General features: G+C 49.5%; 1 protein-coding gene across 1 annotated transcript; it reads left to right on the top strand.

Annotated features, from left to right (window-relative positions):
* The first annotated feature begins 38,483 nt into the window (after nucleotides 1-38,483).
* Nucleotides 38,484-56,073, top strand: LOC146772816 (protein S100-A6-like). The gene is made up of 3 exons (XM_085638135.1): nucleotides 38,484-38,862; nucleotides 44,559-44,714; nucleotides 55,792-56,073. The coding sequence occupies exons 2-3, from the start codon at nucleotides 44,571-44,573 to the stop codon at nucleotides 55,993-55,995; spliced, it is 348 nt and encodes a 115-aa protein (XP_085494261.1). The 5' UTR covers nucleotides 38,484-38,862; nucleotides 44,559-44,570; the 3' UTR covers nucleotides 55,996-56,073.
* The last annotated feature ends 16,016 nt before the right edge of the window (nucleotides 56,074-72,089 follow it).

Raw genomic sequence — 72,089 nt, forward strand, 5'->3', positions numbered from 1 at the left:
TGCCTAGATGGCCGCCGTGCCCCGGGCCAAAAAGCCAAGAGACCCCCCTTGCAAAACCAGGTGGTTTTGAGATAGGCAATGTTGATGTCGCCTCACTATGTTTGGGGCCCTTGCCTGTCGCGGGTACTTGAGCCTCCCACACAAGTGAGGCACCATTTTTACCGGGAGACCCAGGGGAACGCTGGGAGGTGTGAAATTTGAGTGAGCCCGGTGATGCCACAACTTTCCCACACAAAAAAGTGTGAAAAAAGTGATTTTTTCAGCTAAAATTGAGGTTTGCAGGGGATTCTGGGTAAGGAAACGTTGGGGGATCCACGCAAGCCATACCTCCCTGGAAGCCCCCGGGTGTCTAGTTTTCAGAAATGTATGGGTTTGGTAGGTTTGCCTAGATGGCCGCCGTGCCCCGGGCCAAAAAGCCAAGAGACCCCCCTTGCAAAACCAGGTGGTTTTGAGATAGGCAATGTTGATGTCGCCTCACTACGTTTGGGGCCCTTGCCTGTCGCGGGTACTTGGGCCTCCCACACAAGTGAGGCACCATTTTTACCGGGAGACCCAGGGGAACGCTGGGAGGTGTGAAATTTGAGTGAGCCCAATGATGCCACAACTTTCCCACACAAAAAAGTGTGAAAAAAGTGATTTTTTCAGCTACAATTGAGGTTTGCAGGGGATTCTGGGTAAGTAAACGTTGGGGGATCCACGCAAGCCATACCTCCCTGGAAGCCCCCAGGTGTCTAGTTTTCAGAAATGTATGGGTTTGGTAGGTTTGCCTAGATGGCCGCCGTGCCCCGGGCCAAAAAGCCAAGAGACCCCCCTTGCAAAACCAGATGGTTTTGAGATAGGCAATGTTGATGTCGCCTCACTACGTTTGGGGCCCTTGCCTGTCGCGGGTACTTGGGCCTCCCACACAAGTGAGGCACCATTTTTACCGGGAGACCCAGGGGAACGCTGAGAGGTGTGAAATTTGAGTGAGCCCAATGATGCCACAACTTTCCCACACAAAAAAGTGTGAAAAAAGTGATTTTTTCAGCTACAATTGAGGTTTGCAGGGGATTCTGGGTAAGGAAACGTGGGGGGATCCACACAAGCCATACCTCCCTGGAAGCCCCCGGGTGTCTAGTTTTCAGAAATGTATGGGTTTGGTAGGTTTGCCTAGATGGCCGCCGTGCCCCGGGCCAAAAAGCCAAGAGACCCCCCTTGCAAAACCAGGTGGTTTTGAGATAGGCAATGTTGATGTCGCCTCACTACGTTTGGGGCCCTTGCCTGTCGCGGGTACTTGGGCCTCCCACACAAGCGAGGCACCATTTTTACCGGGAGACCCAGGGGAAGGCTGGGAGGTGTGAAATTTGAGTGAGCCCGGTGATGCCACAACTTTCCCACACAAAAAAGTGTGAAAAAAGTGATTTTTTCAGCTAAAATTGAGGTTTGCAGGGGATTCTGGGTAAGGAAACGTTGGGGGATCCATGCAAGCCATACCTCCCTGGAAGCCCCCGGGTGTCTAGTTTTCAGAAATGTATGGGTTTGGTAGGTTTGCCTAGATGGCCGCCGTGCCCCGGGCCAAAAAGCGAAGAGACCCCCCTTGCAAAACCAGGTGGTTTTGAGATAGGCAATGTTGATGTCGCCTCACTACGTTTGGGGCCCTTGCCTGTCGCGGGTACTTGGGCCTCCCACACAAGTGAGGCACCATTTTTACCGGGAGACCCAGGGGAAGGCTGGGAGGTGTGAAATTTGAGTGAGCCCGGTGATGCCACAACTTTCACACACAAAAATTTTTGAAAAAAGTGATTTTTTCAGCTAAAATTGAGGTTTGCAGGGGATTCTGGGTAAGGAAACGTTGGGGGATCCACGCAAGCCATACCTCCCTGGAAGCCTCCGGGTGTCTAGTTTTCAGAAATGTATGGGTTTGGTAGGTTTCCCTAGATGGCCGCCGTGCCCCGGGCCAAAAAGCCAAGAGACCCCCCTTGCAAAACCAGGTGGTTTTGAGATAGGCAATGTTGATGTCGCCTCACTACGTTTGGGGCCCTTGCCTGTCGCGGGAACTTGGGCCTCCCACACAAGTGAGGCACCATTTTTACCGGGAGACCCAGGGGAACGCTGGGAGGTGTGAAATTTGAGTGAGCCCGGTGATGCCACAACTTTCCCACACAAAAAAGTGATTTTTTCAGCTAAAATTGAGGTTTGCAGGGGATTCTGGGTAAGGAAACTTTGGGGGATCCACGCAAGCCATACCTCCCTGGAAGCCCCCGGGTGTCTAGTTTTCAGAAATGTATGGGTTTGGTAGGTTTCCCTAGATGGCCGCCGTGCCCCGGGCCAAAAAGCCAAGAGTCCCCCCTTGCAAAACCAGGTGGTTTTGAGATAGGCAATGTTGATGTCGCCTCACTACGTTTGGGGCCCTTGCCTGTCGCGGGTACTTGGGCCTCCCACACAAGTGAGGCACCATTTTTACTGGGAGACCCAGGGGAAGGCTGGGAGGTGTGAAATTTGAGTGAGCCCGGTGATGCCACAACTTTCCCACACAAAAAAGTGTGAAAAAAGTGATTTTTTCAGCTAAAATTGAGGTTTGCAGGGGATTCTGGGTAAGGAAACGTTGGGGGATCCACGCAAGCCATACCTCCCTGGAAGCCCCCGGGTGTCTAGTTTTCAGAAATGTATGGGTTTGGTAGGTTTCCCTAGATGGCCGCCGTGCCCCGGGCCAAAAAGCCAAGAGTCCCCCCTTGCAAAACCAGGTGGTTTTGAGATGGGCAATGTTGATGTCGCCTCACTACGTTTGGGGCCCTTGCCTGTCGCGGGTACTTGGGCCTCCCACACAAGTGAGGCACCATTTTTACCGGGAGACCCAGGGGAACGCTGGGAGGTGTGAAATTTGAGTGAGCCCAATGATGCCACAACTTTCCCACACAAAAAATTGTGAAAAAAGTGATTTTTTCAGCTACAATTGAGGTTTGCAGGGGATTCTGGGTAAGAAACGTGGGGGGATCCACACAAGCCATACCTCCCTGGAAGCCCCCGGGTGTCTAGTTCTCAGAAATGTATGGGTTTGGTAGGTTTGCCTAGATGGCCGCCGTGCCCCGGGCCAAAAAGCCAAGAGACCCCCCTTGCAAAACCAGGTGGTTTTGAGATAGGCAATGTTGATGTCGCCTCACTACGTTTGGGGCCCTTGCCTGTCGCGGGTACTTGGGCCTCCCACACAAGTGAGGCACCATTTTTACCGGGAGCCCCAGGGGAAGGCTGGGAGGTGTGAAATTTGAGTGAGCCCGGTGATGCCACAACTTTCCCACACAAAAAAGTGTGAAAAAAGTGATTTTTTCAGCTAAAATTGAGGTTTGCAGGGGATTCTGGGTAAGAAAACGTTGGGGGATCCACGCAAGCCATACCTCCCTGGAAGCCCCCGGGTGTCTAGTTTTCAGAAATGTATGGGTTTGGTAGGTTTCCCTAGATGGCCGCCGTGCCCCGGGCCAAAAAGCCAAGAGACCCCCCTTGCAAAACCAGGTGGTTTTGAGATAGGCAATGTTGATGTCGCCTCACTACGTTTGGGGCCCTTGCCTGTCGCGGGTACTTGGGCCTCCCACACAAGTGAGGCACCATTTTTACCGGGAGACCCAGGGGAACGCTGGGAGGTGTGAAATTTGAGTGAGCCCGGTGATGCCACAACTTTCCCACACAAAAAAGTGTGAAAAAAGTGATTTTTTCAGCTAAAATTGAGGTTTGCAGGGGATTCTGGGTAAGGAAACTTGGGGGGATCCACGCAAGCCATACCTCCCTGGAAGCCCCCGGGTGTCTAGTTTTCAGAAATGTAAGGGTTTGGTAGGTTTGCCTAGATGGCCGCCGTGCCCCGGGCCAAAAAGCCAAGAGACCCCCCTTGCAAAACCAGGTGGTTTTGAGATAGGCAATGTTGATGTCGCCTCACTACGTTTGGGGCCCTTGCCTGTCGCGGGTACTTGGGCCTCCCACACAAGTGAGGCACCATTTTTACCGGGAGACCCAGGGGAACGCTGGGAGGTGTGAAATTTGAGTGAGCCCAATGATGCCACAACTTTCCCACACAAAAAAGTGTGAAAAAAAGTGATTTTTTCAGCTACAATTGAGGTTTGCAGGGGATTCTGGGTAAGGAAACGTGGGGGGATCCACGCAAGCCATACCTCCCTGGAAGCCCCCGGGTGTCTAGTTTTCAGAAATGTATGGGTTTGGTAGGTTTGCCTAGATGGCCGCCGTGCCCCGGCCCAAAAAGCCAAGAGACCCCCGTTGCAAAACCAGGTGGTTTTGAGATAGGCAATGTTGATGTCGCCTCACTACGTTTGGGGCCCTTGCCTGTCGCGGGTACTTGGGCCTCCCACACAAGTGAGGCACCATTTTTACCGGGAGACCCAGGGGAACGCTGGGAGGTGTGAAATTTGAGTGAGCCCAATGATGCCACAACTTTCCCACACAAAAAAGTGTGAAAAAAGTGATTTTTTCAGCTACAAATGAGGTTTGCAGGGGATTCTGGGTAAGGAAACGTGGGGGGATCCACACAAGCCATACCTCCCTGGAAGCCCCCGGGTGTCTAGTTTTCAGAAATGTATGGGTTTGGTAGGGTTGCCTAGATGGCCGCCGTGCCCCGGGCCAAAAAGCCAAGAGACCCCCCTTGCAAAACCAGGTGGTTTTGAGATAGGCAATGTTGATGTCGCCTCACTACGTTTGGGGCCCTTGCCTGTCGCGGGTACTTGGGCCTCCCACACAAGTGAGGCACCATTTTTACCGGGAGACCCAGGGGAAGGCTGGGAGGTGTGAAATTTGAGTGAGCCCGGTGATGCCACAACTTTCCCACACAAAAAAGTGTGAAAAAAGTGATTTTTTCAGCTAAAATTGAGGTTTGCAGGGGATTCTGGGTAAGGAAACGTTGGGGGATCCACGCAAGCCATACCTCCCTGGAAGCCCCCGGGTGTCTAGTTTTCAGAAATGTATGGGTTTGGTAGGTTTCCCTAGATGGCCGCCGTGCCCCGGGCCAAAAAGCCAAGAGACCCCCCTTGCAAAACCAGGTGGTTTTGAGATAGGCAATGTTGATGTCGCCTCACTACGTTTGGGGCCCTTGCCTGTCGCGGGTACTTGGGCCTCCCACACAAGTGAGGCACCATTTTTACCGGGAGACCCAGGGGAACGCTGGGAGGTGTGAAATTTGAGTGAGCCCGGTGATGCCACAACTTTCCCACACAAAAAAGTGTGAAAAAAGTGATTTTTTCAGCTAAAATTGAGGTTTGCAGGGGATTCTGGGTAAGGAAACTTGGGGGGATCCACGCAAGCCATACCTCCCTGGAAGCCCCCGGGTGTCTAGTTTTCAGAAATGTATGGGTTTGGTAGGTTTGCCTAGATGGCCGCCGTGCCCCGGGCCAAAAAGCCAAGAGACCCCCCTTTCAAAACCAGGTGGTTTTGAGATAGGCAATGTTGATGTCGCCTCAGTACGTTTGGGGCCCTTGCCTGTCGCGGGTACTTGGGCCTCCCACACAAGTGAGGCACCATTTTTACCGGGAGACCCAGGGGAACGCTGGGAGGTGTGAAATTTGAGTGAGCCCAATGATGCCACAACTTTCCCACACAAAAAAGTGTGAAAAAAAGTGATTTTTTCAGCTACAATTGAGGTTTGCAGGGGATTCTGGGTAAGGAAACGTGGGGGGATCCACGCAAGCCATACCTCCCTGGAAGCCCCCGGGTGTCTAGTTTTCAGAAATGTATGGGTTTGGTAGGTTTGCCTAGATGGCCGCCGTGCCCCGGCCCAAAAAGCCAAGAGACCCCCCTTGCAAAACCAGGTGGTTTTGAGATAGGCAATGTTGATGTCGCCTCACTACGTTTGGGGCCCTTGCCTGTCGCGGGTACTTGGGCCTCCCACACAAGTGAGGCCCCATTTTTACCGGGAGACCCAGGGGAAGGCTGGGAGGTGTGAAATTTGAGTGAGCCCGGTGATGCCACAACTTTCCCACACAAAAAAGTGTGAAAAAGTGATTTTTTCAGCTAAAATTGAGGTTTGCAGGGGATTCTGGGTAAGGAAACGTTGGGGGATCCACGCAAGCCATACCTCCCTGGAAGCCCCCGGGTGTCTAGTTTTCAGAAATGTATGGGTTTGGTAGGTTTCCCTAGATGGCCGCCGTGCCCCGGGCCAAAAAGCCAAGAGTCCCCCCTTGCAAAACCAGGTGGTTTTGAGATAGGCAATGTTGATGTCGCCTCACTACGTTTGGGGCCCTTGCCTGTCGCGGGTACTTGGGCCTCCCACACAAGTGAGGCACCATTTTTACCGGGAGACCCAGGGGAACGCTGGGAGGTGTGAAATTTGAGTGAGCCCAATGATGCCACAACTTTCCCACACAAAAAAGTGTGAAAAAAGTGATTTTTTCAGCTACAAATGAGGTTTGCAGGGGATTCTGGGTAAGGAAACGTGGGGGGATCCACACAAGCCATACCTCCCTGGAAGCCCCCGGGTGTCTAGTTTTCAGAAATGTATGGGTTTGGTAGGGTTGCCTAGATGGACGCCGTGCCCCGGGCCAAAAAGCCAAGAGACCCCCCTTGCAAAACCAGGTGGTTTTGAGATAGGCAATGTTGATGTCGCCTCACTACGTTTGGGGCCCTTGCCTGTCGCGGGTACTTGGGCCTCCCACACAAGTGAGGCACCATTTTTACCGGGAGACCCAGGGGAAGGCTGGGAGGTGTGAAATTTGAGTGAGCCCGGTAATGCCACAACTTTCCCACACAAAAAAGTGTGAAAAAAGTGATTTTTTTCAGCTAAAATTGAGGTTTGCAGGGGATTCTGGGTAAGGAAACTTTGGGGGATCCACGCAAGCCATACCTCCCTGGAAGCCCCCGGGTGTCTAGTTTTCAGAAATGTATGGGTTTGGTAGGTTTCCCTAGATGGCCGCCGTGCCCCGGGCCAAAAAGCCAAGAGTCCCCCCTTGCAAAACCAGGTGGTTTTGAGATAGGCAATGTTGATGTCGCCTCACTACGTTTGGGGCCCTTGCCTGTCGCGGGTACTTGGGCCTCCCACACAAGTGAGGCACCATTTTTACTGGGAGACCCAGGGGAAGGCTGGGAGGTGTGAAATTTGAGTGAGCCCGGTGATGCCACAACTTTCCCACACAAAAAAGTGATTTTTTCAGCTAAAATTGAGGTTTGCAGGGGATTCTGGGTAAGGAAACTTTGGGGGATCCACGCAAGCCATACCTCCCTGGAAGCCCCCGGGTGTCTAGTTTTCAGAAATGTATGGGTTTGGTAGGTTTCCCTAGATGGCCGCCGTGCCCCGGGCCAAAAAGCCAAGAGTCCCCCCTTGCAAAACCAGGTGGTTTTGAGATAGGCAATGTTGATGTCGCCTCACTACGTTTGGGGCCCTTGCCTGTCGCGGGTACTTGGGCCTCCCACACAAGTGAGGCACCATTTTTACTGGGAGACCCAGGGGAAGGCTGGGAGGTGTGAAATTTGAGTGAGCCCGGTGATGCCACAACTTTCCCACACAAAAAAGTGTGAAAAAAGTGATTTTTTCAGCTAAAATTGAGGTTTGCAGGGGATTCTGGGTAAGGAAACGTTGGGGGATCCACGCAAGCCATACCTCCCTGGAAGCCCCCGGGTGTCTAGTTTTCAGAAATGTATGGGTTTGGTAGGTTTCCCTAGATGGCCGCCGTGCCCCGGGCCAAAAAGCCAAGAGTCCCCCCTTGCAAAACCAGGTGGTTTTGAGATAGGCAATGTTGATGTCGCCTCACTACGTTTGGGGCCCTTGCCTGTCGCGGGTACTTGGGCCTCCCACACAAGTGAGGCACCATTTTTACCGGGAGACCCAGGGGAACGCTGGGAGGTGTGAAATTTGAGTGAGCCCAATGATGCCACAACTTTCCCACACAAAAAATTGTGAAAAAAGTGATTTTTTCAGCTACAATTGAGGTTTGCAGGGGATTCTGGGTAAGAAACGTGGGGGGATCCACACAAGCCATACCTCCCTGGAAGCCCCCGGGTGTCTAGTTCTCAGAAATGTATGGGTTTGGTAGGTTTGCCTAGATGGCCGCCGTGCCCCGGGCCAAAAAGCCAAGAGACCCCCCTTGCAAAACCAGGTGGTTTTGAGATAGGCAATGTTGATGTCGCCTCACTACGTTTGGGGCCCTTGCCTGTCGCGGGTACTTGGGCCTCCCACACAAGTGAGGCACCATTTTTACCGGGAGCCCCAGGGGAAGGCTGGGAGGTGTGAAATTTGAGTGAGCCCGGTGATGCCACAACTTTCCCACACAAAAAAGTGTGAAAAAAGTGATTTTTTCAGCTAAAATTGAGGTTTGCAGGGGATTCTGGGTAAGAAAACGTTGGGGGATCCACGCAAGCCATACCTCCCTGGAAGCCCCCGGGTGTCTAGTTTTCAGAAATGTATGGGTTTGGTAGGTTTCCCTAGATGGCCGCCGTGCCCCGGGCCAAAAAGCCAAGAGACCCCCCTTGCAAAACCAGGTGGTTTTGAGATAGGCAATGTTGATGTCGCCTCACTACGTTTGGGGCCCTTGCCTGTCGCGGGTACTTGGGCCTCCCACACAAGTGAGGCACCATTTTTACCGGGAGACCCAGGGGAACGCTGGGAGGTGTGAAATTTGAGTGAGCCCGGTGATGCCACAACTTTCCCACACAAAAAAGTGTGAAAAAAGTGATTTTTTCAGCTAAAATTGAGGTTTGCAGGGGATTCTGGGTAAGGAAACTTGGGGGGATCCACGCAAGCCATACCTCCCTGGAAGCCCCCGGGTGTCTAGTTTTCAGAAATGTAAGGGTTTGGTAGGTTTGCCTAGATGGCCGCCGTGCCCCGGGCCAAAAAGCCAAGAGACCCCCCTTGCAAAACCAGGTGGTTTTGAGATAGGCAATGTTGATGTCGCCTCACTACGTTTGGGGCCCTTGCCTGTCGCGGGTACTTGGGCCTCCCACACAAGTGAGGCACCATTTTTACCGGGAGACCCAGGGGAACGCTGGGAGGTGTGAAATTTGAGTGAGCCCAATGATGCCACAACTTTCCCACACAAAAAAGTGGGAAAAAAAGTGATTTTTTCAGCTACAATTGAGGTTTGCAGGGGATTCTGGGTAAGGAAACGTGGGGGGATCCACGCAAGCCATACCTCCCTGGAAGCCCCCGGGTGTCTAGTTTTCAGAAATGTATGGGTTTGGTAGGTTTGCCTAGATGGCCGCCGTGCCCCGGCCCAAAAAGCCAAGAGACCCCCGTTGCAAAACCAGGTGGTTTTGAGATAGGCAATGTTGATGTCGCCTCACTACGTTTGGGGCCCTTGCCTGTCGCGGGTACTTGGGCCTCCCACACAAGTGAGGCACCATTTTTACCGGGAGACCCAGGGAAACGCTGGGAGGTGTGAAATTTGAGTGAGCCCAATGATGCCACAACTTTCCCACACAAAAAAGTGTGAAAAAAGTGATTTTTTCAGCTACAAATGAGGTTTGCAGGGGATTCTGGGTAAGGAAACGTGGGGGGATCCACACAAGCCATACCTCCCTGGAAGCCCCCGGGTGTCTAGTTTTCAGAAATGTATGGGTTTGGTAGGGTTGCCTAGATGGCCGCCGTGCCCCGGGCCAAAAAGCCAAGAGACCCCCCTTGCAAAACCAGGTGGTTTTGAGATAGGCAATGTTGATGTCGCCTCACTACGTTTGGGGCCCTTGCCTGTCGCGGGTACTTGGGCCTCCCACACAAGTGAGGCACCATTTTTACCGGGAGACCCAGGGGAAGGCTGGGAGGTGTGAAATTTGAGTGAGCCCGGTGATGCCACAACTTTCCCACACAAAAAACTGTGAAAAAAGTGATTTTTTCAGCTAAAATTGAGGTTTGCAGGGGATTCTGGGTAAGGAAACGTTGGGGGATCCACGCAAGCCATACCTCCCTGGAAGCCCCCGGGTGTCTAGTTTTCAGAAATGTATGGGTTTGGTAGGTTTCCCTAGATGGCCGCCGTGCCCCGGGCCAAAAAGCCAAGAGACCCCCCTTGCAAAACCAGGTGGTTTTGAGATAGGCAATGTTGATGTCGCCTCACTACGTTTGGGGCCCTTGCCTGTCGCGGGTACTTGGGCCTCCCACACAAGTGAGGCCCCATTTTTACCGGGAGACCCAGGGGAAGGCTGGGAGGTGTGAAATTTGAGTGAGCCCGGTGATGCCACAACTTTCCCACACAAAAAAGTGTGAAAAAGTGATTTTTTCAGCTAAAATTGAGGTTTGCAGGGGATTCTGGGTAAGGAAACGTTGGGGGATCCACGCAAGCCATACCTCCCTGGAAGCCCCCGGGTGTCTAGTTTTCAGAAATGTATGGGTTTGGTAGGTTTCCCTAGATGGCCGCCGTGCCCCGGGCCAAAAAGCCAAGAGTCCCCCCTTGCAAAACCAGGTGGTTTTGAGATAGGCAATGTTGATGTCGCCTCACTACGTTTGGGGCCCTTGCCTGTCGCGGGTACTTGGGCCTCCCACACAAGTGAGGCACCATTTTTACCGGGAGACCCAGGGGAACGCTGGGAGGTGTGAAATTTGAGTGAGCCCAATGATGCCACAACTTTCCCACACAAAAAAGTGTGAAAAAAGTGATTTTTTCAGCTACAAATGAGGTTTGCAGGGGATTCTGGGTAAGGAAACGTGGGGGGATCCACACAAGCCATACCTCCCTGGAAGCCCCCGGGTGTCTAGTTTTCAGAAATGTATGGGTTTGGTAGGGTTGCCTAGATGGACGCCGTGCCCCGGGCCAAAAAGCCAAGAGACCCCCCTTGCAAAACCAGGTGGTTTTGAGATAGGCAATGTTGATGTCGCCTCACTACGTTTGGGGCCCTTGCCTGTCGCGGGTACTTGGGCCTCCCACACAAGTGAGGCACCATTTTTACCGGGAGACCCAGGGGAAGGCTGGGAGGTGTGAAATTTGAGTGAGCCCGGTAATGCCACAACTTTCCCACACAAAAAAGTGTGAAAAAAGTGATTTTTTTCAGCTAAAATTGAGGTTTGCAGGGGATTCTGGGTAAGGAAACGTTGGGGGATCCACGCAAGCCATACCTCCCTGGAAGCCCCCGGGTGTCTAGTTTTCAGAAATGTATGGGTTTGGTAGGTTTCCCTAGATGGCCGCCGTGCCCCGGGCCAAAAAGCCAAGAGACCCCCCTTGCAAAACCAGGTGGTTTTGAGATAGGCAATGTTGATGTCGCCTCACTACGTTTGGGGCCCTTGCCTGTCGCGGGTACTTGGGCCTCCCACACAAGTGAGGCACCATTTTTACCGGGAGTCCCAGGGGAACGCTGGGAAGTGTGAAATTTGAGTGAGCCCGGTGATGCCACAACTTTCCCACACAAAAAGTGTGAAAAAAGTGATTTTTTCAGCTAAAATTGAGGTTTGCAGGGCATTCTGGGTAAGGAAACGTGGGGGGATCCACGCAAGCCATACCTCCCTGGAAGCCCCCGGGTGTCTAGTTTTCAGAAATGTATGGGTTTGGTAGGTTTCCCTAGATGGCCACCGTGCCCCGGGCCAAAAAGCCAAGAGTCCCCCCTTGCAAAACCAGGTGGTTTTGAGATAGGCAATGTTGATGTCGCCTCACTACGTTTGGGGCCCTTGCCTGTCGCGGGTACTTGGGCCTCCCACACAAGTGAGGCACCATTTTTACCGGGAGACCCAGGGGAACGCTGGGAGGTGTGAAATTTGAGTGAGCCCAATGATGCCACAACTTTCCCACACAAAAAAGTGTGAAAAAAGTGATTTTTTCAGCTACAAATGAGGTTTGCAGGGAATTCTGGGTAAGGAAACGTGGGGGGATCCACACAAGCCATACCTCCCTGGAAGCCCCCGGTTGTCTAGTTTTCAGAAATGTATGGGTTTGGTAGGGTTGTCTAGATGGCCGCCGTGCCCCGGGCCAAAAAGCCAAGAGACCCCCCTTGCAAAACCAGGTGGTTTTGAGATAGGCAATGTTGATGTCGCCTCACTACGTTTGGGGCCCTTGCCTGTCGCGGGTACTTGGGCCTCCCACACAAGTGAGGCACCATTTTTACCGGGAGACCCAGGGGAAGGCTGGGAGGTGTGAAATTTGAGTGAGCCCGGTGATGCCACAACTTTCCCACACAAAAAAGTGTGAAAAAAGTGATTTTTTCAGCTAAAATTGAGGTTTGCAGGGGATTCTGGGTAAGGAAACGTTGGGGGATCCACGCAAGCCATACCTCCCTGGAAGCCCCCGGGTGTCTAGTTTTCAGAAATGTATGGGTTTGGTAGGTTTCCCTAGATGGCCGCCGTGCCCCGGGCCAAAGAGCCAAGAGACCCCCCTTGCAAAACCAGGTGGTTTTGAGATAGGCAATGTTGATGTCGCCTCACTACGTTTGGGGCCCTTGCCTGTCGCGGGTACTTGGGCCTCCCACACAAGTGAGGCACCATTTTTACCGGGAGTCCCAGGGGAACGCTGGGAGTTGTGAAATTTGAGTGAGCCCGGTGATGCCACAACTTTCCCACACAAAAAAGTGTGAAAAAAGTGATTTTTTCAGCTAAAATTGAGGTTTGCAGGGGATTCTGGGTAAGGAAACGTGGGGGGATCCACGCAAGCCATACCTCCCTGGAAGCCCCCGGGTGTCTAGTTTTCAGAAATGTATGAGTTTGGTAGGTTTCCCTAGATGTCCGCCGTGCCCCGGGCCAAAAAGCCAAGAGACCCCCCTTGCAAAACCAGGTGGTTTTGAGATAGGCAATGTTGATGTCGCCTCACTACGTTTGGGGCCCTTGCCTGTAGCGGGTACTTGGGCCTCCCACACAAGTGAGGCACCATTTTTACCGGGAGACCCAGGGGAACGCTGGGAGGTGTGAAATTTGAGTGAGCCCGGTGATGCCACAACTTTCCCACACAAAAAAGTGTGAAAAAAGTGATTTTTTCAGCTAAAATTGAGGTTTGCAGGGGATTCTGGGTAAGGAAACGTTGGGGGATCCACGCAAGCCATACCTCCCTGGAAGCCCCCGGGTGTCTAGTTTTCAGAAATGTATGGGTTTGGTAGGTTTGCCTAGATGGCCGCCGAGCACAGGCCAAAAAGACAGTTGACCCCCTTGCGAAACGTTTTGACATTGTTTCTACAACGTGAGAATTTCGGCACAATATTGCATGAACAATGTGACAGATATTGTGAGGTTTGCAGGACATTGAGGATAAAAAACTTTTTGTAATGCACAAGAGAGACATCTCCATGAACTCCCATGGGATTATGACAATATCTACAGTTGGTGGGTTATTTATACATGGAACATACACCTTGGCAGAGAAACTAAAAAGACCAAGAATCCTGCACAGCCACCTATTCCTCAAACGCACACACATACTGGTTGGATTTGGCACGAGGGCGAGTGATGGTTCAGTATATAAAATTTTATTAACAAGAGATTTCACAAAAATGAAATGCACTGTCAATAATTCAATGGAGAAAAAACTGAACCAATGACTCGCAGCTCGTGAGCTGTAAAGCCACGGCAGGCACCAACCGCTTTACAGGCCATTCACACATCTTTCATACATGATACACACAAACCATTCGCACCATCAGGCACAAAAACAACACATTACAAAATTCACAAAAGGGACAAGGTACACCCTGCTTCAGAAAGGCAAATATTACTGCACAGCCATCTAATCCTCAAGCACGCACACATACTGGTTGGATTTGGCACGAGGGTGAGTGATGGTTCAGATTATACAATTGTATTAGCCAGTGATTTCACAAAAATGAAATGCACTGTTAATAATTGAAAGGGCGAGAAACTGAACCATTGACTCACAGCTCGTGAGCTGTAAAGCCACGACAAGGCACCAACCTCTTTACAGGCCATTCATACACCTTTCATACGCGTGAGACATACAAAACCATTCACACCGCCAGCCGCGGGCCCATCACATAACAAAACTCACACCAGCACACAGCGCCATTCAAGGGCCCATCACTTTCACACGCCCACATTCCTGACGCAGCAACTACACAAGCAGATGGATTGCGTGGAGTGGCACTCAGCTACCAGTGTGTGTAGTGACCAGCAGCAAGTCACTACTCACATACAGCCAGCCGAGTGCCAGTCCACGCACACCGCTAGCCGAGCACCAGTCCACGCACACCGCTAGCTAAACACCAGTCCACGCACACCGCTAGCCAAGCGCCAGTCCAGGCACACCACCAGCCAAGCGCCAGTCCAGGCACACCACCAGCCAAGCGCCAGTCCAGGCACACCACCAGCCAAGCGCAAGTCCAGGCACACCGCCAGCCAAGCACCAGTTCAACCAACACCGCCAGCCAAGCACCAGTCCACACACACCGCCAGCCAAGCACCAGTCCACGCACACCGCTAGCCAAGCACCAGTCCACGCACACCGCCAGCCAAGCACCAGTCCACGCACACCGCCAGCCAAGCACCAGTCCACGCACACCGCCAGCCAAGCACCAGTCCACGCACACCGCCAGCCAAGCACCAGTCCACGCACACCGCCAGCCAAGCACCAGTCCACGCACACCACCAGCCTAGCACCAGTCCATGCACACCGCCAGCCAAGCACAACTCCACGTACACCGCCAAAGACATGCCAGTCCACACACACTGCCAACACATTTAGGATTTTTTTAGACAAAAATAGAAACACAAACAAATCACAAATAGATACAAATCTACAAACACAAAATCAGAAACTAAACACATTGCACTAACGGCAACCTTGAAACAGAATCAAATTTTTCAAAGACTACAAACCAATCAGTTAACTTTACCACTCATGAATGCTCCCAAAAATTCTTTTGAGTATGGTACGCTCTAAAACAAGCAGGGACACACAGCCCAGGTTTAGATGGACAGTCGGGGCAATACATACGAATCTCCTTCCGCGTACCTCTTCGCCAACAGACTCTGCATCTCCTAGTGGGAAAATCTTTTGCCGGTGTGGGAGGGATGAAATCAGGAAAGTGGCGATCTTTCAATCGAACCACATCCTCCACCACTCCAAATCTAGGAACACTTGCCTGTTCCACAACAACAAGGCTAGCTATCACAGAGTGCTGAAACTGAAGAAATGTCAACTTTGACGCAGGGGAACACTCCTTGAACACAATAAAAGCATTGAACATTGCTAATTCGAAGAAATGGATGGCCAACTTCTTATACCAAACATAAGCCTTCCGAATAGCAGAGTAAGGTTCCAACCTCTGATCTACTCTGTCAACACCACCCATGTGCTTATTGTAGTCTAGAATGCACACAGGTTTGCGCACTTCAGCAACCTGACCCCAAACAGTCACAGGTGAAGTTCTCTCATCATGGATGGTAGTCAGCATGTACACATCCCTCCTGTCCACAAATTTAACAGCTAGTAGTTCATCACTACGCAAGGAACTGCACTGCCCCCTCTGAAGTTTTTTGCAAACAAGCTCTTTCGGATAAGCCTTACGGTTAGAGCGGATTGTGCCACATGCAAAAGTGTCCACTTTATACAATTCCTTAAATAATTGCACAGCAGTATAGAAGTTATCAAGGTACAAATGGTGGCCTCTGTTAAACAGTCTCCTAGCAAGATCCCACACAATTTTCTCTGCAACTCCAAAAGTGGACGGACAACCTGGGGGGTCAATAGCAGAATCTCTACCAGTGTACATACGAAAATTAAAAACATATCCTGTCCTACTCTCAGACAACATATACAGCTTAATTCCATAGCGTGCCCTCTTGCTAGGGATGTACTGCCTAAAAACCAAACGGCCCTTGAACAAGACCAAAGACTCATCAATAGATATTTCTTTCCCTGGAGTATAGATCTCAGAAAATCGATCCACTAAGTGATCAAGAACGGGCCGAATCTTAAAAAGACGGTCACAGTCAGGGTGATCTCGTGGCAACGCCATAGAATTATCAACAAAATGCAGCATACGTAGCAAAAGTAAATACCGATTACGAGTCATAACTGCAGGAAATATGGCAGTTGCCAACATGGGGCTAGTAGACCAATATGAAGCCAAGGTTGGCTTCCTTACCACACCCATCAATAAAGTCAAACCCAGAAACTTCTTCATCTCTTCCAGATATGTGGGAGTCCACCGGGTAGCTCTAGACTGGGGCCTAAGTTTGTCGCTGTTGTTCCTCAAAAACTGTTCAGCATACAAATTCGTCTGCTCAACAATCTCACCCAAAAATACATCATCCATAAACAACTGAAAAAACTGTATAGGCAAAAAGTTTTCACAATTCACTGTACACCCCGCATCACCGCTAAAGGCAGGCAACACCGCCTGCACCATGTTTGGATCAACCCAAAGTCCAGCACTTCCAGTAGGAAGCCTAGCAGCCTCAGACTGCAATCCAGATGCCTCTTGCACCATCGGCACAGCAGTTTCCTCCTCTAAGACAGGCACCTCATCCGCACTGAGAGTTGCTTCATCCACACCAAGAGTACCTTCATCTGCACTGAGAGTACCTTCATCATCCGATGATTCCATGTTGAGAGAAAACTCACTGCCAGAATCTTCCCCTCCCTCCTCTCCCTCAGACGCACTGTCAGTCTCATAATCATGCTCAGAGGAAGATTCAAGAAGCATACCAACCACCTGTTGAGCAGTCATTCTACGGCTAGCCATATTGCTCACTAATAAAGGTAACTTGTCAAACAAGTCAACAACAACAAACTCTGTAAAATAAGTAAAAAACAAAAAGCACCTTTATCAAAAACTCAAATATACTCCAAAACAATACCACTCACTTGCCAGAGGCAGCTAAACTACTCACCACCACCAACTCTGTACAGACACAGTATGGATCAACAATATCCCACAAAAAAAAAAGAGAAAAGCAATTACACATAAGACTATGCAAAACACATCACAAAGAATTTCATGCTCAAACCACTAACTAAATATGCCGCCATTATGACATCACTTACAAAAAAAATTCATTCAGACATTATATTATTACTCATTTGGTGTAAATACAACAACAAAAAATTTCTTACCAACACAATGCAACTACACAAAACTGCAGAACAGCCACCGTCGAAAAGCTTTAGACTAGAATAAAAAGAAAAAAAACTTTATTGTAACATATGGATATAATGCTCTAGACCATCACGTACTGCGCAAAATGTATTGCTTGACCCTCCCACTTTCAAAAAGGAAAGATCAATGGCCCAATCCTTTACAAGCAACGCGGCGAGAATCTGGAACTGAGCCTCAGCACCGGACCACCCCCTCCCTCTTCCCAGTCCTTCAAAACTAACCTCAAAGTTCTCCTCCTGCAAAGACACTTCCAAACTTAATTCACACCCTCTCTATTGTGTGAAGGAAGTCTTTACATTATAGGAAATTCTGTTCTCCATGCCCGTAGAAGTGCCTACCCAGTGTGTTCCTGTGTTTTGCGTGTCTGCCATTTATTGCACTTTTATACCTCTACTTGTACTCTTTTGTAAGTTGACACCTCTACAGTACACCTGCTTGTGCTAAGACATCAAGCCTTCTAAGGTCTAGTGGGGCCTTCTACGGTGTAGCATGGGAATGTGCTCCCTCAGTACAGTGGTGTGGTAGACTGGTCATGAATGCAGAACCCGGTTCCCCATTTCCAAATTCAACAGCTCCGGCAATAGTGCCACATCCCCACTGAACGCCATACTTGCCCACTGAGAGAAACTCGCACTGCCTTCAGCTATAACCTAATTGTGCCCGCTATAAACACTTGGATGTGGCTCAATTCAAATTATGCACTTGATAAGAGTAATACGCTGCCTAAAAAAACAAAAAAACACTCCTAGGGAATGCAAAGCATGTGAAATGTAAGCAGAAACAACACGGTTACCTAAACGATCGCTCACTAACTATTCAGAAATCAGCGAGTGGTTTCACTGGAAAAGTTATGGACATGACTAGAGGGCCCTGAAGGGAACCGTTTCACTGTCCATTGCTTACATCCTTACAAAACATAAGCAGTATGGTAGACCACATCCATAAACACAGAACCATGGTGCACATTGTGTTTTCCAATTCACCCATCAACCAGGTATTGCAGTACCTCCAGAAATAGTACACTCTCCCACCCTGGAAACAACAATGCTGTTCAAAGGAAGACGAGAAAACAAAATTAGCAATACACTGGCAAACTCTGATGCTGGTGTACTTGGATGCAAATGAAATCAATCTGGCCACTTTGCAACCCCTTTGTCTTACTTTATTTCGCCCCCCCCCCCCCCCCCCCCGGGAACAACAATACTGTTCAAAGGAAGACGAGAAAACGAAAGTAGAACTTCACTGGCAAACTCTGATGCTGGTGTACTTGGATGCAAATGAAATCAATCTGGCCACTTTGCAACCCCTCTGTCTTACTTTATTTCGCCCCCCCTGGGAACAACAATACTGTTCAAATGAAGACAAGAAAACGAAAGAAGCACTTCACTGGCAAACTCTGATGCTGGTGTACTTGGAAGCAAATAAAATCAATCTGGCCACTTTGCAACCCCTCTGTCTTACTTTATTTCGCCCCCCCCTGGGAACAACAATACTGTTCAAAGTTAGACGAGTAAACGAAAGTAGCACTTCACTGGCAAACTCTGATGCTGGTGTACTTGGAAGCAATTAAAATCAATCTGGCCACTTTGCAACCCCTCTGTCTCACTTTATTTCACCCCCCTGGGAACAACAATGCTCTTCAACGTTACACGAGTAAACTAAAGTAGCACTTCACTGGCAAACTCTGTGATGCTGGTGTATTTGCATACTAAAAAAAAAACAGGGCACTTTGCAACCCCTCTGACTTATTTTGTTTCACCCCCCACCCCCCTGCCAGCACCCACCGATCACAAGATGTAAAATAAATCAATCTGGCCACTTTGCAATCCCTCTGCCTAACTTTATTTTGCCCCCTGGGAAAAACAATGCTGTTCAAAAGAAGCCCAGAAAACGAATGTGCCACTACACTGGAAAACAAAATAATTCTGGTGTATTTCAATGCACATACAATCAACCTGGCCACTTTGCAACCCATAATAATTACTTTATTTAGCCCCCCACCCCCATCCCACGCTAGCAGCACCCCTACGCAAGAAAACGACAAAGAAACGAAAACGAGCGTTTTTTTTTTGTGTAAAATGCACATAAAAACACCTGCGCTTGGACGATCCAAGCGCAGGAACAAAGCAGAGTGTTCCCAATAACATTTCCAACCCCCCAGCATTGTGCCCCCACCCTACCTAACCCACCGAAGCAACAATACCCCCTCCCCAGCCCCAAAACTGACCTTTACTCTCCGACGCGCAGGAAGCAAATGGCTTCCAGCGCCTCGGAGAGCAAAGGGGAAGCCTCCGGTGACGTCAGCGCGGGAGAGTCATTGATGACGCGGGCGGGGGGGGGCGGGGGGAGGCAGGGGAAGGTCTTCCCCAGCCTCCCCAGCAAAAAAAAAAAAGATCGCGGAATCACGGGGGGAGCGCCAGCGCTTCCCCCAAGGGTGGGTCCCATGACGAGATGGTCTCGTCATGGGCACAGCGCGACTGTGCTCCATGACGAGACCATCTCGTCATGGGCACTGAAGGGGTTAAAGTCCTGGGGAATCCGTACCCGTAGACTGGCCATGTTTAGGTTATTACAGCTGGATAATGAATGTACTATTACTGCAGTAATGAGTTTTTTAAAGCTGGCTGTTAAGTTTCGGAGCTCTATGTAATTATTTTAATATGCATTTTGTGCAATCTGACAAATTTTTCATTAACAGGGGATTGTTCTGATTGACTCTGACTATGTAAAAACAAACTTTTCTTAACTTTTTTATCTGTATATATATGCATGTACTTTTTAATGTATGCTTTTTTATGTACGCTTTTATGATTTCAATTTGAAAATCGAATAAAGCTTTCTTGATTGATTGATTGATTGAGAACATCTGGAGAGACTGAGATAGAGCAGAGAGATTAGAGAAGGAACCAAGTTGAGAAGAGGAAGAATATGGGCACAAAGTACTGGAAGAGAAAAGCAGGCTCATGGACAAAGACTGAACTAGAGCTGGGATGGGACCAGCTTAAAGGGGAGAGAGAAAGGGTACTAAAAGTAAAGACAGAAGGGTGCACATGCATGGAAGGGAGCACAGGTATGGCAAGAAGTAGAGGTATGTGAGGAGCACAAGAATGCAAGGAAGCACAGGTCGGACAGGGAGCACAGGTATGGCAGGGAGCACAGGTACGACGGAGCACGGCTATGGCAGGGAGCACAGGTCCTGCAGGGGGCACTGGTACAACAGGGAGCACAGGTATGGAAGGGAGCACAGGTATGACAGGGACCACAGGTATGGAAGGGATCACAGGAACGGCAGCGAGCACAGGTATGGCAAGGAGCACGGGAATGGAAGGGAGCACAGGTATGGAAGGGGGCACAGGTATGGAAGGAGGCACAAGTATGACAGGGAGCACAGGAATGGAAGGGAGCACAAGTATGACAGGAAGCACAGGTATGGAAGGGAGCACATGTATGGAAGGGAGCACAGGTACGGCAGCGAACACAGGTATGGCAAGAAGCACTGGTATGGAAGGGAGCACAGGTATGGAAGGGAGCACAGGTACAGCAGCGAGCACAGGTATCAAAGGAAGCACAGGTATGGGAGGAAGCACAGGTATGACAAGGAGCACAGGTATGACAGGGAGCACAGGTATGGAAGGGAGCACAGGTACGGCTGCGAGCACAGGTATCAAAGGGAGCACAGGTATGGGAGAAAGCACAGGTTTGACAGGGAGCACAGGTAAGGCAGGAAGCACAGGTATGGAATGGAGCACAGGTATTACAGGGAGCACAGGTTTGGAAGGGAGCACAGGTATGACAGGGAGCACAGGTATTATTATTATTATTATTAATGAGTTTTATAACGCGCCTGGTTACCCTTGGGCATCCCCGCGCTCATCCAGAAAGAGACGTCATAACATGAGGCACCAGAAGTTAGGCAGGAAACAGGTGAGTTTTTAACAACTTGCGTAAACGCAAGAAACTTGATTCCAAACGTAGGTAAAGTGGAAGGGAGTTCCACAGAGTGGCCACATTGATGGAGAATCTTCTGCCCCCAGATCTTGCCTTCCTTACTCTCGTGACCTGCAGCAGATGTTGATGGTCCGATCGAAGGGAGCGAGAGGCTTTATAGGGTTGCACCATATCCCGTAGGATGGGAGGGCCTTTCCCCTGCAAGATTTTATGGGCCATGCAGAGTGCCTTAAATTTCACCCACTCCCTAACGGGAAGCCAGTGCAACGCCTTCAGCGCAGGTCGAGCAGACTGACGCCTGGGGAGATCCATCAGGAGCCTGGCGGCCGCATTCTGCACTTGCTGTAATTTGTTTAAGGTGGACTCTGGGGCCCCCAGAAACAGCACATTACTGAAGTCCAGCCGGGAGATAATAAGCCCTTGAATAAGTAACCTCCTGGAGACCACTGGGAGGAGAGGTAAAATCTTCCTGGCCGAACGGAGCAGACCAAAACACACGCCTGCGGTCTTTTTAGCGTGAGTCTTAAAGGTAAGGTCCTGCTCCAACCACACCCCCAAACTCTTGATCTCCTGTTTGGGGGTGGGAGCCGCTCCCAGGCAACTAGGCCAGCTACCCGGAAACAGGGTAGGAGGGGAGTTCCCCAATATCATCAGTTCCGTCTTGGAGCCGTTAAGCTTGAGAGCTGAGCTACACATCCACGTGTAGATCTTATCCAGACACGTATGCAGCTGATCGGGATGGTAAGATGGCTGGGGGAGGCCTACCACCAGCTGAGTATCATCAGCATAGCTGATAATCTTGACACCCAGGGGCAGTATCTCATTCTCCAGGGGGGCCATATAGATGTTAAATAAAGTAGGGCTCAACGAAGAGCCCTGTGGCACACCACACTGGAGAGGAACCGATGAAGATTTCATATGGCCTTCCCACACCTCAAACGTTCGGCCATCCAAAAAGGAAGAGAACCACTTCAGGGCCAGTCCAGAGACCCCCACCCCCGACAGTCGTTGGAGAAGCACTTGATGGTCCACAGTGTCAAATGCCGCACTGAGGTCGAGGAGGATCATTGCCACTGATCCCCCTGTATCCAGAATGCTCCTGGCATTCTCCACGACTGCCAACAGGGCAGTATCGGTCCCCTGACCGGGGCGAAAACCTGTTTGAGAGTCACCCAGAAGGGAATTGGACTCCAGGAAGCCCGAGAGGCGCTGATTCACCAGTTTCTCCGCTACTGTTAGAAATGAGGGGGCTCTGGTTGACGCAGGTGTGAACCCACAACAAGCAGGGACCCTTTACTTCTTGTCAGGGCGAAGGATGACTCCCCAGAATAACCCCTGCTCACCCTCTAGGTGCGTGGCGCGAGCAGTCTAGGCTAAGTCTCAGGCGTACACGGTTAAGCAAATGCAATTACACATCCAGTAAACCCCTTGCATGCACCACAAACGGACACCAATCAGGAAGTATATAAAAATAAGCTTTTATGTAGATTCAGCAGATTCAAATACAAGGCCCAGTAACGTTGAACTGATGGGGCCACAATTCTTGGAAATACGGTAAAGTTCTCTTGGTGTTACGGAAAGTTCTTTAGGCGGGCACAAGGTAACTGTAGGCCTCAGCGCACTTCGTGCTGAGGCAGCGCCCCGGGAGCACACAGCAGATGACAGGGAAATAAGAACGTTGCGGACCCTGGATCCGATGCGAGCTCGCGGTCGAGTTCGTAAGTACAGTACCTTGTTTCTTGACGCAAGGGCGGGTGCGGGATTTCAGCGGCTCTTCGACAGAAGAGCGAGGCGGCGTCCGGGGCTCCCACACTTCACGATGGGGGTCTGATCTTCAGGCTCACGACAAGAGCGGGGTGTTGCAGGTGGCGGGTGAACAAAGCGGGGCAGCCGGGCACGCCGATGCGTCCGGGCCGTCCGAGGCTTGGAGATGCTCACAAACGCCGATTCCGGCGGGAGGGTGAAGGTGCACAGCGAGCCTCCACGAGCGAGGTGACGGGGCAGCCCAGCACAGCGTAGGGGGAGCGGCTCCGATCGAGCGAGGCTCTTCCCAAGGCGGGGGCGGCTAAGCAGTCCTGGTCACGGCTCAGGGAGGGACTGGGCACGAGGGTCACAGCTCCGGCGAGGGAAAGGACACCACAGTCCAGCAGCAGGCGAGTGAAGATCAGGTAGAGCCCAATGGTCCTGGGGCTCAGTTCAGGGGGCAAGCTCAGTTCCAAGCCCTTGGAGATCGTTTTTGGAAAAGCACAAGTCTTGAAAGTAAAAGTAAAGTAAAAGTCTTCAGCAACAGTTTCTCTTCTCTCCTTTGGCAGCAAGGTCACCACTGCAGGCCAATCCCCCAGGATAGGGACAGTCTTCCTCCTACAGCTTTCCCGGTGCCTCCTCCTCAGGCAGAGATTCTTCTTGGTCAAAAGCGGATCTAGTTTCTTAGGAGCAGGGCTCCTCCATTTATACCACAAATCTTTTGTTCTCCCAGGCCAGGGGGGCCCTTGCCTAGTTCAGTCTGGTTTCTGAGCACTTTGTTTACGTGATGCAGGCTTCTCCTTTCAGAGTGCAGGGCAGAGTCATCAGACGCTCCACAGGGGGTGGAGCCGGCATCGAGGTAGCGGAGCACTGTCCTATTCAGAACCTAGGAGCACTCCTCCCACCCATCTACCTGTCGATCGTCCTATTCATACCAGGCTGCCTAGCCCTGCCCATCTGGGTTCCCCCAGCCCTGTCACTCACACCAGCCAGACATCAGATACACAACACGCAGAGGCGGCTGAAAGGTTTAGGCAAGCAAAGGCCAACTTTCTAAAAGCGGCATTTGCAAACCCGGAATATTAAAATAAACCTTGCGAAAAGATGTACCTTATTATTCCGAGTTCAGGCATACTAAACTCGATCTCCTACCATGTTCCCTGGGTCGGTTAGGATCATAAGGTGTAATAATCCAGGCCGCCCATACTGGCCTATGAGAACAGGGTAGCCTTGCAGTAGTGAACAACAAGATGGCGGTAATTCACTACTAGGACATGCCACGCATCCAGGCGTGTCCTACCTTAGGCGTGCAATGCACCCTGCCCGTGGGCCTACCAGAGGGGTGACTAACATGCAGCTAAGGGAAGGGTTTAGGGACTGGCAAGTGTGGGCACTTGCCGGTCAGCATGTCAGTACCAGACTGCACGCAGGTTCTGCGGTGGCAGACCTCAGACATATTTTACCGGCCGCTTCGGTGGGTGGCACAACCAGTGCTGCAAGCCCACCAGCGGTGTTTGCCTTTACACGCCCTGGCGCTCCTGGCGCACTTTACTGGGGTCTGATAGTAAATCAAACAATCCAATCATGGAATCCAACCAACATATACAATTTACATAGGGAGCACTCGCACCGTGACACTGGTTGGCAGTGGCACAGCGCGCTGAGCGGCCAACACCATAAAAACACATGAGGCACGGTGACAAAATGAGGAAGGGAGACTCACGCCAAGGTGCCAGGTCTAACACGTGTCCCCTCCAGCTGAAAAGTGGGGAGAACTACCCTACCCCAGGGAGTTCCTCATCACTAAGGCGGAAAAATCTGGACAGACCGTCAGCATTGGCGTGATCTGTACCAGGGCGATGTTCCACCGTGAAATCCATACCCTGTAGGGAAATGGACCACCTCAACAGCTTTGGATTCTCACCCCTCATATGCATCAACCATCTGAGGGGCCTGTGGTCCGTCTGAACCCGGAAGTGAGACCCAAACAAGTAGGGTCTTAGCTTCTTCAGCGCCCAGACCACAGCAAATGCCTCACGCTCAATAGCACTCCACCTCTGTTCCCGTGGAAGTAACCTCCTGCTAAGAAAGGCTACGGGTTGATCTAGGCCCTCCTCATTAATCTGTGAAAGAACAGCCCCCACACCATGCTCTGAAGCGTCTGTCTGAACGATAAACTCTTTGGAGAAGTTGGGAGCCAAGAGCACGGGCGCCGTGCACATAGCAGTTTTCAAGGCCTCAAAAGCTTTCTGACAGGTGTCAGTCCAGATCACTTTCCTGGGCTGCTTCTTCGAAGTCAGCGCTGTCAAGGGGGCAACCATGTTGCCATACCCCTTGACAAACCTCCTGTAGTACCCGGTGAGACCTAGGAAGGCTCTCACCTCCGTCTGGGTTTTGGGTGCCTCCCAATTCATGATGGTTTCTATCTTGGGTTGGAGGGGTGCCACCTGGCCACTCCCAACTTGGTGTCCCAAGTACACCACGGAACCCTGCCCGATCTGGCACTTACTCGCCTTGATCGTGAGGCCTGCCTTGCGCAGCGCCATCAACACTTCCCAGAGGTGACGCAAGTGTTCCTCCCAAGTGGAGCTGAACACTGCGATGTCATCCAGGTAGGCTGCACTGAACGAATCCAGCCCAGCCAACACCTGGTTGACCAATTTCTGGAAGGTGGCAGGGGCATTCTTCATCCCAAATGGCATAACCCGGAACTGGTAGTGCCCATCTGGGGTGGAAAATGCTGACCTCTCTTTGGCCCCCTCGGTCAAGGCGATCTGCCAATACCCAGACGTTAAATCAAACGTGCTGAGGTAGTTGGCAGCCCCTAGCCGATCGATGAGCTCATCAGCTCTGGGGATGGGGTGTGCGTCGGTCCTAGTGACCGAATTGAGTCCTCTGTAGTCCACACAGAACCGGAGTTCGGGTGTGGCTCCCGGCGCTGCAGCCTTTGGGACCAAGACCACGGGGCTGGCCCAAGGACTGCTAGAAGACTCAATTACCCCGAGGGCAAACATCTTGGAGACCTCCTCCTTGATGCATGTCCTCACCCTGTCAGTCACCCTGTAGGCCTTGTGCCGCACAGGTGGACTATCCCCAGTGTCCACATCATGGACGCACCAATCAGTGACACCAGGGACCAGGGAAAACAGGTCAGAAAACTGTCCCAGCAGCTGGCGACAATCATTCTGTTGCTCAGGGGTCAGGGTGGAAGAGAGGATGACACCATCCACTGACCCATCTTGCTCCTTGGCTGACAGGAGGTCAGGAAGAGGTTCGGTCTCCTCTTCCATTCCAGCATCTGTTGCCAAGAGCATGCCCACTTGGGACCTCTCCAAGTGGGGCTTGAGGCGGTTGACATGTAGGACCCTTAAGGGGTTCCTAGGAGACTTCAGGTCCACCACGTAGGTAACAGGACTCTTGCGCTCCACCACCTCAAAGGGACCGGTCCACTTGTCCTGGAGCGCACACGGCTCCACGGGGGCCAAGACCCATACTTTCTGTCCAGGCTGAAGCTCTACCAGAGTGGCATTCTGGTCGTACCACCGCTTCATCTCCTCCTGGCTGGCTTCCAGATTTGCCTCAGCAAGTTGCCTGAATCGCCTAGTCTGATTCCTGAAGGCCAGCATGTAACTATATACATTCTGGGGAGGTTTCCTGGGAGATTGCTCCCAGCCTTCTTTGACCAGACTTAGAGGTCCTCTGACTGGGTGACCATACAGAAGCTCAAAGGGACTGAACCCCAGAGACTTCTGTGGCACCTCACGGTAAGCGAAGAGAAGGCATGGTAAGAGGACGTCCCACTTACGCCTCATGGCTCCTTCTAGGCCCATTATCATGCCTTTGAGGGTTCGGTTGAATCTCTCAACCAACCCGTTTCCTTGGGGGTGGTAAGGGGTGGTGACTTGTAGGTTACACCACACTCTTGCCAAAGAGATTTCATGTACTTGGACATGAAATTGGTACCTCGGTCAGACACCACCTCTAGAGGGAATCCCACTCGGGAGAAAATTCCCATCAGTGCACGTCCCACCACGGGGGCCGTCACTGTCCTCAGAGGAATGGCTTCCGGGTACCGGGTGGCATGGTCCACCAGGACCAGGATGAACCTATTGCCCATCGCTGTCTTGGGGTCCAGTGGCCCTACAATGTCAATCCCCACTCGCTGGAATGGGGTACCGACCACAGGGAATGGCTGGAGTGGAGCCTTCTGCTTCCTTCCACTCTTTCCACTTGCCTGGCAAGTCTGGCATGTCCTGCAGTGAGTATCGGAACTCCTGCGCATTTGAGGCCAATAAAAGTGGGTGACAAGCCTTTCAAAGGTCTTGTCCTGCCCCAAATGCCCTGCCAATGGCACATCGTGAGCCAGCCCCAGTAGGAAGGCTCTGAAGTCCTGGGGTACCACCAGCGCACGGGCTGACCCAGGCTCAGCAACCTTAGGCTCTGTATATAGGAGGTCGTTCTCCCAGTAAACGAAATGCGATCCTGACTGATCACCTGCGGCCTGGTCTGCAGCCTGCTGCCGCATACCCACGAGAGAAGGGCACTCCTTCTGTGCCTTGCAAAAGTCCTCCCTGGTGGGACCCCCTTCCTGCTGCCAATGGGTCAGCTCCGGCAGGTCTCCCAGTTCAGCTATCTGCTCCCCTGTAGGCTCCAGGGCATCCCCCTCAAGGTCTGCTTCCTCCTGGACCGTGGGAACTTCAGGGGCCGGCTTCCCGCGCCCCTTGCTCCTTCTCTCTGAGGCCGGTTCCTGGGCCTCCCTCTCAGGCTCCAGGACCTCTTGAGTACCTCTACTGGCTGCCATGGACCGTGTGGTGACACACGCCCAATCCGGCATACCCAACATCTCCAGGTGAGCGCTCCGCTCCACCTTAGCCCAAGGTGAGCTCTCCAAATCGTTCCCTAACAAACAGTCTACAGGCATGGCGGGCCTCACAGCTACCTGAAGAGTACCAGAGACCCCCCCCCCCACTCAAAGGGAACCTGAGCCACCTTGCAGTGTCTCTCTGTGTTGTCAGCGGCAACAACGGGATAGAATGCATTGGGGACCACCTGCTCCTGAGACACCAGGTGACACCGGACAGCCGTCACGCTGGCTCCTGTATCTCTAAGAGCTTCCACTCTATGGCCATTTATGGACACCCACTGCCGGTACTTCTTAGTGTTCTCAGGCAGCTGGGTTGGAGGGACCACTTCACGGTCTCCTAGCGAGACCAGGGACATCTCTGCGGGACCCCACCCACCTTGGACATCCCTCTCCTCCCCCAAGGCTACACTAGTCACCTGCCGGGGTGGAGCACCAGTGGGTGCTGGTTTACCAAACAATGGACACTTTACATCAGAGGCAAAATGCCCCAAATTGTTACACCTGTAACATCTTACGGGCCCCTTTGGAACAGGAGGACCTGTCGGGGCCCCGGTCGGTTTCTGGGGTGGGGGAGGCTGAGAACCCTTCCCTTGGTTCCCTTGGGGACTATTTTGGGGCCCTTTTTGGAACTGCTTCTGTTTACCCCTGTCCCCCCCACTCTTCTGCTGGGGACCCTGCCCACCTTTGGCGGAATCTCCCACGGTACCCTTGTGGACCCTGGTACTGACCCAGCGGTCCGCCTCCTCAGCAAGCTTCCTCGGGTTAGTCAGCTTACTATCGATCAGGTGCTGGCGTAGCTCAGGAAAACAATTACTGGACAAGTGCTCCCATGCCATTAAATCAAGAAGCCCTTGATAATCATTCACCTTACTACCCTTTACCCAACCATCCAGCGCTCTGCAAAAGAAAGTCACATACTCCACATACGTACTATTGGGAATCTTAGTGCAACCCCTGAACCTCTGTCTATATAACTCAGGGGTCAACCCATACCTAGCCATCAATGCTTCCTTCATATGGGCATAAGAATTACGAACATCCACAGGCAAATCTAACAGTGTGTCCCGCCCTTCACTCAGGAACCTTCCCCACAACCCCGCTCCCCAATCTTTCTCAGGGACCCGGTGGGAAGACATGGCTACCTCGTAGGCTCTGAACCACTGCCCGATGTCGTCATTCCTGAAGAACTCCTTCACTACATCCTTGGGAATATAAACTCTTGGTTCCGCCGGTACTGGCGGTGTGCTGCCACCAGAGGGATTAAGCTCCAAACTTTTTGCTTTCAGCTCCAGCTCCCTCAGCTTCATGTCATGCTCTAATTGTAGTTTCTTTTCTTCCATGGCTAATCTTTGTTTTTCCATATCCATCTGCCCATGAAGTTTTGCCATTTCCACCTCGTGTGCCCGGGTTGCGGCCCTGTCTGCCAACTCTTCTGGCGACAGGCACCTGCCAAACTCATGGACACTTTCTGGTGGAACCACTTCCACCTGATTCTCTGGTGCCTTTGACTCATACCAGGCCCTCAGCGCCTTCACAAATTGCTCCTTCTTCTTCAATCCAGTTTGGGCAATCCTGAACTTGGAGCAAAGACCTTTCAGGTCTTCATTGGTACGATCCAGAAGTGCGCCTTCTTCCCAATCTACGTCTTCAAATCCAGAGATTATGGAAGCCGCCCTTCCGGCGGAAAGTGAACCAGGCATGGCTCTAACAACGGAGACTCTTGGCAAAACAAAAACAAATGCTAGCCTTGTGGCTGTGTTACTGGTCTGCTCTCACTACGTGGTGATCAGTGATTCACTATACGCAAACCACAAATGCAAATCCGTAAATCCCACCGCTGCCACCAATGTTAGAAATGAGGGGGCTCTGGTTGACGCAGGTGTGAACCCACAACAAGCAGGGACCCTTTACTTCTTGTCAGGGCGAAGGATGACTCCCCAGAATAACCCCTGCTCACCCTCTAGGTGCGTGGCGCGAGCAGTCTAGGCTAAGTCTCAGGCGTACACGGTTAAGCAAATGCAATTACACATCCAGTAAACCCCTTGCATGCACCACAAACGGACACCAATCAGGAAGTATATAAAAATAAGCTTTTATGTAGATTCAGCAGATTCAAATACAAGGCCCAGTAATGTTGAACTGATGGGGCCACAATTCTTGGAAATACGGTAAAGTTCTCTTGGTGTTACGGAAAGTTCTTTAGGCGGGCACAAGGTAACTGTAGGCCTCAGCGCACTTCGTGCTGAGGCAGCGCCCCGGGAGCACACAGCAGATGACAGGGAAATAAGAACGTTGCGGACCCTGGATCCGATGCGAGCTCGCGGTCGAGTTCGTAAGTACAGTACCTTGTTTCTTGACGCAAGGGCGGGTGCGGGATTTCAGCGGCTCTTCGACAGAAGAGCGAGGCGGCGTCCGGGGCTCCCACACTTCACGATGGGGGTCTGATCTTCAGGCTCACGACAAGAGCGGGTGTTGCAGGTGGCGGGTGAACAAAGCGGGGCAGCCGGGCACGCCGATGCGTCCGGGCCGTCCGAGGCTTGGAGATGCTCACAAACGCCGATTCCGGCGGGAGGGTGAAGGTGCACAGCGAGCCTCCACGAGCGAGGTGACGGGGCAGCCCAGCACAGCGTAGGGGGAGCGGCTCCGATCGAGCGAGGCTCTTCCCAAGGCGGGGGCGGCTAAGCAGTCCTGGTCACGGCTCAGGGAGGGACTGGGCACGAGGGTCACAGCTCCGGCGAGGGAAAGGACACCACAGTCCAGCAGCAGGCGAGTGAAGATCAGGTAGAGCCCAATGGTCCTGGGGCTCAGTTCAGGGGGCAAGCTCAGTTCCAAGCCCTTGGAGATCGTTTTTGGAAAAGCACAAGTCTTGAAAGTAAAAGTAAAGTAAAAGTCTTCAGCAACAGTTTCTCTTCTCTCCTTTGGCAGCAAGGTCACCACTGCAGGCCAATCCCCCAGGATAGGGACAGTCTTCCTCCTACAGCTTTCCCGGTGCCTCCTCCTCAGGCAGAGATTCTTCTTGGTCAAAAGCGGATCTAGTTTCTTAGGAGCAGGGCTCCTCCATTTATACCACAAATCTTTTGTTCTCCCAGGCCAGGGGGGCCCTTGCCTAGTTCAGTCCGGTTTCTGAGCACTTTGTTTACGTGATGCAGGCTTCTCCTTTCAGAGTGCAGGGCAGAGTCATCAGACGCTCCACAGGGGGTGGAGCCGGCATCGAGGTAGCGGAGCACTGTCCTATTCAGAACCTAGGAGCACTCCTCCCACCCATCTACCTGTCGATCGTCCTATTCATACCAGGCTGCCTAGCCCTGCCCATCTGGGTTCCCCCAGCCCTGTCACTCACACCAGCCAGACATCAGATACACAACACGCAGAGGCGGCTGAAAGGTTTAGGCAAGCAAAGGCCAACTTTCTAAAAGCGGCATTTGCAAACCCGGAATATTATAATAAACCTTGCGAAAAGATGTACCTTATTATTCCGAGTTCAGGCATACTAAACTCGATCTCCTACCATGTTCCCTGGGTCGGTTAGGATCATAAGGTGTAATAATCCAGGCCGCCCACACTGGCCTATGAGAACAGGGTAGCCTTGCAGTAGTGAACAACAAGATGGCGGTAATTCACTACTAGGACATGCCACGCATCCAGGCGTGTCCTACCTTAGGCGTGCAATGCACCCTGCCCGTGGGCCTACCAGAGGGGTGACTAACATGCAGCTAAGGGAAGGGTTTAGGGACTGGCAAGTGTGGGCACTTGCCGGTCAGCATGTCAGTACCAGACTGCACACAGGTTCTGCGGTGGCAGACCTCAGACATATTTTACCGGCCGCTTCGGTGGGTGGCACAACCAGTGCTGCAAGCCCACCAGCGGTGTTTGCCTTTACATGCCCTGGCGCTCCTGGCGCACTTTACTGGGGTCTGATAGTAAATCAAACAATCCAATCATGGAATCCAACCAACATATACAATTTACATAGGGAGCACTCGCACCGTGACACTGGTTGGCAGTGGCACAGCGCGCTGAGCGGCCAACACCATAAAAACACATGAGGCACGGTGACAAAATGAGGAAGGGAGACTCACGCCAAGGTGCCAGGTCTAACAGCTACCTTGCTAATGCCAGGAAGCAGCGAGATAGGCCTAAAGCTGGCAAGGTCAGCGGGGTCCAGGTTAGGCTTCTTCAAGAGAGCCTTGACAACAGCTCCCTTCCAACTCGAGGGCACCACTCCATGGGCAAAAGATAGATTTATCAGATCCGTCACTGGACCACCGATAGTAGAGGCTACCTGCTTAAGATATTTCATTGGTGCAGGGTCTTTAGGCGAGCCACTTTTCATGGTCGTCAAAACTGTGAGAACTTCTTCCACAGTGACAGGCCCAAAAAAAGCCAACTCCGCTGTCCGCACCCTGGACAGAGACTCAAACTTACTATCAGAGGAATTCTCCACGTTCAACCGAGGGAGTGATAATAGAATGTTATCTATTTTGGTTTTAAAGAAGGAGGCAAGTTCGGAACATTTCCCAAGAGGGTCAGCGTGGAAGACTTGAGGTTCGGGAGCTTTTAGAAGTTCTTTGATGACCCTAAACGACTCTTTTGAGGAGTTGGCCGCCGAGCCTATTCTCTCCTCAAAGAATACAGATTTAGCTGCCCGAATAGCAGATTTGTAAGTGCTAAGAGCCGCCCGGTATTCTCTCCGGGTTGCCTCACTCCAGTCTTTCCTCCAGGACCGTTCCAATCTCTTGCAACCCCTTCTCAAAGTTCTCAACTCTGATGTGTACCAGGGCGCCGAACCCACTCTCTTACCCATAGAAAGTTGTTTCTTCTTGGGGAGGAGAACATCAAGCGAGTTGTTCAGCCAGATGTTTAGCCTCTCATCAGCGACTAATGGATTGGACCCAAGGGGAGGCCGGGACGCCTCCAGATGGACCGCCCAGGTATCAACTGAGAGTCTCGACCAGGCTCTTTCCACCGTGTATACCCTGGGAGCAGATGTAACTGGGATATCAAGCTGCCACTGGGCGGACACCATGAAATGGTCCGTCCAAGGCAGGGCCAGCGCTGGAAAAGCTTTAAGGCAGGCCGAGTTCGAGAATATCGGATCCAACAAGTGGCCCTTCCTGTGAGTGGCACCGAAATTAACCAAGTTAATCCCCAAAACTTGAAGATCACTTAGTAAATCTACTCCCACGGGGTTGTGAGGATCCTCAAAGTGGATGTTAAAATCTCCCAAGGCGATGAAATTGCCAGTGGAAGAGGCAAGAAGGGCAGCTGATTCCAAGAAGGAATTAAGAAAATTTCCCATGGGCCCAGGGGGACGATAGATCAAAAAGCCTGTCAGAGACGCCGTCGGTGAAAGTCGAAGAGAGAACTGGCAGCTCTCACAGTCACTCATCCCTCCATCCTGTACCTTACAGACTAAAGAGTCCCTATAAAGGATAGCAATCCCTCCTCCCCTCCTCACAGGCCTATCCAAATGTGCCATCAGGAAACCAAAAGGGAGAGCTGTGACTATGTCAGGGCCCGAGCAAGAAGAGATCCAGGTCTCGGTTAAAAATAACACATCTAACTTATGGTCCAAAATCAAGGAATTAATTTCTGTGGCATGACTAGGTACAGACCGGCAATTCAGCAAAGCTATAGAGAGCAAAGAATTATCATCGGACATACACCGACCCCCACTACATGTCCCACATGGCAGGAACGGTAGATCACCCTCATCGACATACCTACACGGTACTTGATTCGTGGGCCGCCAGGACATAAGTTCTTCCCTCTTGTACCCAATACGAGTGTGGCCCGGTTCCCCAGGAACGGGCATAGCGGCCAGCCCTGAGCCCGTCCGTGCCCGGACGGGCACAGACGGGCTGAACTCTGGCGTAACTCCGGCGTCAGTCCGGCGTGACCGCTGCGCGTGACCGCTACGCGTAAGCATGGCTGCCTAAATAGTCTCCAACCAAAGTGGAGAGAGGACTTGCTGGCGCGCTGGGACCCACTCACCCAAGATGGCCGCCACGAGTCAGGGGCGAAGGATCCGCAAAACGCGGTGAAATAGCCCAATTATCGTGCAGGTATGATGGCAGAGGTGGGGGTATGCGTGGCCAAGCAGGTAGGACCCAAAATAATACTAAAAAGGTATTCCTAAGGAAATGTTAAAAACGAGTGGTTAAAAACAAACGCTGCCACAAAACAAGCGCTGCATGAAAAGCGTTCGCGCTTGAAGGGAGCACAGGTACGGCAGCGAGCACAGGTATGGGAGGGAGCATGGATATGGAAGGGAGCACAGGTATAACCGGGACCACAGGTATGGAAGGGAGCACAGGTATGGAAGGGAGCACAGGTACAGCAGCAAACACAGGTATGGCAAGGAACACGGTTATGGAAGGGATCACAGGTATGGAAGGAAGCACAGGTATGAAAGGGAGCACAGTTATGGAAGGGAGCACAGGTACGGCAGCGAGCACAGGTATGAAAGGGAGCACAGGTATGGAAGAGAGCAGGGGTATGGAAGGGAGCATCAGTATGGCAGGGAGCACAGGTATGGAAGGGAGAACAGGAATGACAGGAGAATAGGTGTGGAAAGGAGAACAGGTATGGAAGGGAGAACAGCTATGGCAGGAGCACATGTATGGCAGAGAGCACTGGTATGGCAGGGGGCACAGGTACGGCAGTGAGCATAGGTATAGAAGAGAGCAGAGGTATGGAAGGGAGCACAGGTACGACAGGGAGCACAGGTATAGAGGGGGGCAGAGGTATGGCAGGGAGCACAGGTATGGGAGGAAGCACAGGTGCTGCAGCGAGCACATCTATGGCAGGGAGCACAGGCATAGAAGGGAGAACAGGTATGGCAAGGAGTACAGGTATAGAAGAGAGCACAGGTATGGCAGGAGCACAGGTATGGAAGGTAGAAGAGGTATGGAAGGGAGCACAGGTATGGCAGCGAGCACAGGTATGGCAGGGAGCGCAGGTACGGCAGGGAGCACAGGTATGGCAGGAAGCACAGATATGGCAGGGAGCACAGGTACGACAGAGGGCACAGGTATGGTAGAGAGCAGAGGTATGGAAGGAAGCACAGCTACAGCAGGGTGCACAGGTATGAAAGGGAGCACAGGTAAGGAAGGGAGCACAGGTATGGAAGGGAGCACAAGTACGGCAGCGAACAGAGGTATGGCAGGGAGCACAGGCATGGAAGGGTGTACAGGTATAGAAGAGAGCACAGGTATGGCAGGAGCACAGGTATGGAAGAGAGCACAGGTATGGCAGGAGCACAGGTATGGAAGAGAGCAGAAGTATGGAAGAGAGCACAGGTACAGCAGGGAGCACAGGTATGACAGGGAGCACAGGTATGGAATGGAGCACAGGTATGGAATGGAGCCGAGGTATGGAAGGGAGCACAGGTACAGCAGCGAACAGAGGTACGGCAGGGGGCACAGGTACGACAGGAGCACAGGTATGGAAGGGAGCACAGGTACAGAAGGGATCACAGGTACGGCAGCGAGCACAGGTATTGCAGGGAGCACAGGTATGACGGGGAGCACAGGTATGGCAGGGGGAACAGGTATGGCATGGAGTATAGGTATAGAAGAGAGCACAGGTATGGCAGGAGCACAGGTATGGAAGGGAGAAGAGGTATGGAAGGGAGCACAGGTATGGCAGGGAGCACAGGGACAGCAGGGAGCACAAGTATGGCAGGGAGCACAGGTATGGCAGGGAGCACTGGTACGGCAGGGAGCACAGGTATGGCAGGGAGCACAGGTACAACAGGGGGCACAGGTATGGAAGAGAACAGAGGTATGGAAGGGAGCACAGGTACAGGAGGGAGCACAAGTATGACAGGGAGCACAAGTATGGAAGGGAGCACAGATATGGGAGGGAGCACAGGTATGACAGGGAGCACAGGTGTGGAAGGGAGCACAGGTATGGAAGGGAGAACAGGAATGGCAGGATAATAGGTATGGAAGGGAGAACAGGTATGGAAGGGAGCACAGCTATGGCAGGAGCACAGGTATAGTAGGGAGCACAGGGATGGCAGGGAGCACAGGTACGGCAGGGAGCATAGGTATGGAAGAGAGCAGAGGTATGGAAGGGAGCACAGGTACGACAGGGAGCACAGGTATGGAGGGTGGCAAAGGTATGGCAGGGAGCACAGGTATGGGAGGGAGCACAGGTACGGCAGCGAGCACAGGTGTGGCAGGGAGTACAGGTATAGAAGGGACAACAGGTATGGTAGGAGCACATGTATGGAAGGGGGAAGAGGTATGTAAGGAAGCACAGGTATGGCAGCGAGCACAGGTGTGGCAGGGAGCACAGGTATGGCAGGAGCATAGGGATGGAAGGGAGAACAGGTATGGAAGGGAGCACAGGTACGGCAGGAGCACAGGTATGGAAAGGAGAAGAGGTATGGAAGGGAGCACAGGTATGGCAGCGAGCACAGGAATGGCAGGGAGCACAGGTACGACAGGGAGCACAGGTATGGAAGGGAGCAGAGGTACAGAAGGGAGCACAGGTACAGCAGGGAGCACAGGTACAACAGGTAGCAAAGGTACGACAGGGAGCACAGATATGGAAGGGAGCAGAGGTTCAGAAGGGAGCACAGGTACAGCAGTGAACACAGGTATGACAGGGAGCAGAGGTATGACAGGAAGCACAGGTATTTAAGGGAGCACAGGTACGACAGCGAGCACAGGTATGGCAGGGAGCACAGGTATGGAAGGGAGAACAGGTATAGCATGGAGTACAGGTATAGAAGAGAGCACAGATATGGCAGGAGCACAGGTATGGAAGGGAGAAGAGGTATGGAAGGGAGCAGAGGTATGGCAGGGAGCACAGGGACAGCAGGGAGCACAAGTATGGCAGGGAGCACAGGTATGGCAGGGAGCACTGGTACGGCAGGGAGCACAGGTATGGCAGGGAGCACAGGTACAACAGGGGGCACAGGTATGGAAGAGAACAGAGGTATGGAAGGGAGCACAGGTACAGGAGGGAGCACAAGTATGACAGGGAGCACAAGTATGGAAGGGAGCACAGATATGGGAGGGAGCACAGGTATGACAGGGAGCACAGGTGTGGAAGGGAGCACAGGTATGGAAGGGAGAACAGGAATGGCAGGATAATAGGTATGGAAGGGAGAACAGGTATGGAAGGGAGCACAGCTATGGCAGGAGCACAGGTATAGTAGGGAGCACAGGGATGGCAGGGAGCACAGGTACGGCAGGGAGCATAGGTATGGAAGAGAGCAGAGGTATGGAAGGGAGCACAGGTACGACAGGGAGCACAGGTATGGAGGGTGGCAAAGGTATGGCAGGGAGCACAGGTATGGGAGGGAGCACAGGTACGGCAGCGAGCACAGGTGTGGCAGGGAGTACAGGTATAGAAGGGACAACAGGTATGGTAGGAGCACATGTATGGAAGGGGGAAGAGGTATGTAAGGAAGCACAGGTATGGCAGCGAGCACAGGTGTGGCAGGGAGCACAGGTATGGCAGGAGCATAGGGATGGAAGGGAGAACAGGTATGGAAGGGAGCACAGGTACGGCAGGAGCACAGGTATGGAAAGGAGAAGAGGTATGGAAGGGAGCACAGGTATGGCAGCGAGCACAGGAATGGCAGGGAGCACAGGTACGACAGGGAGCACAGGTATGGAAGGGAGCAGAGGTACAGAAGGGAGCACAGGTACAGCAGGGAGCACAGGTACAACAGGTAGCAAAGGTACGACAGGGAGCACAGATATGGAAGGGAGCAGAGGTTCAGAAGGGAGCACAGGTACAGCAGTGAACACAGGTATGACAGGGAGCAGAGGTATGACAGGAAGCACAGGTATTTAAGGGAGCACAGGTACGACAGCGAGCACAGGTATGGCAGGGAGCACAGGTATGGAAGGGAGAACAGGTATAGCATGGAGTACAGGTATAGAAGAGAGCACAGATATGGCAGGAGCACAGGTATGGAAGGGAGAAGAGGTATGGAAGGGAGCAGAGGTATGGCAGGGAGCACAGGGACAGCAGGGAGCACAAGTATGGCAGGGAGCACAGGTATGGCAGGGAGCACTGGTACGGCAGGGAGCACAGGTATGGCAGGGAGCACAGGTACAACAGGGGGCACAGGTATGGAAGAGAACAGAGGTATGGAAGGGAGCACAGGTACAGCAGGGAGCACAGGTATGACAGGGAGCACAGGTATGGAAGGGAGCACAGGTATGGGAGGGAGCACAGGTATAACAGGGAGCACAGGTGTGGAAGGGATCACAGGTTTGGAAGGGAGAACAGGAATGGCAGGATAATAGGTATGGAAGGGAGAACAGGTATGGAAGGGAGCACAGCTATGGCAGGAGCACAGGTATAGTAGGGAGCACAGGGATGGCAGGGAGCACAGGTACGGCAGGGAGCATAGGTATGGAAGAGAGCAGAGGTATGGAAGGGAGCACAGGTACGACAGGGAGCACAGGTATGGAGGGTGGCAGAGGTATGGCAGGGAGCACAGGTATGGGAGGGAGCACAGGTACGGCAGCGAGCACAGGTGTGGTAGGGAGCACAGGTATAGAAGGGACAACAGGTATGGCAGGCAGTACAGGTATAGAAGAGAGCACAGGTATGGTAGGAGCACATGTATGGAAGGGAGAAGAGGTATGTAAGGAAGCACAGGTATGGCAGCGAGTACAGGTGTGGCAGGCAGTGCTTAATTTGAGCCGGTGCTTTCCGGTGCTCAGCACCGGCACTTAATTGCTAGCACCGGTGCTACTGATAGGCTGCCACGTGTTTTGTTTCTTTTTACCATTTTTAATTTACTTTTCCAGCAATGCCATGCATCATTGTCGTTTTTTCGTACTGGATTCGATCTCACTTAAAGCAGTGTAGATTGTGCTAAGCTGAGTTTTTCCACCACAGTCTTTCATTTTACTTCTAGCTTGATTCTATTTTAAGAGTGGCAGTGCGTCCTGCACTCTGCTCCCGGGGCAGTCTCGGAGTCTGCAGCTGTGGCTGCTAAGTGCTTAATGTAACATTTTGTACCACCGGGAGCGGCAGGGCATATTTGCAACATTCCTAACTTCCATGACTCAGAGTCAGGAGGTCAAGAAGACCAGTTTTGTTGTAGCACACATGTCCTACAGAGTAAAATGTTTGTGTGCATGGCAGGCTCGCACTGCAGTTAATTTACATTAATACAAATATTGCTCCAGCACCGGAGGGAGCCGACTCACCGTACCGGGAAGCTGGCAGTTGAGGTAACAGCCCGGGGCAGGCCTTGCGCTGGAGGAGTTCAGCACATAAGGCGCACCAGTCTCTCCACGCAGCTGCTCAACATTAGAAGTCGGAGTCGTTAAGGCCACAGCAAGGACAAAGTAAGTGCAGCCTGGAGTGTGAACTCTCTCTTACTCTGATCAGTGGTCGAAGTGGGCGGGGTCGGCAGGGCACGGCGTGCCCCTACTTCTCTCATTTAATACAGTCCATTCCCCTACTTTATTATTTTAGATATGCACGGCCGAAATAGCCCGGCCGTTCGTGGCTGTTCAAGGACGGGCGGGCACAGAGGGAAAAGTGCTGTTGTTTCCTTCTTGTCCAGAGAAGTCGAGGACAGTGTCCACTTCTCCTGCTCCACCGCTAGCAGCCGCCCCCTCTCTTTCTCCTATTCTCTACCTGTTTGTCGTGCTCCAGGTCACTTGTTGAAAACCGTGACTTTTGTTTCCTCTGCTTTCCTTCATTCGTTACCCTGCTAAATGGATCCAAAAAAAGAGGAAACACTTTTGCTGCAAATGTCTTTTTCTGAAATTTTTCTATGCAGCCTCGGGAGGAGAGAAAACAAGGTTTAACATTTGAACAATAAATACATAACCAAATAAAGCAAGAGAGAGTGTTCGCAAATTGGCCTGATTGATTTCATTCCCCCCCAAACACATTTACGGCACTTTGCCAATGAATCGCTACTTTTCTTTTCTCATCTTTCTTTAAACAGTATTTTTCCCCAAGTGGGGAAGAGCGCCATTCATGGACGTACTGCAGTACATAGTACCTGCTTGATGAGTGGATTGGAAAACGTTTAATGTGATCCTTATCAGTTGTTTTCCCTATTTTAGTTCATAAAATGTGCACGCCGCTCTGTGTCCAGGGATGGGGTCTTTTTAAACCATACTGCCTATGTTTTGTAAGGATATCAGCAATGGACATTAAAACGTGTCCCTTCCAAGCCCTTTAGTCATGTGCTTAATTTTTCAGGCAAAAACGCTCATTGATTTCTGAATAACGAGTGTAAAAGTGTTAAGTTGTATTACCTATGAGTGTTTGCTTTTTCCAGAATGTTGTTACTTTTTTCAGCCAGCGTATTACTCTTGTCAAGTGTATATTTTGAATTGAATCTCATCTAGGTGTTTATAGAGGGGCACAATTTGGTAGTAGTTAAAGGCAGTGCGACTTTCTCTAAGTGGGGCAGTATGGTGTCCAGTGGGGGAGAGGATGTGGCACTTCTTTGGCCAGAGATGCCGAATTTGGGACTGGGGAACCAGGTTCAGCCTTTATGACCAGTCCACCAGACTACTCTCCTGAGAGAGCACATTCCCCTGCTAGATCTTCGAAGGCCCCGCTAGACCTTAAAAGCCCTGGTATCTTAGCATCAGCAGGTGGACCCTAGGGGTGGCAAGTGTGGGTTAATCTTTAAGGCAATCAATACTGAAGTTCACCTCCAGTCTTGTCAGCAGGTATACGAAGAAGCACTCCCTAGAGCGGCAGTGACTCTGTCCTTGAGGTCCCAGGACCCTTGAGGCCAGTCCGCCTCACCCATTGGTACCTCCATTTGCTTTGTTTCAGCAGATGTAGCTGCAACTCACCAGGGATCGGCAATGCAGGATTTGCACACACACCACAATAAGTTCACAAACTTGACAGACTCTTTGCTTCATGCACAAGCACTTTTAACATGTGCTGCTTGCTGTGGGGCCACTGGAATTATGCAGCAATGGAGGACAAAATTATGCTGCAGTGTTAACTAAATTATGCAGCAAGAAAAAGGCTGCAGCGTAATGCGGAATATTTCCTGATACTTTATTATTTTGACATTTTTACACATACTAACAGTCTCTGCAAATATTTTGACTCGTTAGTACCAGTTCAACATACAAATGTAGCAGTGATAAAGGTAACCACTCAACCTTTGCAAAGGGCCATTCACTTTGCAGCAACCGAAGCCACATTTTTTGTAACTTTTGATCCGTTTGAGCTGCAAATAGTTATTAGTTAAACGCGTCAGATAATGCAGCAGATGATGTATTATGTAGCAAATATGCCAGAGACATAATTATGTGGACAACATTTGCAAAAAAGGATATTTTGCCATTCATGTTTGAACTGCTTTTGCGGAAAAGGGGAGCAAAACTGCTGATGAGAGAAACTGCACGGCTGCGAGGCAAATGGCTTGTGATAGCACTTTGAAGCGTATTTGGGACATTCTGTGATTGGATACGTATCCCACTTTCTGAATGTATTTTAATGTCAATTTGAATTAAATAACGTAATGAGCTGTAACTGGTCAGTGAAATGTAAAACAAATACTAAAAATTGGTATGTTTTGCTCCTTCTGGCCACATCTCTGACTCCGCCCACTGCCCCAGTCCTCGGGTTATTTCTGCCCTCTGATTCTCCGCCCACAGTTCCCATACTTTTTTCCCCCCACTTCGACCACTGACTGATTATAAATATGCTTTCATTATATAGCGCTTGCCGCACACTGTCTTCCTCCTGGGTTTCAACTGATCCGGGTTTTGCTGATCCATGTCTTCCTCCTTCACCCCCTGTTGATCCCCCGTTCCATGTACCTCGCACATGTTTCTGACAATCCTAAATTGTCTGCTAAATTGTATGAGAGATTACTGCACCGGCCTCAGCCTGTGAGGTATTGCAAAATGGTGTTTGACAGCCTGTCTTGTGCTAGTCAGCTGAGACTGGGTGACTCTTAGACAGCTCAGATGCCTCCGTGTGTAACTTGTTCATGTTGGCCCATCGCATATCCTTCCTGTTGGGCCGGGTCCCGCGTGGACAGAGAGACCATTTCTGGTGCTTTGCAGCAGTTTTAAAATCTTCAAGGAGTTTCTTGTTGCTCAAATGCGTGTACATTCTGATATTTATAAATTTCCCTCGTCAGCATAGCTTGATTTTGTTTGCAAGAAAGTGTCACTCATAGTCGTTGAAATGTGACTCATAATTGCACTTTAATTATTTAAATGTCACACATAGCTATCTGAAACCTTGGCAGCTATGTTTCCGGGTCATGGACGGCAGAACCACTCACAGTGAAGAGAGAGAGATGCAGCCAAGGCTGTGAACGGTTTCTCTGCCTTAGGACGGAAATGAAAAGCAGACAGAAATACTCTGGTCACAAATATTAGAAGCACCATGTGGGGCACAGCTAGGCAGTGTTCCGTTTTTTGGGTATGGGCTCATAATAGCAGGTTCGTCTGACAACGAAGAATGCAGCCTGCAGGGGCCAGCAGCCAGCCTGGCCTGTCCCGGCCTGCACAGCTTTTGTATATGATCTTATGTTTCTGGGGACCCTGCGAGTGCAGGGCTGGGCCTCTAAGGACGAGGCTGCCCGCTCCCTGAGGTCCAGGTGTCCGGTGAAGAGGAGAAATGAGGAGCCTGGAGGAGGCTCCCGATTTGCACCACCTGCAGGAGAAACCTTTGGGGATAGGCGAGGCGCAAGGGGTGCACGTGCACCACATGCAGGATGAGCCACAGACCCCAAATGATCAGGCAAGGGCAGTCCATCTTGTGCAAGGAGAAGCACGTAGGCCAGTCAATGCACAACAGAGGGGTGGGTCCACCATGGTTACTAAAAACAACCTGAAAATGCCCATGGCCAAGCAGGGCCTGCAGTGCCTGCACCATCTGTATGTAACACAACCAGAGGAAGGGACAACAGCAGCTGCGCGACGATGGCTCTGAGGGCCTACCACCCTACAGGACCATATCCCTAAAGACTCGCTAGCTGTTGGAACCATGTTTCTGGCCGCCCCAGACGGTGTGTTGACCTGCAATCAGTTATTGGGGGCATGCTGTGAAGAGCCACGTTGCTGTGGGGCAGTAATGGAGCTGTCCACCTTGTCAAAACACCAGCATGCTCGGAGCTGCCACCTCTTCAATTGCATGTACCGGGGCCACAGTGTATGCACCTTCTCATTACACTGTGGCTACAACAGCTTTACCAGCTCCCGGGTAAATGAGAGTGCCACCTGCCAAGCCAAAGGGAGCCCGCCAGCAAGGTCCTGCAGAGGCTGGCACTGTTCGCTGAGCAGGAGGTAAGAGCAACCAGCTGCTGAAAGGGCAAATTGGCACATGTAGCACACGTGCAGTGCTTGAGGTTACATGTTGAGAAAATGGACTAAATGTCTCCGTAAGCCAAGAGCAATTTCCATCGGTGGGGGGGGGGGTCATAGTAAAACATGTTATCTATGATTGAGGTGAAGACAATGACTCACTACACCCTATTTGAAGCACTCACACATTTTGCCCATACATCGGAGATAGCATCAGGCTATTACAACCGAGCAATTTTTAAGATTGTACTGTTCCTGCTGTAGTCTCAGACAACTTAACCCGTTTTTAGGCCTGGCTTGACAGCAGAACTGTCACCAGACATTATGTGATCAGTTAAGAAAAGGGCTTTAAGCGTCACTACCAGGTGAGGGGATTTCGCTCAGCCCATATGTTGGTAGCCGGCGTACATCCACAAAGAATGCTTGCCCTCCAAACAGCTGTGAGCATTGTGTTTCTACATCCAGCTGGTCTTAGATACGTGATAATTTACAGGTTTTTATTTTTTACTCTGGCAGCACCACAGATGGAAGGGAGGCAATCTTTAACTTAAGACTTCAGAGGGCAATTTTGTATTTAAGAGCCCATGGATACACTAGTCCACATGGACTTTTTGTCTGCCTTCAAAGTGCAAAGGGTGCTTGACCTTATGTCATCAACAAAAAAGAGCTTTCAGAGTCCTACTGAGACAGGGGTTTAGGCTCCATCCACATATTGATACCTCTGCAGACCTAAATAAAACAAATAACTTCCAGGTACCAGGTATGGTAACTTGAAGAATCCATTTGACCTAAATGTTATATACATGACCCATAAACTGGTCTCATGATGTCATCCTATGGAAATATTACATTTTTCAAAGCCAACTTTTTCTTCTTTATCACATACGAGAGCACATTCCAATTTGTGAGTTCAGCATTCCTGCTGTACAAAAAAAATATATTTGCATTGATTGAATCCACTACCTCTATGCTCCTTGCATAATAAGAATCTAGGAGGGGCTGAGCCGGTAGATTGGAAGGGGTTAGTTACCCCGATCCAATGGTGGCTGGAAGTGGGTGGACTGAAATAAATTCAGTCAGCCCTCCCTCACTCACAGCACACTGCGTCTCAATCAAAGCAGGAGTTCCTCTATTCCCTTTGCTCGAGGGTGCCTATCACAACCACTTAAGAGGAACCCTGTTATAAAAGCAGTGTCGCACATGCCCACTATCACACCTTCAGCTCTGAGGGGAACACCACCTACCACTGTACACTACCTAGGGTTGCAGAATAGATTATTTCGCAGCCTTGTGCATTATGGAGCTGTGTTGGAAATGTAAGGTAGTGTCAGAGCTCATGTGGCTGCAATTGGATTATACATGGTGGTTGTTTGTCGACATTTTGGACTATGCTTGGACACTAAGGGCACTGCATGGGTGGTGAATTTGAGGACGTTATAGTGCATATTATGACTATGCAAGCCTAATGCACCTGGACATTTAATGGATATGACCCACTATATATCATGGAATCATGGGGTATTACAGCTGGCTTTCAGAAGTGCCATTTGAAGATGTGGGTAGAGCCAAAAGAGTAAGTGGGTGGAGCCTGTGGAAGATGTGGGTGGAGCTGGGAAAGTGGGTGTGGCCTCCTAAAAAAAATTGAGCACCTGCACTTAATATTTTACAAATTAAGCACTGACCCACTACCGTCTAGTTTTTCCTTCACCCAAACTATTTTGTTGTTTGTCTTTCAGGAGACAGTCGAGATGTCAAAATTTGTCCTGGAAGATGCTCTCTTGTTACTAATTGACACCTTTCAGAAGTACGCAGACACGGACAGTGATAAAACCACCCTGAGCACAAAAGGGGCCGTGAGGATGATCCAGACGGAACTGCCCATCTTCTGTGGGGTGAGTAGCGTAAGGCCCCACTACCCAAACACCAAGAGAGGACAGAAGCACTGGCTGGGTGTACGACCATTTCATTTTGCAAGTCGCAAATTGCGACGTTTTGCGACTTGCAAAATGGAATGTGCAACAGTGTCTCAGACACTGTTTGCGATTTCCTAATGGGGTCGCAAATCTCTTGCCTCATCAATATTCATAAGGCAGGTCACAATTAGTGACCCATTAGGAATGGCCAGCACTCACAGGGATGGTGGCATGCTGGGGTCAGCAGGCCACTCTGTCTGTGACTGCTTTTTCAATAAAGCAGCATTTTTTTAAAAAAATGCAGCCCATTTTCCTTAAAAGAAAACGGGATGCATTAAAAAAAGAAAACATTTCTGTTTCATTTTTTAAGAGCAGGCAGCGGCCCTAGGTTGTTTCAGACATTGACATCGTTTCACCAAATGCTAGATGTGGCAGATGTGACTTCACACATTTGGTGATATAAAACGGGTGGTCTGTTGGTCCACTTTTCCCCTTGACAGCCTCCTATTTGCTGCTGAGTGGATAAGCCAGGACACCGAGTGGGAAAATAGAAAATAACCAGTCATTAGAAGCAATACCCAGTGCAATGGAGGTACCATTAGCTGATTCATTTTCTGACCTGCTGTCAAAGGCAAATTAAGGTACAGAGAAAAAGTTCCTCTCTAGTCTACACCGTCTTCTCTTTGTTTTGAGTTCTGACAATGAAATAAAACTCTCTCTTGACAGACCTAAGAATGGTTCATAGTTTACTTCATATCCCTGGTGCTGCCTTTTTGAGCCCTTAGACCTTAGGGAGGAAAGAGAAAATCAGGAGCCCCAAAGAAAATGTGAAAGGCAGCCGTGAATACCCTCCCTAACCTCATAACCGTGATGTCCATGACCTTAGATTGAAGAAGCTGTTCATGTAGTACAATTCTTGCATGTGGTGTCATTGCTTGTATTATGTTTTCTAGTGCTTGTGCAGGATTCAATTGCCAAAGGTGTGGTATTGTAGCATTGTTGGCATATGTGAAGTAGTTACAGGTCTTACTGGCACATGCATCAAGAAAAGCTTTTGCGAGTCCTTAATTGCGAATATTAAGGAATCGCAATTAAGGACTCGCAAAAGCCTATGCATGTAGGAATCGCTATTAAAATAGCGATTCCTTAACATTCATTAATTGCGACTCACAAATTGCGAGTCGCAATTAATGAAAGGCTTCCCATTCATTCCTATGGGCCTCCAGGCCCATAGGAATGAATTGGAGATTGCGGGAGCAATTTGCAAGTACCAGTAGGTACTCGCAAATTGCTCCTGCAATTTCTAGGGTGCAAGGGTGTCAAAATGACACCCTATTGCACCCATGTATTTGAACTCTGCACAAATGTTGCATACACACATGCTCTAAGGGCATGTGTGTGCGCAACATGAAACTTAGAAAAATGCAAATAAGTGCATTTTTCTAAGATTTAGCAAATTACCATGAAGTCCAGCTTCATGGTAATTTGCTCCCGCTAATAGCGAAATCGCTATTTTTTTAACTTTAATGCATTCCATTTAAGGAATCTCAATTAGGGATTCCTTAAATGCAATTTCTATTTAAGGAATCGCTATTTTGAGATTCCTTTAATAGCGATTTTTGCATTTGGGATGATGCATCCCAAATGCAAAAATACCGGTCGCAAAGGGGCAGATTCTGAGAATCTGCCCGTTTGCGACCGGTTTTGTGGTTGATGCATGTGCCTGTTAGTCTACATACAGGGTTAATACGGTGTGCGGCGGAGGGCGACCTGTGTGCGAAGAGTATGTGTGGTACTTGGAAGCAGGAGATATGCTTCAGTCATGTCACTGTTGATTTGAAGCTGTCACCAAGTATGCTAGCTTGGCAAGGCGGTGTTGAAGTGGCAGTGTAGAATACTACATAAAAATAAATACAAACTCCGTCAGCACAAATGATGAAAGAGAAGATGTATTATAATACGTGCAGCATGGGGACAGCCAGCCAGCAGCCAAGTGTCCTAAAAACAGAAGTCTCACACACTCTTTTATTGTCTAAAACCACAAAAGGTGGTGCATGGACCTGAGTTGCTACATTGCTACCTCAAGAGTCAACTAACCACATGTCTGTGTTGGTTTGCCCTTTTGTGAAGACTTTCCTGACGTTATTCAGCTCTTAGGTCCCTTGTTTACTTGGGAGCCAGAGAAATGATAATAACTCCAGTTATGTCACCCAAGAAATGAGTTGTGGGCAGGGAGGAATTATTCTGGCCACACATTTTTTTACATTTAATTGCCAGGCAAAGGTTCAATTAAGCAGGGCAGCTGTTGGTTTACAGTTGTTTGAATAATATTCATATTACTTATAGAACAGTCACTGATATATAATAAGGACCTAATTAAAGTGATACTTTGGGATTAATCAATGAGTTAAAGCATTATAAGTGGACACATAAGAGGACTGGCATTGAATGACAGCCCTTTATGCTTTGTCAGTGCTTGTATTGTTTTGCCATGGGTTCGAAAAACATTTTTTAAGCTTCCGGGTCCTTGCCAATTTACACAATAAACATTGGCTCAAAGCAAACATACGTTTTTGGCATCAGAAAGCATGCTTTGCCGTAGCAGACCCTGGAACTGAAAGGAACTCGTTTGTGTGTGGAGGTAGCACTTGTAAAAGAGCAGAATGAGTCAAGTTAGTCAGTGTCTGCATTGGGCTGACTCATTAGCCCTGCTGTATGCTGTAGTGGGCAGAAGAACAATATGAACGACACAACAACAGACTAATAGTTGAAGAGTGCTGGCTGAACACCTCTATAAGTAAGAATGTTATACATATATAATTTAATGAAATCAAAATGTCTTGGTTAACAACAGACCTAAAAAGAACACTGCTTTTATACCACAAACAGGAGGTGTTGCAGGTGTGTATAGCAGAGCCATAGTTCAGGCCCGCGGCACTTTCATTCCCTAACAGGATAATCACCAGAGGAAATCACTATCGATGCCATTAACTTGCCCTGTTTTCATTTAGCTGGTGTTTAATGTTTGTGATGTGTTTTTGTGTGACATTTGTCACACCTTCACTGTCACAGTATGAGAGACAATTAACAATCATCATTACACTGCACTGGCATCAACTATTCCCCTGTGGCCCTGAAAGTTGCTTGTAGCAACCCTATTAGAGACTTATTGAGACTTCAATATCAAGAAACAAGTGGCTCCAGATGCCTAAACTGCAAACCCCTGTATGGTGTTTCCCTTTTGCTTATTAGGGGTAGATTCTCATATTTACATCCGCAGTCCACCCCTGCTCTTTAGGCATCATGGGTGAAAACGTTCAAACACCGTTCTGAGCACTAATCAGCAAGTCTAGAACAGACAACTTTGCTTTCTCCATTGTAATATAGAATGTTAAGAAAGAATCAAGTAAGTTGAACCATCTCAAAAAGATCAGAGCCTTTTCCTCATTGCTTTGCCAGATCAATAAAATATCGTCGATATATTGTTTCCACAACTTAATGTGGTTCACAAAAGGATTTGACGTGTGTGTAGGACATATTCTGTTTCAAAGGCATGTACACATAAATTCGCAAAACTTGGAGCTAATGTACTCCCCATTGATGTCTCGTGTACTTGACGGAATAATTCACCATAATATTACAAATAATTATGTTTAAGGGCCATTTGAGCGCAATCCAACATATACTCTTGTGGTGTTAGTAATCCCAGCATAATCCCAGTTCAGAGCTTCTCTGTTACTTCCAATGTCGCTTCCTGTGGGATGCTAGAATAAAAGGATGCAAGATTCAGGCTGGTCACAATGTCTTCTTCACTGTTGAAGGTCAATTCTTTCTATGTGTTCAAGCCATCTTTAGTGCCCATTCAAAAGGAAGGCATACATCTAACCAATGGCCTGAGAAAGAAGTCACAAGATTGAGATAGAGGCTGAAGAACAGAGCAAATGCCTGACACGATGGGGTGTCCGGGTGGGGAGGAAAATAATTTTTATGAACTTTAGGTAGTATGTAAAAATAAGGAACACAAAGTTCTTTTTAGATATGGAATTCAGCCTCCTGTTTAGTGATCCAGTCATTCTCAAGACCCTTCCTAACCAAAAATGCAATCTCATCCTGTATTTCGGGGGTGGGTCTTTTGGATGATGCATTTAATTGAGAGTGTCTTTATCCTTTGTCTTTAGATTTCTTCATTTCGCCCACCAGTGCAATAAAAGTACAATCAAAATACGAGTACAAAAAACGACATAATTAAGATCAATCATAAAAAGATCATATTAAAATACATCTGATAGTAGATAACATCTATACATAAAAATAAATTCATGATTAATTATCTTATAAAAAGATATCATTAAAATGAGTAATGTTAATATTAATATTAATAGCATAAAGCAGGCAGAAATGGAATACACTTAAGTATTACATACCATAACGGAGAGCAGCAGAGGGCTTTACCAAGAATCACCACATAACACCTAAAAAGTTAGCAACAGAAATGGCCAATTGAGAGTGTCATTTTAAAGTCTCAAACATTCACTATTATACATAGGTTTTGATAGAATGACAATTGCCCCGCCCTTGCCAGCAGGTATAATTACAATTGTGTTATCCATAGCTAACTTAGTTAGCGCTCTTCTTTCAACCTTTGTGATGTTATTAAAAATAGCATACTGATCCCTACTCAACGAATCGATCTCCTGCACTATCTAATGAGAGCTCATGGATGTGGTCACCCAATTATGGACCTATAGGGTATCACCACCCCTCACTCCCTCACAGAACCGTCCATGGTTCTATAGAATAAGCCTTTTTTAGAGAGAGGAAGAGGAAAAAGGAGAAATCAAAGAATGATGTGGCAAAATACAGCGACATCTCAAGGGACCACCACAGTGAGGGATGCAACACCAGGCACAAGCAAAACCTAATGCCCACACATGGTGTCACCATTAATTGCAGTGAAGAAACTCTTACCAAAGTGCAACACAGTTTTCTCCAAAAGGGCATTGGGCTTGTACCCACACCCAAGGAAAACATCTTCCAACTGAAAATGGAGATAGCAGAATTCCTATGGAACTTCTTTGGAAAATAACCTGTGGCTTAACTGTTAGACAAGAATACCGGACTTATACCTGAGTCAACATTCAATACAACTGACTTAGACCTAAGTCAACATTCAATCCGCCCTCCTTTGAAATGCCACCAGAGGTACTGGCCTTTGAAAAGGCAATAAATCGGTAGATTTATTCCTTGAGTCGGGACCAGCATACTATCTTTACTAACATCAATAAGGTGGCAATATGGTTGTTTGAAGTTGTTGTGTGAGCCACAGCAGATATGTTCAGGGCAGTCTTTTGTCTATATATCAAAAATACACATGTCCTGCCAGTTTTACATAGAGTTCCCCCATCTTGTCACCACTGGCTTTCCTGTTGTTATAGGGTTTGCAATTGAGATCTTGAGGGCCTACTAATAACAATGACCCTTCTAAATTAGAGATGTCTTATGAGAATAATGAACATACTAAACAGGTTTTGCTACTCGTATTTTCTTTAGTGGAAAAAATGGTTATCTTTATGTTATTATTTTATATCACTACAGTGTGTGACTACAGAGTATTCTATCTTTACCTAGACCATGACGTTTGTTTCCCCCCTAATATTAGGGTAACCACCAAAAATTAGGTATATGCATGTGTCCGCTATACACATGTGTGTTGTCCTGTTTGCAGTGCAGTGTCACTAATTGTATTGTGCAGGTGTATCTGCATGTAAAGTTCCAGTGAGTGCCAATTGTAAGTCCAATAATGTAGTTTTTTTTTCTGATATATTTTATGGACTTTATCCTAAGGTGTCAAGGTAAGACTCACTTTGACACCTATATTCTCTTACTCACTGGGTTATAGAGATAGGGATCCCATTGACCCTGAAGAATGCCCCTGACCAGTACTGGCAAATGCAAGGACAGAAATATGTTGTCTTATGACATAGGATGGGAGCATTATACTAGTACACCAACCCCTTGTTGTTTTCAGGCATACCAAAGGTACCCACTAAATAAAGGTAGTATCCTGGGTTTACCTTTAGGAATTTTTTGTATATCTGGAACCCTTATTATCCAGTTAGTTTTTCTAAGAACTCCCTCCTATTTGAGGTGAGTCCACCTTAGCAGTATTTTCTTACCAGGGTGGGATGAGGTCACCTATGATAAACATGCTACAAATAGTGGGTGAGGCCTCCTCTTCCAATATAATTGGTACTCTGGATAGCTGTTCCTTTGGGACTCTAATTGGAATACCCTTGCTATAGACCAGGAATTGGGCCTTACATCTCCAGCCATCGCACATTGTGTTTGCTTGATTATTGATTGTGGAGTGCGTACCTCCATCTCTCCCGTTGTGTTACGAGGTGATTCTACAGTGGATATTTACATAGATAACAATAGCAATGAAGGGCTTTAGAAAGGTAAGCCTTGCATCGTGTGTCGCATTGCAGAAAGTTATTGCCTGGATTTAAATACATGTGTTAGCATTACAAACTAAACAAAACAGTTATGTATGTGACCTGCACATCATTCAGCATTCAGTGTTTGCACCCAATTCACAAAGCTATGCATGTACATTGAACTTACAAGCGCAAATGGCTTGATTTACGAATGCAAACTATCTTTTGAAATTAGCAATAGGAAATGTGTGCTTGTAAATAGTTTTACTCGGGCATAATAGCTTCTAGAACAGGTTTCCACGAGTGCTCTGAAAACCTGTGTAAATTACAAAACTTTGTGAATCTGCATCCAATAGACGGAGTAAACCCACAGAAGCATCAGTATGATATTTTATTATAAAGAAAAGAAGCCCTTTGTGCTAAATTTTAAGTGTGTGTTCGATGTAACAGGCATGTCCAGTTATGCTACTTATCATCCCTCATAGATAATGGCACTTTTAAAAAATGCTGAGCAGTGTGCATACTGACCCGACATCTGTGTGAATTATTTAACCCTGGGCGTAGTTTGCGTAGTAGTGCTACGCTACGCGAAGTGCACTGCGCACTACGCAAGCTACGCGTAGCTACGCAAGCTGCGTAGTGCGGTAGGGAAAATGCTGTTCCCACTGATTGCACAGTGCCGGATGCTTGTCCGCATTGTACAATCATTGCAAACGGCATCTTTCACAGTGCAAGCGGTCGTTTTCTGCCGCTCGAGTAGATATGTACTTGAGCGGCAGTTTTCTCAACGTGGACTGGTAGTTTCTCATCGCGAGCGGTCGCGAGCATACGGGACCACTCGCAATGAGAAACCTGATCTCCGCGCGTTGAGAATCTCGCCGGGAGGTTTATTTTCCACGCTAGCGATCGGCAACTTGATGTTGCTGATCACGAACGAGGAAAAAGTCTCGCCGGGATGTCATTTTGCTCGCTCGCGGTCGCCCACTTGACGTTGAGGACCGCGAGCAAGCAAAAAATGCATGATACGCTAAGCCTTTTTGCACTGTGCTACATGCAATTCACGTAGCGCGTAGTTGCGCAAACTACGCAAACTACACGAGCGTAGCGTAGTCCTACGCCCAGGGTTAATTATCATTTGCACACAGTGTGAGGTCAGTGTTAAAACCCTATTATTATACATTTTTACCACATCATCGGCAGGATAAAATTGCATTAAAGCATGCAAAAACATTGCTGACTACCACCTACAAATGCTAGTAGTGAATGTGGATGTAAAAGTGTATTAAAGCCTGCGATAACCGTGTTTTGGAGTATCCTTTCTGCACAACAAAATGCTACCTTGGGAGGGACGCCCTAGATGGAATTTTTCTGATAACGTGTTTCACCTTCTGAATTAGCACTGCTCTCTCGATGAGAAGCACTGTGCTTCATTCAATTTCCTGTATGATCAATAGTGTTCTATGGACCTTAGGCCATTTCATATGTTGACCTTGAGTATTCATGTTCTATACTCGTTTTTGAGACACTGTATGGTCTGTCAAGCAAGTGCTTTAGCGCGGAGACCTACTTTATCATTTTTGGGCATCTGCCGCTGGTTTAAAGTTAAGCTTGGGCCTTCAATCTCATGCTGAGATGGCCTAAAATCTTTGGCATTAGCTTAGTTTCCGAAGCATAGTGTTTGCGATATTGACGTAGACCAATCACTAGTGAAGGCTGCGATAGAGCGCGATTACTTGGAGGAGACCCTACCTTACCACACTACATTTAGCCCTACATTTATACCGTTAGATCCCCCACAGTGCTCCCATTCCACCGATGATGTGTGTCCACTTAGTAAACACTCACTCTTTAGGGAGTAGCCTGCTTTTCTACTACTCACTGCATTTAGTGAGTTCACGCTTATTGCCCGGCCACCCCCCCTGCAAATTGTCCCGGCCATATTACTTCAACCTCCTCCCAGCCTGTCGCTCAGACCTACTCCCTTATTCTGTTTCAGTTTGTCGTTCTACTGTGACTGCTCCCGCTGCCCTGTCCACTCACTCCCACCACCCCGCCATAGTGCATGTGGCTTCCCATGGTCCTTACCACCGCATTTTCCTCCTACCCTTTTACATTGGTTACTCCATCTCACAGTCCCTGTCATATAATTCTGCTCCTACCCTCAGCGTTTCCTACCGCATGACTCTGCCTGACCACCCACCGGGCACATACTCTTAATCTGGCCACGCTCCCTTCTTCCCCTCAGCCTATCTCTACCATTCACGTGGGTACTACTCGTTCACTCCATTCCTAGCACCTCACCACTTCCTCGTTCTATGTCTACTCATGTCATTTGTCTTACTCCCTCTCACTTCCGCTATCCTCGGCCTCTGCTTCTAGCTCCTCCTGTGCTCCCACAGCTTCCTGTACAGGGGCTGCCCCCCTCACTCCCTCTCAGCCACGGTCTCAGCGCCCTTTAATCCCGTCCACAATACCCCATCACCCCTCCATGCCATGCATGTATTGCTTTTTCATCCACCCCTTCCCTGACATGCTCTCAGCACCCCTTTCATCTTGTGCAGGAGTACACCTCACGCCCTCCATGGTACACAGTGCCCACATCTTCCAGAGTCAGGGAGCGTACCAGGGGCGGCTCCTCCGTTATGGGGGATGAGCGTTGCCTCCCCTGCTGAAAGCCAGCAGAGGCAAACAACAACATTAAATTATGATGAAACATTTGTATTATCATTTTATTTTTTGTCCTGCAGGCTGCGAGCCTGGAGAGGGGGGGCATCCATACTGACGCAGCAGCTGCAGCACCAGGGAGGAGGGGGAGGGCTGGGCACTGCTAACTGCGCATGACGGTTTTGCCGGGCCTCTGGGGCCGGCCAAACCGTCACATGCACTTAACCTTTTTCCACCTGGCTCTGTTGCACAGCCGGGTGGAGAACCAACACAGGCTCCCAGTCCTTGCTGAGTGCCGAACCAGGGTGCTCAGACCAATCCCAGTGCTGCTCACATGCTGGGAATAGTATTCCCAGCATGAGAGCAGCTCTGGGATTGGCACCTGGGAGCCTGCGCAGTTGTGCAGCAGTTCTTGGACGTGCGGGAAATGAGTATCGGGGACCAAGGCGGCAGCCATCGGAGCAGGTAAGTGCAAATTGAAATATTTATAATTATGTCTTTTTTAGCTTGTATTCCCCCTGCCCCCGCCGCACTACTACGCTGTACAAGCGACCGCTACTGAAGGGTACTTCACCTCCTCCCCGCTATGCATACGACACGCTTCCTCGAAGAGCTGCCCCGACCCACTCCCTTCAATGCTCCGAGTGCCATTGCCTGATGTCACACATTTGGCAATGGAATGTCACTCATACGCTCACTGAAGCCATGGAACTGTCACACATGAGCAGTCTGAAAACTTGGCAGCTTTGCTCCAGTATAGGGTAAATCCCAATATTCCTTACCTGAAATGCACTTCGTGTCCTGCCGACCTGTAGTGTGTACCAATGTAGGGAGTGTGTCTTCACGCCATCTAGCCTTTTACAAGAAAATGTACTTTATTGACCCTGTAAATACATATGTGGTGCACACCAGGTGAAAAATGCTTTGGCAAGTCCCTCATGCATGTAAAACAGTCTTTTCAAACAGTTTTCCTGGAAAAAGAATTCTCTCTAGACATTGTCATTCTTTGCAAGATTCATAGATATATTTTCGCTTCTAAGTCAGTTTTTTTTTTAGATTTTCTCATTGGTGTGAAGCAAACGTTGACTTTTGTAGCGTGCCCCTGCAGTCAGATTTAATCTTAGAATGGGTAAAATAAGTGCCTGAGATGTTCTTGTGTACACTCTTGTAGACCTCTGCAGCCACAGAGTACAGTTCATGCCTCAATTTTTCCAACTTGCACTGTCTGCATTTCATGCATTAGATCAGATAGATTCCGAGTCATATGTATGAACTTTACCCACCTCAACCGCATACTAGCTGGCTCTCATCTTTGCACCGAGCCAGTTCAGCTCTTCAAGATACGGCCCCAGTTAATAAAGCCTGATGTACAGTCAGAAAATGTGATACTTAGTTCTACATCCTAATTTAGCATAAAGCAAAGGCCAGAGACTTAAGGATTCTCTCAAAAATGGCAAAAAATTGACTAAAGCGCAATATGCTTGGCCCATTCCCTACATGTTTGCACCAGTGCAAAGTTTATGCAGTGCTTAATTTGAACTGGTGTGCTTGGCACCGGTACTTATTGTCAAAACCTGTACTTAGGACAGTCTGCCACATGGTGGCGGTGTTTGACTAATTTAGAGATAAGCACAGCTACAGTTGTTTATTAATTCAATATGCATTAAAAATGACTATAACTTGCTGCTAAAGCCTTTCTTATAGCTTTGGAACCTGGAATAGTCTGAACCATCACACTTGTAGCAGTGTGATGGTTAGTAGTTGTGTTGGTACTATCCTTGGCAGCGCTGGTGGGGGCAATGGGTGGTGCTAGCTGCAGTGGAGTCATGACGAGGGCCCTGGCACTTATTTCATCACTATTCAAGCTTTGAGTTTATGCAATGTGGTTCATCTCTTTTGCTTCATACCTGAGTCTGATTTTCAACGTGCCCCATCTTGCTTTCTCTTCACGGCAGAAAAATGTGACTGAGGAAGAATGCCTTGAGATCATCGATATCATCGACACTCGCAAGAATGGCCTGATCGACTTCTCTGAGTATATCACTTTCCTGACCTACATCGCTAAGAAGTTCCATCAGGACCTGAGCGCAGCGGAAAAGAAGAAGGAGAGCGATGTATGTATGGCGAGTCCTGCACCTGCGACACCAACTGAGAAGTGACCGTGCCTAGGCCATTGCCCCATCTCCTCCACTTGAGTGGGCAGGAACAATTTCTAATAAAACATGTGCGCAAATATTTCCAAGTTTAAGTGTTCAATTAATTGCACACTTGTTACTTCAAGATCAATATTTTTGACCAACTTAGTCCTCTTTAAAGAAAATAAAGTAACAGTGTTACGAAATGTGTTTATTTGGGGTGGCATAGCTGTCATTGGTGCAGCTGATGCCCTGGCACCAGGCCCATAGGTGTGAGGGTTTCACCGCAACCAAACTGGTGTGCTCTACTACTTAAGTGGGATTAGGGGCCATTTTCTTTCCTTGCATTAGGATAAAAGGTACCCATACTACGCCACTGTTTATTTACCTCTCAGAGTTTTGTGTAGCACCTACATATCACCTTTTGGACTCTTCAGCATGTTGAGGGGCCTAATCTGAGTCCCATGTTTTTGGTGGGGTATTAGAACATCCAGTAAATACAACTATCTCAGGGTGCGTATTTACCAAATCTGACATTGCTGCAACATACTGATGTTTTTTTAATAAGGGTTAGCACATTGAATCTAAGTGCTACAGTTACTAAGGCTTTGTGCCATTGCAAAATGATGCAAAGCTATGCATTATATACTTTCCAGCATGTTGGAGCTCGGCCCCACTCAAACTTTTATCTCTAGAGCGGCGACCTTTATAGCAGCATGAGAAGTAAAGGAAGAAAACTATCACTTGTTAACATCTCAATACAGTGTAACCAAATGTGGCCACACAATAACCCACTCGACAACTTACTCTGAGGTTAGTAGGGTTTCATTATAAATTTAAGAAACAAATCAATGTAGACCAATCTCAACATGATCATAAAGAAATATAGAAAGATCAAGATAAATTAAAATCTCCTGAAGCGATTTAACCTATGTAATACAAAGCAGACGACGAACTCTATGATGATGATACAGATGATCAGGGAAAAGAACAAAGTATTAAATTGCATCAGATGATTCTCCAAAGTAAGAACGAGCAAGCTGTCTTTCCCTACACTACCTTAACAAGACAACACTAAACTAAGAAGCATTTAGTAAAGGTGAAATCAAGAAGGAGCTGTCGGAGTCTTCAGTAAAAGGCACTCCAATCAGGGGTCAAGTAGCATAAGGCCACAGAAGCAAAAGTCTGTTCTCTGTGAAAACCTAAGGTGACTTTCCTGTCCTTCACTATGTTTAGCATAAAATATCAGTTGCATTCAGAGGAGATAATCCCACGTAATCCTTGCCAGTGAATTTCCGCAGCTCTGGAACAACTGGATACTTTTACCACCTTACCTGGATGTATGACGTAACAACGCGAGTCTTTACAACGCGTGCAGTTACATCGCGGTTTTTACAACGACTGCGATGTTACTACGCTATGCCATTACAACGCAAGTCTTTACATCGTCTTGCGCTAGATGGCGTGCTAACATTAGAAAAGCGTAATTTACTATTCCAACTCCAGTCCACTTAACAGTAGGGAAGGTGTTGGGATAGTAAACTACACTATTTGTAATGTTAGCACGCCATCTAGCGCAAGTCGATGTAAAGACTTGCGTTGTAATGGTATCGCGTGGTTACATCGCGTTCGTTGTAAAAGTTTCGTTGTAATGGTAGTGTGTTGTAAAAGTTGCGTTGTAAAGGTTGTTTACCCCTTACCTACATCGATAAGTTGCAACTTTGTTTGTCCTCAGTCATTCCTCTCCTCTCCCATGAGAACTCTCCTCCTTGCTCGTTACCGCGCTTCTGCTTGCCAACTTCCTCTTCTCATACCTTGCTATCTAAGGAAAACAAACCCTTCTATGCTAACTAATGAGGCTCTGTTCATACCTGCAGTGGAAACAAAATACAAGCACATGCATTCTGCATTAAAGGTTAAATATGAATTACATTTTAGAGTCGAAACGTGAGCATGAACTGAACTGGTTTCCTGGGGCCCACTCTAGTCAACATTAAAAGTGCACAAGGTTACAGAATATGTGCACATTTCTACACACATAATAAATTCAGCTTCCTAATACAGGTATAAATTGTAAAGAATTATGAAGATGTCATTCTAAATGCACCTGGATGGAATTAATTCTTGTTACAGATATAAATGTTTAAGCATTAGATTACACATACACATTCTAATTTAGTAAGCTCACAATGGGACACAGTTTATGTTAACTTCTCCCACCCTATTAATATATAAATGTTATATCGACCTTTAATAATCATGTTCTATACACAAATACTTCATGTGGAATATTTCAATTATGGAATACTCCACTCACCTTAGTGACATTAATTATAGCCCAGGAGCTGAGCAGATAGACAGCGTGGCAAATTTAAAAACAGGATGAAATTTCTTTAAATAACTGCATGTGACAACATACATTTGTGCTATAATGCTAATATTTGCCAGTGGATGTACTGTTATGTAATATTTGGCAACTTAAATAGCTAAAACACATCAGACATCAAAGTATGAGTGCGTATCTATCATTTAAATAAATATGGAAATGTACAGTTTTACAACTACATTTACACGCAAACCACAAAATATTTATGGATAAATATAGATAAAATGGCAAAAAAATAAATATGGATAAAGACAGACGGAAATAAAAAAAAAAGAAACATGAAACCGAGAGCCTTAATTATGATGCACTCCTGTAGTATCTCAGATGGGATCAAGATTACACTTCTTCAATGATAAAGGGTATATTATGCTGGAAAGGTGTCCTATTTCCATCAAAAAAAAGATTTGAATTGCTGTGTGTTACTTTGTGTCATGGGGGCATTCACACACACACGTTTTCACGCAAACATTGATCTGCAAATATAGACATATGGGGCTTTGAGTAAAAAAGTAACACCTCCTCGAACCAGATATTAGGAAGGGGAAATGTGTTAATTTCTCAAACAAAACCCATGCATTGCATGTGTGCTAAAGTGCACAGTACACATTCAATGCATAACATCATCTTGAGGTTCTCTAGGCATAGCAATATGTACTGATAGGGTATACATCCAGAACAAATCCTATGCTAGACAGTGCAGACTTCCTCTGGATCATGGCACAAGCTTATATGTCAAGCAAGGCAGACTTATTAGGGTGGCAGCTTAGGGGAAGACAGCAACTGCAGGCCAACCCTAGTAGATATAGATCTCCGCTGTTTTTTCCCTCTTGCGTAATGCAGTGCAGTAAATTTGGTTGCCTCACTGCGTGAAAAGATAGTAAATCTGGTCCCTTGATCCGATCATCAATTTCCACATATTTTGCTTCTTTCTGGGCACCTTGCCTGATTCTTCCTGATGAAATGTGAACTTGATGTGCACTGCAAGTGCATATGGTATAACATTGGTTTGAACAGAAAATCCCATTTACTCCAAATCAAGATTGCAACGGAAGAAGGAAATAGCGTGTTAAAAAACTTTAAGTGTGGGACATTATCATTTTGCAACTGAAGTGTTGCAAATTTTTTAAACTTTATAAAAAATCACCTGCGAGGAGGATTCGCACGTTTTTTCCTAAAAAAATCTTATCTTTACAGGATTTTACACACACTTTCTTTTCAAATTTTGTCAACAATGGGAAGCTAGCAAGTTTAAAAAACAACATGAACTTGACAAAATCGGTGTGTGAATTTGCACATCCCTTTGGGAGAGCAAGATGAGATTCTATCTGGATGGAAGTGAAGCAGTGATCAGAACAGTGTGAGAAAAGGACAAGGGAGGTCACAGCATCATGGGAGGTATTAACAACAGAGAGAATGAGGAAGGGGGCGTAGAGAAGAATGAAAGTAAGCTGGGGAGAAGAAAAGAGGAGCAAATGAACACTGAATGAATTAATGGTGAAATTCGGAGTATGAGAAGCAGGGTTTGTGGAAGAAACTAAGTATTGGATAGCCGAAGTAGGGAAAAAGGGGAAGGAATGGAAGTTAAAAACATCACGACTGAGCTTAAGCAAGGGTGAGAGACACTTAACCATGGAAAGAAAGATTTTGGAGAACAGGAGATGAGAATGGGAGAAATAATTCACAGTCTGGCAATGAATTAGAAGTAAAGGTGGACAATGAGAAAAAGTAGCAGGCTTGAGAGAGTTAGTTCATTCGGCACCTTTCTCCATCCGATGAGTCTGTGCCACCTTGAATGGTGTGTCAAGGGCAACACCTTCATTACAGGTGTCTTCCCTAACCCCCTCTCCATCAACAGCTTTTGTGTAGGGACATTCAGAGCCCAGCAACTTTTTAGATCCCTCTACCAGTACCAGGCGGCCTTGTACTCTTAGAGGATCCAAATAACTTAACCACATAACACCAATTGAAGTCAGATTCCTGCGGCTTCATCTTGAAACACGCATGGCTTTCAATACTTGTTGTATTTCCTATAAATCAATTTAAAAGGCTCAGCCGAACTATAGAGACAACTATCTACTACAGGTGGACAGAGAACAAGCGGTGAATCTTGGATCCTACTTGAGAAACAGTGAACGGCTAAAGACAAAACTGTTAATCAAGCATTGTCATGTGTGGCCCCCAAGAATGTTGTATGTCCTGCTGGAAGAAATCAGACTTCCATTCCACAGAAGTCTTAAGAATGTATTCATTAAACTGCCCCTGTTGACTGGGATTCAACAGATCATTACCCCATCCTAGTGCGGTGAGCCCCTTCATTTTAGATGGCACACACTATACCTATAGATCTCTTTAGTCCCCAGAGCAGTGTACACAACCTTGACCTCTGTAGAGAAAAGGACAACTAACAGATAAATCCCATCCCCTCCATTGGGCAATACTCACAAGACAGTGGGGGGTGTTGCGTATAATTAAGGAATCATACTTCAGTGTCCTTCCAACCACTAACCCACCACATTCACTCGAAATCCGGACAAACACAAACCTTCGTCACAAACCTTGGCAGTATGTGATAATCAGCTATTATAATATGCTAATCCAATACATATCCTATTTATCAGTACTGTTACTCTAACAAAGGACAGTATGTATGATACGATTACCATTCTAACTAACTTTTATTTCCTGTTGATACTCTTTGAGACCTCTTTCAGCATTGCAACTTTGTTTCTACACGTGCTCCACAAGATTTGTTGCTCTTCTGGTACTTTACATGTCCCACAAGATGAGTTATTGGTCTTGTTTTTGTATTTGTGCTTGTTACAGTCCTTTATGGTGTTGTATTCATGCCTTCACCTCCTTTCGCTTCCGCTCCTTTGTACAGCGCTCTGAGACCCGTACGGGTCATGTTCGCGCTTTATAAACCTTTTCAACTAAATAAATAGATTCTCCCAATGAACATAACATAAACCCCAAACATTGTTTATCACATATCCCTCATCAGCTACTCTAGGAAACTCCCTATCTGCCTTGAGGCTTTCTGTCTCATGCTGTTGTGTTACCGAGTCCTGTAGTACCTCCCACATATCTACTGGCGACCTGATGGTCTTCAGTTTCATACCAGAGCTTGTCCCTCAGTGTCTGCCCTTTTTCTTCTCCACCCCTTATCGAGGAACACTTATACGATTCATGGAACAGATGGGGACACTTCTAAATCGAACCCCAAGGTGAGCGAGGACTAACACCTAGCCCGCGAGGCAACACCTGAAAGCCCGTGAATGCAAACATGGTTATTCCTCTGGCAAAAGTTTTAAATCCTGACTGCTGCTAGCAAAAGACAGTCCAGAAGTGGAAAGATCTTGTTCAATTCGACCAGTTTGGAGGAAAAGACGTGGAAAGTTTGCATACGCAAAAATAAGATAATGTTGTTCTGCAGACTCTTCACAGTCAAAAAGATGCTTAATTAATACACACATATAAGACCTCCTTTTAAGGCTGAATGCAAACCAATAAGCCTCTACTCTACCGTTATTTATTGATCTTTGTTCTGTTTAGTGTGTGATGTGTTCTTTGTACATCGTTCTGATACTTCACAGTTAGACTGCTCTTTTGGAGTACCGAAATAAATAAATCAAAATGTACGCCGGGTGCTAAACTCTAGGCCTTGGCACTCTGGAGGCCCAGAGGGAACTGCGCTAGACTTCTGGAGCTCCGTGCTGCGTCAGGATGCTACATGGAGGTTCCAATGAAGTTCATCTGATGACAGCCCAGATCTGTGACTGGGCGTGAATGTCTGAATAGTTTCAGCTCTCCGTCCATCATATCCTTGTGTTTGCTTTGTTCGCCCTAGATTGGCAGAGTGTGCCCAGACGTGGGTCCCTTGCTCACTTTGCCACTGGATTCAAGCTAGCCTGGCTGATGAGGGCTGTTAGCCCAAAACCGGTCCCAGGATGCTTGTTTCCGGTCCAGTGAAGACTTGGCTTGGCAGTTCGGGCAGGACTGTTCCCATGAGGCACAGGGTCGAGACCGATTTGCATAGAGCTGGGTCGATGAGGGATCCAAACCAGATTTGTGACTGGGGGTGAGTGTTCATCATCTCCTTGTGTTTGCTTTATTCACCCTAAGTTGGCAGGGTATACGGACGTGGGTCCCTTGCTCACTTTGCCACTGGATTCAAGCAAGCCTGGCTGACGAGGGGTGTTACCCCGAAATTGGCCCCAGGATGCTTGTTTCAGGTCCAGGGAAGACCTGGCTTGGCAGTTCGGGCTTGACTGTTCCCATGAGGCACAGGGTCAAGACTAGGCTTGGGTGGTGAACTCCCCTCCGCTCCGCTCGTGGAGTTTGCGGAGTTTTCTGCACTCTGCGTTACGCGGAGATCACAGTGTTCTGAAAAACTCCGCCCTGCGGAGCGTTTTTTTTTTTACCTCGCTCGTGTTCGTCAAAGTCAAGTTGGCGACTGCAAGCGAGGAAAATAAACCTCCCGGTGAGATTTTTCATTGTTTGCGATTGGCGAGCGCGGAAAACCAACCTCCCGGTGAGATTTCTCAACGCTGGGGGGGTCAGGTTTCTTATGGCGAGTGGTCGCGTATCCTTGCGAACGCTCGTGTTGAGAAATAGCCTGTTTGCGTTGAGAAAGAGGCCGCTCGAGTAAAAATCTACTAGAGCGGCAGAAAAGTAAAGCAGGGACCGCTTGCGCTGTGCATGGTGCCGTTCACGATGATTGCACAGTGTGGACAAGCAACCGGCACTGCGCAATCACTGTGAACGTAATTTTTCTATAGTACTCCGCCGCTTGCGGAGCTCCGCATATTGCGGCTGAGTTTTTTTTGCACTTCGCGATGTTCCGTGTAGTGCAACTCCACGAACTCCGCCCAGGGTTAGTCAAGACTGATTTGCAAATGGCTGGTTATGAACTGGGGTGGCAAAGTGAGCTGAAGAACGGTGATGGATTCAACCCAGATCTGTGACTGGGGGTGAGAGTCTGAAAAGCTTCAGCACTCCGTCCATCATCTCCTTGTGTTTGCTTTGTATCTGATGACATTGGTTAGTTTGGGGGGCGTAAGTTCTTTGACAGTTTCATTCTAGATTTCCGGGGTGATAGGAGGCAGAAATGACAAACTCAAAGAGCTGAACTCAGCAGGATTCCTGCACCCTCGAGCAGATTGCAAAACTCTGGTTTCCCATAGACCTCAGTTGATCTGGAGTCACTGAATCTTCTTGGCAGTGAGCTGAACTTGGACATGGATGTGATGGGGATGTCCTGGATCCCAGGGCCACCTGGTGATTCACACCCAATGACCTGAGAATGGAAACAGCTGGCTGATGGAAGTGAAGAGAGAAGTAGGTGGAGCAGGGAAGTGAGGATGGAAGATCAGGAAGGGCAGTGGGAGGGGAGAAACAGAAGCAGATAGAGAAGTCTGATGGCAGAATAGAAGTGGAGGAAGTGAACTAAAGAGGGGTAAATGGGTAACAATGCGCATATGGAGGGCTGGAAGGGGAGAAACTTAAAAAAAGATAGAGACAATCAAAACAGGGGTCAAAGAGGGAAGAATGGGAGCGAAGTCGCAAAGGTCAGGAATGGGGGCACAAGACTGGAAGTGAGAACATCTGGAGAGACTGAGATAGAGCAGAGAGATTAGAGTAGGAACCAAGTTGAGAAGAGGAAGAATATGGGCACAAAGTACTGGAAGAGAAAAGCAGGCTCATGGACAAAGACTGAACTAGAGCTGGGATGGGACCAGCTTAAAGAGGAGAGAGAAAGGGTACTAAAAGTAAAGACAGAAGGGTGCACATGCATGGAAGGGAGCACAGGTATGGCAAGAAGCAGAGGTATGTGAGGAGCACAAGAATGCAAGGAAGCACAGGTCGGACAGGGAGCACAGGTATGGCAGGGAGCACAGGTACGACGGAGCACAGCTATGGCAGGCAGCACAGGTACGGCAGGGGGCACAGGTACGACAGGGAGCACGGGTATGGAAGGGAGCACAGGTATGACAGGGACCACAGGTATGGAAGGGAGCACAGGAACGGCAGCGAGCACAGGTATGGCAGGGAGCACGGGAATGGAAGGGAGCACAGGTATGGAAGGGGGCACAGGTATGGAAGGAAGCACAGGTATGACAGGGAGCACAGGTATGACAGGGAGCACAGGTATGGAATGGAGCACAGGTATGGAAGGAGGCACAAGTATGACAGGGAGCACAGGTATGGAATGGAGCACAGGTATGGAAGGAGGCACAAGTATGACAGGGAGCAGAGGAATGGAAGGGAGCACAAGTATGAAAGGGAGCACAGGTATAGAATGGAGCACAGGTATGACAGGAAGCACAGGTATGGAAGGGAGCACATGTATGGAAGGGAGCACAGTTACGGCAGCGAACACAGGTATGGCAAGAAGCAGGGGTATGGAAGGGAGCACAGGTATGGAAGGGAGCACAGGTATGGAAGGGAGCACAGGTACAGCAGCGAGCACAGGTATCAAAGGAAGCACAGGTATGGGAGGAAGCACAGGTATGACAAGGAGCACAGGTATGGCAGGGAGCACAGGTATGGAAGGGAGCACAGGTACGGCAGCAAGCACAGGTATCAAAGGGAGCACAGGTATGGGAGGAAGCACAAGTTTGACAGGGAGCACAGGTAAGGCAGGGAGCAAAGGTATGGAATGGAGCACAGGTATGACAGGGAGCACAGGTATGGAAGGGAGCACAGGTATGACAGGGAGCACAGGTATGGAAGGGAGCACAGGTACAGCAGCGAGCACAGGTATGGGAGGGAGCATGGGTATGGAAGGGAGCACAGGTATAACCGGGAGCACAGGTATGGAAGGGAGCACAGGTATGGAAGGGAGCACAGGTACAGCAGCGAACACAGGTATGGCAAGGAGCACGGGTTTGGAAGGGATCACAGGTATGGAAGGGAGAACAGGTATGAGAGGGAGCACAGGCACGGAAGGAAGCACAGGTACGACAGAGAGCACAGGTATGGAAGGGAGCACAGGTACGGCAGCGAGCACAGGTATGAAAGGGAGCACAGGTACAAAAGGGAGCACAGGTATGAAAGGGAGCACAGGTACAAAAGGGAGCAGAGGTATGGAAGGGAGCACAGGTACGGCAGCGAGCACAGGTACGGCAGTGAGCATAGATATGGAAGAGAGCAGAGGTATGGAAGGGAGCACCGGTATGGCAGGGAGCACAGGTATAGAGGGGGACAGAGGTATGGCAGGGAGCACAGATATGGGAGGGAGCACAGGTGCGGCAGCGAGCACACCTATGGCAGGGAGCCAAGCACAGAAGGGAGAACAGGTATAGAAGAGAGCACAGGTATGGCAGGAGCACAGGTATGGAAGGTAGAAGAGGTATGGAAGGGAGCACAGGTACGGCAGCGAGCACAGGTATGGCAGGGAGCACAGGTACGGCAGGGACCACAGGTATGGCAGGGAGCACAGATATGGCAGGGAGCACAGGTACGACAGAGGGCACAGGTATGGTAGAGAGCAGAAGTATGGAAGGAAGCACAGCGACAGCAGGGTGCACAGGTATGAAAGGGAGCACAGGTAAGGAAGGGAGCACAGCTATGGAAGGGAGCACAGGTATCAAAGGGAGCACAGGTATGGACGGGAGCACAAGTAGGGCAGCAAACAGAGGTATGGCAGGGAGCACAGGTATGGAGGGGAGTACAGGTATAGAAGAGAGCACAGGTATGGCAGGAGCACAGGTATGGAAGAGAGCACAGGTATGGCAGGAGCACAGGTATGGAAGAGAGCAGAAGTATGGAAGAGAGTTCAGGTACAGCAGGGAGCACAGGTATGACAGGGAGCACAGGTATGGAATGGAGCACAGGTATGGAATGGAGCACAGGTATGGAAGGGAGCACAGGTACAGCAGCGAACAGAGGTACGGCAGGGGGCACAGGTACGACAGGGAGCACAGGTACGGAAGGGAGCACAGGTACGGCAGCGAGCACAGGTATTGCAGGGAGCACAGGTATGACAGGGAGCACAGGTATGGAAGGGAGCACAGGTATGGCAGGAGCACAGGTAAGGAAGGGAGCACAGGTATGACAGGGAGCACAGGTATGGAAGGGAGCACAGGTACAGCAGCGAGCACAGGTATGGGAGGGAGCATGGGTATGGAAGGGAGCACAGGTATAACCGGGAGCACAGGTATGTAAGGGAGCACAGGTATGGAAGGGAGCACAGGTACAGCAGCGAACACAGGTATGGCAAGGAGCACGGGTTTGGAAGGGATCACAGGTATGGAAGGGAGAACAGGTATGAGAGGGAGCACAGGCACGGAAGGAAGCACAGGTACGACAGAGAGCACAGGTATGGAAGGGAGCACAGGTACGGCAGCGAGCACAGGTATGAAAGGGAGCACAGGTACAAAAGGGAGCAGAGGTATGGAAGGGAGCACAGGTACGGCAGCGAGCACAGGTACGGCAGTGAGCATAGATATGGAAGAGAGCAGAGGTATGGAAGGGAGCACCGGTATGGCAGGGAGCACAGGTATAGAGGGGGACAGAGGTATGGCAGGGAGCACAGATATGGGAGGGAGCACAGGTGCGGCAGCGAGCACACCTATGGCAGGGAGCCAAGCACAGACGGGAGAACAGGTATAGAAGAGAGCACAGGTATGGCAGGAGCACAGGTATGGAAGGTAGAAGAGGTATGGAAGGGAGCACAGGTACGGCAGCGAGCACAGGTATGGCAGGGAGCACAGGTACGGCAGGGAGCACAGGTATGGCAGGGAGCACAGATATGGCAGGGAGCACAGGTACGACAGAGGGCACAGGTATGGTAGAGAGCAGAAGTATGGAAGGAAGCACAGCGACATCAGGGTGCACAGGTATGAAAGGGAGCACAGCTATGGAAGGGAGCACAGGTATCAAAGGGAGCACAGGTATGGACGGGAGCACAAGTAGGGCAGCAAACAGAGGTATGGCAGGGAGCACAGGTATGGAAGGGAGTACAGGTATAGAAGAGAGCACAGGTATGGCAGGAGCACAGGTATGGAAGAGAGCACAGGTATGGCAGGAGCACAGGTATGGAAGAGAGCAGAAGTATGGAAGAGAGTTCAGGTACAGCAGGGAGCACAGGTATGGAATGGAGCACAGGTATGGAATGGAGCACAGGTATGGAAGGGAGCACAGGTAAGGCAGCGAACAGAGGTACGGCAGGGGGCACAGGTACGACAGGGAGCACAGGTACGGAAGGGAGCACAGGTACGGCAGCGAGCACAGGTATTGCAGGGAGCACAGGTATGACAGGGAGCACAGGTATGGAAGGGAGCACAGGTATGGCAGGAGCACAGGTAAGGAAGGGAGCACAGGTATGGAAGGGGAACAGGTATGGCAGGGATAACAGGTATGGAAGAGAGCCGAGGTATGGAAGGGAGCACCTGTACAGCAGGGAGTGCAGGTACGACAGTGAGCACAGGTATGGCAGGGAGCAGATGTATGACAGGAAGCACAGGTATGGAAGGGAGCACAGGCATGACAGCGAGCACAGGTATGGCAGGGAGCACAAGTATGGAAGGGAGAACAGGTATGGCATGGAGTACAGGTATAGAAGAGAGCACAGGTATGGCAGGAGCACAGGTAAGGAAGGGAGAAGATGTATGGAAGGGAGCACAGGTATGGCAGGGAGCACAGGTACAGCAGGGAGCACAAGTATGGCAGGGAGCACAGGTATGGCAGGGAGCACAGGTACGGCAGGGAGCACAGGTATGGCAGGGAGCACAGGTACGACAGGGGGCACAGGTATGGAAGAGAACAGAGGTATGGAAGGAAGCACAGATAGAGCAGGGAGCACAAGTATGACAGGGAGCACAGGTATGGAAGGGAGCACAGGTATGGGAGGGAGTACAGGTATGGCAGGGAGCAAAGTTATGGAAGGAAGCACACATACGGCAGCGAGCACAGGTATGGCAAGGAGCACATGTATGGCAGGGAGCACAAGTATGGCAGGGAGCACAGGTATGGAAGGGAGCACGGTTATGGAAGGGAGCACGGGTATGGCAGGGAGCACAGGTAGGACAGGGAGCACAGGTATGGAAGGGAGCACAGGTATGGCAGGAGCACAGTTATGGCAGGGAGCACATGTATGGCAGGGAGCACAGGTATGGAAGGGAGAACAGGTATGGCAGGAGCACATGTATGGCAGGGAGCACAGGTATGGAAGGGAGAACAGGTATGGCAGGAGCATAGGTATGGAAGGGAGAACAGGTATGGAAGGGTACACAGGTACGGCAGGAGCACAGGTATGGAAAGGAGAAGAGGTATGGAAGGGAGCACAGGTACGGCAGCGAGCACAGGTATGGCAGAGAACACAGGTATGGCAGGGAGCACAGGTACGACAGGGAGCACAGGCATGGAAGGAAGCAGAGGTATGGTAGGGAGCACAGATACAGCAGGGAGCAGAGGTACAGCAGGTAGCACAGGTACGACAGGGAGCACAGGTATGGAAGGGAGCAGAGGTTCAGAAGGGAGCACAGGTAAAGCAGTGAACACGGGTATCGAAAGGAGGAGCACAGGTATGGCAGGGAGCACAGGTAAGGCAGCGAACACAGGTATGGCAAGGAGCACGGGTATGGAAAGGAGCACAGGTATGGAAGGGAGCACAGGTATGAGAGGGAGCACAGGTACAGTAGGAAGCACAGGTATGACAGGGAGCACAGGTATGGAAGGGAGCACAGGTACGAAAGGGAGCACAGGTACGGATGGGAGCACAAGTACGGAAGGGGGCACAGGTACGGCAGCGAGCACAGGTATGGAAGGGAGCACAGGTATGGAAGGGAGCACAGGTATGGAAGGGAGCACTGGTATGGCAGGGAGCACAGGTATGGAAGGGAGAACAGGAATGGCAGGATAATAGGTATGGAAGGGAGAACAGCTATGGAAGGGAGAACAGCTATGGAAGGGAGAACAGCTATGGCAGGAGCACAGGTATAGTAGGGAGCACATGGATGGCAGGGAGCACAGGTACGGCAGGGAGCATAGGTATGGAAAAGAGCACAGGTATGGAAGGGAGCACAGGTACGACAGGGAGCACAGGTATGGAGGGTGGCAGAGGTATGGCAGGGAGCACAGGTATGGGAGGGAGCACAGGTACAGCAGCGAGCACAGGTGTGGCAGGGAGCACAGGTATAGAAGGGACAACAGGTATGGCAGGCAGTACAGGTATAGAAGAGAGAACAGGTATGGTAGGAGCACATGTATGGAAGGGAGAAGAGGTATGTAAGGAAGCACAGGTATGGCAGCGAGCACAGGTATGGCAGGGAGCACAGGTATGGCAGGAGCATAGGTATGGAAGGGAGAACAGGTATGGAAGGGAGCACAGGTACGGCAGGAGCACAGGTATGGAAGGGAGAAGAGGTATGGAAGGGAGCAGAGGTACAGAAGGGAGCACAGGTACAGCAGGGAGCACAGGTACAACAGGTAGCAAAGGTACAACAGGGAGCACAGATATGGAAGGGAGCAGAGGTTCAGAAGGGAGCACAGGTACAGCAGTGAGCACAGGTATGGAAGGGAGAAGCACAGGTATGGTAGGGAGCACAGGTATGGCAGCAAGCACAGGTATAGCAGGGAGCACAGGTATGGCAGGGAGCACAGGTACGGCAGGGAGCACAGGTATGGCAGCGAGCACAGGTATGGCAGGGAGCACAGGTACGACAGGGAGCACAGGTATGGAAGGGAGGAGAGGTACGGAAGGGAGCACAGGTACAGCAGGGAGCACAGGTACAACAGGTAGCAAAGGTACGACAGGGAGCACAGATATGGAAGGGAGCAGAGGTTCAGAAGGGAGCACAGGTACAGCAGTGAACACAGGTATGGAAGGGAGAAGCACAGGTATGGCAGGGAGCACAGGTATGACAGGGAGCACAGGTTTTGAAGGGAGCACAGGTTTGGCAGGGAGCACAGGTATGACAGGGAGCACAGGTACAGCAGAGAGCACAGGTATTGCAAGGAGCACAGGTACGGCAGGGAGCACAGGTGTGGCAGGGAGCACAGGTATGACAGAGAGCACAGGTATGGAAGGGAGCAGAGGTACAGAAGGGAGCACAGGTACAGCAGGTAGCACAGGTACGACAGGGAGCACATGTATGGAAGGGAGTGGAGGTACAGGTATGGCAGGAGCACAGGTACAGCAGGGAGCATAGGTACAGCAGGGAGCACAGATGCGACATCGAGCACAGGTATGGAAAGGAGCAGAGGTACAGAAGGGAGCACAGGTACGGCAGGGAACACAGGTATGGAAGGGAGCACAGGTATGGCAGGGAGCAGAGGTACAGAAGGGAGCACAGGTACGGCAGGGAACACAGGTATGGAAGGGAGCACAGGTATGGCAGGGAGCTTAGGTATGACAGGCAGCACAGGTATGGAAGGGAGCACAGGTATGGCAGCGAACACAGGTATGGCAGGGAGCACGGGTATGGCAGGGTGCACAGGTATGACAGGGAGCACAGGTATGGAAGGGTGCACAGGTTTGGCAGCGAGCACAGGTATGACAAGGAGCACAGGTACGGCAGGGAGCACGGGTACGGCAGAGAGCACAGGTATGGCAGTGTGCACAGGTACGACAGGGAGCACAGGTATGGAAGGGGGCAGAGGTACGGAAGGGTTCACAGGTACAGAAGGGAGCACAGGTACAGCAGGTAGCATGGGTACGACAGGGAGCACATGTATGCGAAGGAGCAGAGGTACAGAAGGGAGCACAGGTACAGCAGGGAGCACAGGTATGCAAGGGAGCCGAGGTACAGAAGGGAGCACAGATATGGCAGTGAACACAGGTATGGAAGGGAGCACAGGTATGGCAGGGGGCACAGGTATGACAGGGAGCACAGGCATGGAAGGGGGCACTGGTATGGCAGTGAACACAGATATGGCAGGGAGCACAGCTATGGAAGGGAGCATAGGTTTGGTAGGGAGCACAGGTATGACAGGGAGCACAGGTATGGCTGGGGGCACAGGTATGACAGGGAGCACAGGCATGGATGGGGGAACTGGTATGGCAGTGAACACAGATATGGCAGGGAGCACAGGTATGGAAGGGAGCATAGGTTTGGTAGGGAGCACAGGTATGACAGGGAGCACAGGTAAGGCAGCGAGCTCGCGTCGGCTTACATATCTGATTCCCTGGCGTCTGTCCACCTGCCAAGGTAACCTGCTCCGCACATCTGCCAGACACATGCCTTTACTGTGGGCAAGTGGTTTACATTTCACACTGAGGGGTGTGTGTCTGTGTGTGTGCTCAAGGCTGAGACTGGAATCCATCTTGTAAACTTTCTCAGGTGAATACCGCCTTACGAGGGGGTACAAGAAGCCGTGAGCCGGATAACAAACAATCCCTTGTGTTGACACATCACGCTTTTCTAATGCGCCTTGGTCATGGCTAGTCACACCGCTCAGAGCTGGGCTCTCAGCCAGGTCACACCTTGTCTAAAGAAGGTTCTTGTGACCTTGTACATGTCCAATCAATCAGTGCTTTAGTTACACTTTTAGGAGAAAGTCAAGATTTATTGGTGGTATTGATTCACAAATAAATTACCAGCTCCTCTTTCTTCTGTGAGGTCTTTCTTGAACAGTGGAGTCTCATTGCCAACACCCACAGCATAATATTCATTTGTGTCCAGAGTACTCAGGGTTAGGACCACAGCATGGCTAACCACTGGCTCTTCTAGTTGCTGAAAATCAAGGTTTTTTGTGCGCCCTCTTCACTGCCTTGCTTTGTAGTTAGGAG

Source organism: Triturus cristatus, chromosome 12 (genome assembly GCF_964204655.1).
Source record: "Triturus cristatus chromosome 12, aTriCri1.1, whole genome shotgun sequence".
Taxonomy (NCBI): Eukaryota; Metazoa; Chordata; class Amphibia; order Caudata; family Salamandridae; genus Triturus; species Triturus cristatus.

Bases quoted from the DNA above. Each gene is read 5' to 3' on its own strand.
- LOC146772816 (XM_085638135.1), top strand. From the start codon at position 44,571: ATGTCAAAATTTGTCCTGGAAGATGCTCTCTTGTTACTAATTGACACC. The intron at 44,715-55,791 runs GTGAGTAGCGTA...TCTTCACGGCAG, and splicing joins AACTGCCCATCTTCTGTGGG to AAAAATGTGACTGAGGAAGA.